At 35.1% G+C, this 72,089-nt stretch overlaps 3 protein-coding genes and 1 long non-coding RNA gene across 4 annotated transcripts; all 4 read left to right on the top strand.

Annotated features, from left to right (window-relative positions):
* Positions 1-19,583: 19,583 nt before the first annotated feature.
* LOC140892860 (secoisolariciresinol dehydrogenase-like) lies at positions 19,584-20,595 on the top strand (the record flags this gene model as incomplete). The annotated part of the gene is made up of 1 exon (XM_073301885.1): positions 19,584-20,595. A coding segment is annotated over one exon (783 nt), but the record flags the coding sequence as incomplete, so codon positions are not given.
* A 22,279-nt stretch (positions 20,596-42,874) lies between these two features.
* LOC140888138 (secoisolariciresinol dehydrogenase-like) lies at positions 42,875-43,877 on the top strand. The gene is made up of 2 exons (XM_073295824.1): positions 42,875-42,948; positions 43,082-43,877. Exons 1-2 carry the CDS (start codon positions 42,917-42,919, stop codon positions 43,875-43,877), a joined length of 828 nt encoding a protein of 275 aa, XP_073151925.1. The 5' UTR covers positions 42,875-42,916.
* Positions 43,878-47,750: 3,873 nt separating this feature from the next.
* Positions 47,751-48,901, top strand: LOC140892022 (secoisolariciresinol dehydrogenase-like). Its single transcript, XM_073300749.1, has 2 exons — positions 47,751-47,875; positions 47,960-48,901. The coding sequence occupies exons 1-2, from the start codon at positions 47,826-47,828 to the stop codon at positions 48,762-48,764; spliced, it is 855 nt and encodes a 284-aa protein (XP_073156850.1). The 5' UTR covers positions 47,751-47,825; the 3' UTR covers positions 48,765-48,901.
* Positions 48,902-61,306: 12,405 nt separating this feature from the next.
* On the top strand, positions 61,307-62,413 carry LOC140893173 (uncharacterized). Its single transcript, XR_012153051.1, has 3 exons — positions 61,307-61,638; positions 61,726-61,749; positions 62,018-62,413. It is a non-coding gene; the product is annotated as an uncharacterized lncRNA (long non-coding RNA).
* Positions 62,414-72,089: the final 9,676 nt, after the last annotated feature.

Here is a 72,089-nt window from a genome sequence, read left to right as displayed (position 1 = left end):
GATCCGGAGGCAGCAAGCTGAGCGTGAAAGACCAAAAATATGGTGGAGAAGAGGTCGCGAGAACGAAGAAATAAGAGAGTCGGTGGAATAAAAAGAGGTGCGGGAAAGAGGATTTGAGGCTGAATCCGATGTCGGCGCGGCGAAGGATGATGCACAATCTTGTTGCTACGAATCGAGAGAGCAGGAGCTTGATGCGGTAGATGGAGATTATTGTTTTTGAGAGGATGAACAAAATCACGAAATAGATGTAACCGAGAACAAATCCCAAGAATGTGGAGCAGATGAGAAATCTTAGAAGAAGCAAAGAATCGAAAGAGAAGAGCCAAAATGTCGTAGGAAGAAAGGGGAATAGGTTTGGGGTTTAATTAGGTTTAATTTAAAAGCGTTGTGTTAGTTGAAATTCACGCTCATACACAACCCTTCATAAAAAGCGTTGTCTTTGGGAAAAAAACGCTTAAAGACAACGCTTTTTCAAAAAAGCGTTGTCTTTTATAAAGAAAGAAAAAATTCGACAACGCTTTACATTAAAAGCGTTGTTGTTTTTTTTACAACGTTTTTATTAAAAAAACGTTGTTGTTTAAATGTTGTCTATTAGCTTATTTCTTGTAGTGTTTATATTTTTGTCACTTAATTATTAATACATCATTTTCTTAATTGATATATTATATATTTGTTTTCATCGAATTAATTGTGCAAGGATTTATTTCTTTTTTATTTTTATCAATTGGAATCATACAAATGTGAAATGATACAAATAACATCGATTGAATTCTTTTTTTTTAATTATTATTGTTATATTATATCATTAACTACATGTAATGATGTAAAAAAATGTGATTTTTTTTTAAAAAAAATATAATGATGAAATATGCATTATGCAATAATTGAAACGCAAATGAATTTTTTTTAGTTAAATTAAAATTAATAATTCTTAAAAATAATATATATTTGTTATATTTTCCCCATAAAAATGTGGATAAAAGGGAAAAATTCATAAGAGAAATGATTTTGTCAAAACATAATTCTTAAAAAATCTAAAAATAATGATTAAAAATGTACGTTTCATGATAAAAATATATTTTTCTATTAAAAATATTAAAAGATAATTTTATTTTATCTATTTTATCTATAAAATTAAATAGAAGAAAGAAATATTTCATAGGTGCCTTATTTTTTATATTCAATACAAGGAAATTTGATGAAAATTTGTGACAAAAATAAAGGGCTTTTTGGGGATTGTATTTGCTAAAAACATGAACTACTTGCACATCTAGGCCCGTGGATTCACAATTGCAAGAGGAGGGGTTTACATGCTCAAAAAAAGAAGAAGAAAGGGATTGAAATGCTTGAAATCGTTACACAAGGAGGTATTAGCTTATCAATAATTTCACAAGGGTATTTGATGCAATTTTCTCGATTTTGATGCACTGATTCTTGTGAACTACTGGTAGTAATATATATTCTGAAGACTCTGCTCTTTTTCTGTTCTTATTCCTCATTCTTTAGAAGATAAATATATAAGGGGCTGATATCAGTTAGCCACGAAAATCATTAATAAATCGGTGCATAAAGTGATTCCGTAATTCTGTTGAATATATATGTTTTCAGTTCTATATGAATATGTATAATTTCTGATAAAATGATTTAAAAGCTAGAATATTTTCTTTCATTTACTGAGTGACACTCATATTACTCACCCACTCAAAATCATCTCAGATAAAAACGAATAAGAGATTTAATAAGATGAACAAAACCAGTTATGGGGCTAGTGAAGAATGATCACGATTCTGATGTTTAGTTATGTTTATTTTAGTCGCTGTATTTAGACTCTGTAATTTTTGATTTGAACTGCAGAAGATTTCAATTACAGTTTAGGGAAAGACTTTGTAATTTAAGCTTATGAATGAAAAGACGGGTTATTCTTGAAATCTGCATTCCGAGGCTTCTTATTTAAGGTGAAAACATTAAATAACGTCGACATCAACTAAAACCAGTTTGGAGCATGACATATAATATGATATTGGAAAATAATTGTTCTTACACGTAAAATGCAAAGTGAATTCTTTTTAACTGATATTGCGCTTTGGATTAATAGATTTGAGATGATAGATGTCAAATTCCGTATCTTGCTTGGATCGAAAAAATTCAAGCGGAGTTCAAATGAACGCATATCACGTTGTGCAATTTTAATAGTAATTGTAGTAAATCGAATACACCCAACATAAGTTGTGTCATTTAAAATATACTTGTTAAATCCTTCCATTCAAATCAAATCCATAATCCAAAATTCGAACATTTGGTCGTTTTTATCTTCGCACCACATCAACAAGGTACAACCATCAGAAAAGAATATCAAATAAAAAATATTGGCTAAATATAGTGGCTTAGACGAAAAAAAAAAGTCAAATTTGTAAGGATAAATGGTTGTGAACAATATTAGCTAGATTCAAATGTTGACACTAGATGTTGACAACATTTGCAATAACATGCAGCGAAAATATTAAAAACGTGAATAAAATAAACAATAAATAAATAAACACACTTGAATAATTAAACACAAGTACAAAGTACTCGTGCACAGCGTAGCAAAAAGCTTCACTAGAAAAACAATAAGGGCATGATTGGTACGTTGGAAAGGAATAAAGCAGGAATGAAATCGATTTTGGAATGAAATGAGAATAAGTATTGAATGGTTGTTTTATTACATTCCAACTATTGTTACTATTAAAATGAAAAAGAAATGGAATGAAATAATTTATAATAAAAAATCATATTTTAACTACACATATCAAAATAAAAGTAATTCATAAAATTTTTATTATTAATAATATTGAAGTTGTAGCAATTATTATAAAATTATCATTATATAGTTTCAATAATTTAAAATTTTATTTTATAATAATAATAATTATTTTATTATAATAATAAGATACAATTATAATATTATTTTTTAATTTTTATAATTATAGATAAATAATATTAATTATTATTTTCAAAATAATATTAAATAATAATAAATTTTTGTAATAAATAAATAAAAATATCTTTTATAAATACTTTCATAAATAATAATAATAATAATAAATAAATCATAATACTAATAATTAATATTACAATAATATCATTATTAATATAATAATAACATAATTAATTTTATATATATAATAATATATTGTTATAATTATATAAGTAAATATTAATTAAATAATTTAAATATGGAAAAAATTACACATAAATATGAAAATGGGAGGTGGGAATGGTCATTCCATCCAAAAATGGATGGAATGGCTATTCCCATAATGGGAATGACCATTCCTATTCTCATGCCAAACCAAGCATGAATATAGGGAATGAGATGGGAATGCTCATTTCATTCCCACCTCATTCCCTTGTACTAATCATGCCCTAAAGTGTTTTACAAAAACCTAAGACTAGTGAATCATTGTCAAAATAATTTTCTCAAAGCATGTGAGAAAATAAATACTAAAGCAACTTCCTTAAACATCTACTCAAAGTAGAATTATGAAAATAAATAAGGAGTTGATTATTGACGCTTAAAGATGAGAGCAACACAAGCTTTCGATCCAATCTTCAAGTGTTCTTCGAACATTCAAGGCGATCAAGTAAACTAACACAAACAGCTATAGAGAAGAACTTCAGTATGTGTATTCAAGATCTCTCAATGCTCACACAGAAGTCTCTCTCAATAAAACACTCTCAAATTAGACGTGCGATCCTCTTCAAACCTTTTTTCACGTTCACGCCTTCACTTCTATTTAAGCTTTAGAGTCCTCATTGATGTTGTTTCCTTGTTTCAAATATTGAATCTACAAAGATAAGAAACAAATCATAGAGATATATTATGATAAGTGTATAATATCTCATATCAAATAATTAAGTAAATAAATCAATTGAGTACAAGATATTTCTTTATTTAAAATATCTCAATCAATTTAAAAACTTGAAGTCCAAGACAAAAGACTTAAAATAAATCTTTTTAAAATTTTAAAAAATTTAAGAAAATAAATATTCCGTTCAAAACTAAAAAAAAAATCATGTTACTGGATGAAAACAAAACTTCACCTCGAACAGTATTTTCATAATCGGATCGGTGATCGAGCCGATCTAAAACAAATCAACTTACCATCTTAAAATTACATTGTTTCCCCTTGATAATTACAAGAAACCTTTCCAGCTCATTTTTTAAAAATAATTATATTATAAAAAAGGTTGATCCCGAAGGGGACCCCATCTCACGTGAGTTAGAAGCTCATTGACTCATGCAGATGTTAAATCAAGGGATGTGCACGAGTGTCAGGAACCTGAGGGAGAAAGCAACATTGTCAATCCTCAGAGCATACCACCATAATATTTCAGTAATAAATATGCTCCACACGAGGATTGAACTCGCAACACTGGGTAATTTCTTCTCACGTCACCTCGGACAGTGTTTTCATAGCCGGACCGGTGATCGAACCGATCTACAAAAAAAACGATTCAACCCGTTGGACCGTTTTAACCAGACGGTCGAACCGAAAAACCGTTTATATAATATAATATAATAAATAATATATTTTGAATTTTAAAAACTAAAAAATATATATAAATAGACAAAAAATATATATATTTGTTATAGTTTGAAAGCTAAATAAATATGTAAATATATTGAAAATATCAATTATAGTTCTAAATTATGTAAATAAAGAATTATTTAATTTTATAAAAAACCAATAATTATTAAAATAATTTTTTAATGAAGTACAAATTCCAAAAAAATCATGTATGTATATAAAAAAATTTAAAATTTAAAATTTAAAAAATAAAAAATTTAAATTTTCAAAAATAATAAAAAAATTCGAAAAACCGGTTTTCTGGTTATTGACCGGTCCAACTGATTCTTGACCAGTTTTGACCAGTTCTGATCGGTTTGACCGATTTTTCAATTTTTGGTGAAGTTCCGGACCAGTCCGGCGACCGATTCCTGATCGAACCGATCGGTTCGGTCCGGTTCTGAAAACAGTAAACTCAGGCCTTATCAACTCGCATATGTCACTGTGGACTTAAAATAATTATATTACTATCAATCATGGCACATAGTATTTGAGATATATCAATAATGTTAAATCATAACAAATAATAAATGTCACAATCAAACAAATCATATAAAATTTGATCTTAACTATTATATTTTGGATAAAAAAATCGCATTTTCAAATAATATAAATAGATATTTAATCATAAAAAATAATTATGTAAGATATTAAAAAATTATAAATACTAGTTTTAAAATTTTAAAATCACATTATTTTAAAATATAAATATTTTTATGCCCATAATTCAAAAAAAAAATTAAAAAATTATTTTTTTCTTAAAATGGCAACCCGCTCCGTCCCGCCATGACCCGCGGCCCGTTTGGGTTGGTTTGTTTAGGCTCGCCTCCAAACGAACCAGTAAAACCCCAACCAAACCCGCCAATTTTTCATGGCGGGGCGAGCTGGCCTAACGGGTCCAACCCGTTTTGACGACTCTAGAGTCATTAGTCACAAAAAAAAAAAAAATAAATAAATAAATAAAAGAAAAATAACGAAAGGATTGGATAAGAATCCTTGTACCCGTGAGATTGCTCGGAAGACATAGCCGAAGTAGCCAAAGTTTTCCAGCTCATTTTCTGGCATGCGAATTAAATGTGTGCAATGCAAACCTCACTAAAAATATTTTTATCATACAAATTTCTGAGGAGATTTCGAGTTTCACGTGCTTTTCTTTTTTGGCCTCTTCACTATTCATCGACAATTTAATTAAGGATAATGATATGTACATAGAGTTTTACATAAAGGGTTATGCCCTATTAAATTAGGAAAGTATATCAAATTTTTTTTAAGATTTTTTTATTTTTAACCTACAATTGTTTGTCTTGTTCAAAAAAATTTTAACGAAAATATTTTTATTATTTATTTTATTATTTATTGTGCAATTTTATGAGTGTCAAAATTGAAACCGACCCGATTTGAACAGATAATTATCGGATTAAGATTGAGGTTTTGGGGTTCAGGTTAGACCGGAAATATTTTATTTTTTAAAATTTTTAACAAAATAATTAAATAGACATAATAATAATCAATATATTTTGATTTAAATACATAATAATAAAATCTTACTTATATAGTTCTATATAATTTAAATTTGAAAGTTCAAGTGTACAAAATTTAAAATATACTTATTACACAAAATAAAAATTATTTTTAAAAATCAATGTTTTACAAAATAATTATTACATATTGAAAATATATGATCCAAAATACAATAAAATTTTTTCCCCAAATATACAATATATAAAAATATAGTAAATATTTTTTAATTCTATAAATAAGTAGAAAAACTTTTTAAAAATTTCTCAAACCGAATCACAATAAATTGATGATGACCTACTCGAACTCAACTAACCTGATCAACCAAAACCTACATGATTTGATTTTTTATTTTTTTTAACAAAACAATTAATTATTACACATAATAATATTAAATATATTTTAATTTAAATATATAATAAAAAAATCTCTCTAATAACCTTATAAATTTCTGGCCTTATACTATAGACATGGCAACGAGTTCGGTTCTTCCTCGAATCGCAAGGAGGTAAACATGACGAGATTAAAAACATAAAAATACAAAAAAAATCTGCTACAATATTTCCCGGAGTGTGCATGACATTGTTTATTTATGAAGTTTTTTTCAAGAATTGACTTCTTTGTAATATCAACATATTACATTTTACACAGGCTAGAAGGAAAAGTGATATAGATTCAAATGTTGATACTAGATGTTGACAACATTTGACATAACATGCAGCGAAAATATTAAAAACGTGAATAAAATAAACAATAAATAAATAAACACACTTGAATAATTAAGCACAAGTACAAAGTACTCGTGCACAGCGTAGCAAAAAGCTTCACTAGAAAAACAATAAGGGCATGATTGGTACGTTGGAAAGGAATAAAGTAGGAATGAAATCGATTTTGGAATGAAATGAGATTAAGAATTGAATGGTTGTTTTATTACATTCCAACTATTGTTACTATTAAAATGAAAAAGGAATGGAATGAAATAATTTATAATAAAAAATCATATTTTAACTACACATATCAAAATAAAAGTAATTCATAAAATTTTTATTATTAATAATATTGAAGTTGTAGCAATTATTATAAAATTATCATTATATAGTTTCAATAATTTAAAATTTTATTTTATAATAATAATAATTATTTTATTATAATAATAAGATACAATTATAATATTATTTTTTAATTTTTATAATTATAGATAAATAATATTAATTATTATTTTCAAAATAATATTAAATAATAATAAATTTTTGTAATAAATAAATAAAAATATCTTTTATAAATACTTTCATAAATAATAATAATAATAATAATAAATAAATAAATCATAATACTAATAATTAATATTACAATAATATCATTATTAATATAATAATAACATAATTATTTATATATATATATAATAATATATTGTTATAATTATATAAGTAAATATTAATTAAATAATTTAAATATGGAAAAAATTACACATAAATATGAAAATGGGAGGTGGGAATGGTCATTCCATCCAAAAATGGATGGAATGGCTATTCCCATAATGGGAATGACCATTCCTATTCTCATGCCAAACCAAGCATGAATATAGGGAATGAGATGGGAATGCTCATTTCATTCCCACCTCATTCCCTTGTACTAATCATGCCCTAAAGTGTTTTACAAAACCCTAAGACTAGTGAATCATTGTCAAAATAATTTTCTCAAAACATGTGAGAAAATAAATACTAAAGCAACTTCCTTAAACATCTACTCAAAGTAGAATTATGAAAATAAATAAAGAGTTGATTATTGACGCTTAAAGATGAGAGCAACACAAGCTTTCGATCCAATCTTCAAGTGTTCTTCGAACATTCAAGGCGATCAAGTAAACTAACACAAACAACTATAGAGAAGAACTTCAGTATGTGTATTCAAGATCTCTCAATTCTCACACAGAAGTCTCTCTCAATAAAACACTCTCAAATTAGACATGCGATCCTCTTCAAACCTTTTTTCACGTTCATGCCTTCACTTCTATTTAAGCTTTAGAGTCCTCATTGATGTTGTTTCCTTGTTTCAAATATTGAATCTACAAAGATAAGAAACAAATCATAGAGATATATTATGATAAGTGTATAATATCTCATATCAAATAATTAAGTAAATAAATCAATTGAGTACAAGATATTTCTTTATTTAAAATATCTCAATCAATTTAAAAACTTGAAGTCCAAGACAAAAGACTTAAAATAAATCTTTTTAAAATTTTAAAAAAATTTAAGAAATTAAATATTCCGTTCAAAACTAAAAAAAAAATCATGTTACTGGATGAAAACAAAACTTCACCTCGAACAGTGTTTTCATAATCGGACCGGTGATCGAGCCGATCTAAAACAAATCAACTTACCATCTTAAAATTACATTGTTTCCCCTTGATAATTACAAGAAACCTTTCCAGCTCATTTTTTTAAAATAATTATATTATAAAAAAGGTTGATCCCGAAGGGAACCCCATCTCACGTGAGTTAGAAGCTCATTGACTCATGCAGATGTTAAATCAAGGGATGTCCAAGCTCTTCTCTAAACACGGCTAGAAGGAAAAGTGGCACTGATAACCGGCGGAGCGAGCGGCATCGGCGAATGCACGGCCAAGCTCTTCTCTAAACACGGCGCCAAAGTCATAGTCGCCGATGTCCAAGATGAGTTAGGCACCTCCGTCGTCAAATCCATAGATTCGACCTACTTCTATTGCGACGTCACCAACGAAGACCACCTCAGAACTGCCGTCACACCGCCATCTCAAACTACGGAAAGCTCGACATCATGTTCAACAGCGCTGGAGTTTGTGACCCTCTCAAGTCCCGAATCACCGACAACGAAAAAGCCTACTTCGAAGGTAGACTTTTTCCCTAGCTATCCAATGCACTTTCTGTTCTGTCGAAGTACCACCCCACAGGAATCTCGCACATAAATTTTCAAATCGCTGTAAAATCGTTCCCGAAGGTTGTAGCACATGGAATAAATATGTAGGCATAGAGCCAAGCACGTTTTTGATTAAAACCAATCTGCTACCAAAGGATAGATTATGTATTTCCCAACCTTGAAGTTTACGGCTAACACTGTGTTGAAGTATGCTTCTATCAGATTGAATAAAAATAGAAAAGATATCAGATCAAAGAGTACAGATCAGATGAATTCGGTGATCAGATGAGTTCATTAGGGGTGATCACGGTGCGGTTTTTCATAAGAAATTCAAACCGAATTGCCAATTGCGGTTCGGTTATATTTTATTTTTTTGTTGCGGTTTTATATGTAAAATCGTTTTTGCGGTTTTCGGCGGTTTTAAGCGGTTGCGGTCGGTTTGCGGTTTTTTTTTAATGATATAAAATGGAAAAAAAATAAAACTATTAAAATTATTAGAATAATGAATGAAAACTATAATAAACAAAATAAAACTAAATAAAATAACAATCAAGCGACAAAATAAAGTTAATCAATTATAATATGTTTAGACAAGGTTGAAGATTAATATTTGTATAGAAACTAGTAAATAGATTATAAAGAGAGAAAGAGGGGAAATTTTTTTCAAGAGTTGAGAGAAAAAAGAGTGGAGACGGCATATGATCGAATCTATTGTGTATAATGTATATACAATGTGCTATAAATATAACTCTAGCCAAATACCACTATATACGGCGGTACGGTGTGGGGCGGTTTAGACCAAAAATTATAACCGAACCATGGCGGCGGGGCGGTTTTCATTTTTTTAAAAAATCGCGGTTATTTCAAAAAATGAGATACAACGGTGCGGGGCGGTGCGGTGTGGTCGGTTCGGGCGATTTTTGAAAAAATGTGATCACCCCTAGAGTTCATGGTCAGATCGAATACTGGGATCAGATCGAAGTTGCTGGTCAGATGAGTCTTCGGATGAGTTCAGGCAGATCGATTGCTCGAGTACTGAGACTTGGTTAAAAGTTAGATGAATTGTCCGTAAAACCGGAAGCTTGGAGGCAAATCAATGTACTAGAGCAGATCAGACGAAAGTGAGATGATTTATGGTGTTGGACCATGTTGACTTTATAATTGGGCCGTAAGTTGTTGTTGACCTAAAGCCCAAAATAAAAGTCGGCATAATTCTCTATATAAGCAGATGAAGGCTGGCCGCAACGAACATAACAGAAAAAAAAATTCTTCAAACTCCATAAGATATTTGAGAGAGAAGAAAAGAGAGATTTCAGAGAAGAAAACTGGGGCGCAAATTGTGACAGGAAGAATTCAAGGCTTTAAAGCTTGAATTGAGTCTGTATCTAGCGTTAGAGTTTATCTTGGCTGTCTCTGTAATAAGCTCTGGTTATTGAGATTGGATTTGTTCTGTTGGTGATTAATAAAAGTTTTGTGTTCCTCTCCCATGGACGTAGGCAAATTCCTTGCCAAACCACGTAAATACTTGCGTCGTTTATTTGATTTCACATAAGTGTTGTGTTTGATCTGTGTGCGTTGGGTTTTATTTGTCTATGGGATTATTGTTCTTTTTTTTTTTAAAGGGGGTGGAAGGACTCGAACCCGATCCAATTCATGGGAAATACAAGGTGAAACCATTGGGGCAAGCCCCGGTTTCAAAAAAGATTTGGCCCCCAATAGTATTTATTGAGGACCATGTTCTTATATTTCATTATTTTTACTAAATATCCCAGATAGTTTATACTCATACCGGTAAGGAGTTAGATCTCATATAGTTTATATTCATGATGGTCCGGAGTCCCATTTATATTATTTATAAGGCTCGTGTTGGGCCGCGAGCACCTTCTTACTCCTGCCAAGTGTACCTGGTCGATTGGATGGGTTATGTAGGTGGGCCCCATAGCACGCCCTGGGACGAAGCTCGGAGTTTGGTCACTGTACCCGGATCTCCCCTCGGAGGTCATCCACGGGTTGGCCACGCAGAGACCGCCTACAGGGACCCACATCGATGCCACGTAGGAGTACACTGGTCAGTGTTAGAAAATTCGGAGTCAATTCGCATCCATGGGAATTGAACCCCTAACCTCCCCATTTTTCAATGGGTACTTAACCGTTGTGCCAAAGGCAACTTGGTTTGGGATTATTGTTCTTGTTACTGAGTTTGCGTGGTGAATTCTCGGAATATCAATTTCTTCTGGATTGATTCCTAACAAGTGGCGCCGTCTGTGGGAAATTAAGCAAAGATGGTGGGATCAATGAAGTTTGATATTGAGAAGTTTATTGGCAAGAACGATTTTTCACTTTGGAGAATTAAGATGCAGGCAATCCTGATACAACAAGGATTGGTGGAAGCTCTTAAGAAGAAGGAAGAGATATCTGATGAGATAAAAAACAAGGATGAATTACTCGAGAAAGCGCACAGTGCAATTATTCTCTGTCTAGGTGATAGACCTCTTCGAGAGGTGGCCAGAGAAGAATCTACAGCTGATGTGTGGCTTAAACTTGAGAATTTATATATGACGAAATACCTGGCTAACCGTCTGTACATGAAACATAGGTTGTATTCCTTTGTGATCAAGGATGATAAGAACCTTGAAGACCCGATCGAAGAATTCACCAAGATATTGGATGACTTGGAGAATATTGAAGTAAAGCTTGAAGATGAAAATCGGGCTTTGATACTTTTGAATGCACTTCCAAAAGCATATGAAAATTTCAGGGATGATTTGCTCAATGAAAAAGAACAGACGATAACTTTGAAAGAAGTTATGTCGGCTATTCAATCCAAGAAACTTCAAAGAAAGTCAAACACAAATACTGAATTACATGGAGAAGGTCTTACGGCGAGGGGCAGAACTGCAGAAGTGATAAGAGGACATCCAATGGGAAATACAGGCCAAAGTCCAGATTGAAGAGTCAAGGAATATACCAGAACATAAATTTGGGTAATATGAAGTGCTATGCATGTCAGAAGGTTGGACATATAAGAAGAGATTGTCCAGAAAAAAAAAAGGAAAGCAACAGAAAAAACCCAAGGAAGATGGTACTCTGGCCATAGCTTCAGATGGATATGACTCAGCAGAAGTATTAGTGGTTTTTAAAGGTGATCAAAACCACGAATGGATACTGGATTCAGGATGCTCCTTTCACATGTGTCCTATAAGATCTTGGTTTGAAAAGTTGGAGGAATCAAAACAGGGCATGGTATTGTTGGGGAATAATCAGTCATGCAGGATAAAGGGCACTGTAAACATCAGAATAAGGATGCATGATGGGATTGACAGAGTACTCACTAAGGTGAGGTATGTGCCCGAGTTGAAGAGAAACTTGATATCATTAGGAACACTTGATGCTCAGGGATATACATTCAAATCAGGAGCAGAAAGTATCTCAGTGTCAAAAGGATATCTGGTTGTTATGAAGGCTGTCAAAAGGAACCTCCTATATGTACTACAAGGTGAAACGATTATGTTGAATCCTGGATTTTGGTGATAACAAAACAATACATCGTTGTTTTAGAACGGCCGCCATTTACTTGTATACACAGTTAATTTACCGACGTCAAGACATCAGCTGGCCACGAAATATCAACTGGATTAAGCAGTATCAGCTGATCAAAGCATGTCAACCGTTACTTGTCAACCGAGCAAGACATATCTACCGGCTAAGATATCTACTGAACTTCGAAGGTGGTAAGCTACACTCTACATTCAGAAGTCACAGATTCTCAGTTCTCGGAAAGTTGACAAGACAACTTAAATGCAAAGGACGAAGCATTTAAGGAGCCGTCTGATAAAGTGAGAAAGACATAAATAGCATTTAATGTGAGTGACACATTGAATAGACAATTAAAGGCGCTTCCTGTATAAGATATTCAGAAGATATTATCACTACCTACTTATCATAGATTGACAACTGACATCATAGACGTTTTCCTACCGTTGACAGAAGAGAAAGACGTTGGAGAAAATTGATATAAGTATCATAGCCTCTCTACAAAGAAAAGAACGACGCTTACAAAGATTTTGCATACTTGAGCTCTTGAATCTACTTTGAATACTCGACCGCTCATTCAACCCTTAGCTAAAAAGCTTATCCGATCTACAAGAAGATCTTTTCAAGGGTTACTCAAATCCAAATGTTGTTTGAAGAACACTATCTGCTACAAGGATTTGAGAGTCTTAAGTCTTCAAGAGACTTAGACATTTATCATCACCAACTGAAGAAAAGTTTGATAAGAGCTTTAAATCTTATCACTGTGAATCTAAGAGTTCCATCTTGGGCATTGGATAAGTCCTAACATAGATCGGGTGTATTGCAAGACGTTGTAATAACCAAAGTCTTTTAGTGAATCCTTCCGATCCATTATTATTATCTAGCATATTTAGAGCTGTTTTCTCACTATCATAAGTAGCTCTTATATATCTAGCAAGCTAACAGAAAATCGGTTGAGTAAACTAACATTCACTCAATCACATTGCATTAGAATTAAAGATTATCATGAGTGTGTATTCACTCCCCCCCCCCCCCCCCCCTCTACACTCTACCGATCCCCAACAAGTGGTATCAAAGAGGATTTTTCTATTAGCTACTGATATTCATCATGACTTCTATAAATAAAATTCCTATGTTTTATAAAGAAGATTATGATGACTGAAAATCCGTACGCAGGCACAGCTTTCTGCTCGAGACGATGACATGTGATACGTTATCACTGACGGACCCATGAAGATTCTCAAAGTCAACACTGTTGTAGCCATAACAGGATTTGAACCACAGATGGTTGAGAAACCCAGAGCAGAATGGAGTAATGAGGACAAAAAGAAAGTAAATCTCGATAACGTGGCTAAAGATATACTGTACAAAACGCTGGACAAAAACATGTTTAACAAGATCAAGATGTGCTCAACCGCCAAAGAAATTTGAGAGAAACTCACTCAACTGTGCGAAGGGGATGATCAAACTAAAGAAAACAAACTCACTGTAGTCATTCAAATGTTTGACAACGCCAAGATGAAACCAGGAGAAACTATGACTGAGTTTGATGAAAGATTTAGCAATATTATTTGTGAATTGATTGCTCTCGGAAAAATATACAATAACCGTGAAATTGCTTTGAAGGTTATGCGAGCACTACCTAGAGAATGGGATGTCAAGACCATAGCCATGAGAGAATCAAAGGATCTAAACAAACTAGAGCTTCATGATTTATTTGCAGATCTTAAAGCGTAGGAGTTTGAACTCGGAATCAGAATAGAGGAAGAACCATCAGCCTCAAATCCCACCAAGGCATTAACGTCAACCATCTCACCTCAACCGACCGAGGAAGCATCAGCAAAGAAGACAGCTGAGCAGATGAGTGGCGAAGCAATGTATCTTTTTATCAAAAGGTTTGGAAAATTTATGCGTAATAATTAAACAAAGTTTAAACCTTATTATAAACAAGACCATACAGAGGATGGTCCTGCGTGTTTTAACTGTGGCAAGAAAGGCCAATTCATTGCAGATTGCACTAAGCCTAAGAACGAATAAAGAAAGAAGCATTATGAGAAAAATAAAGGCAAGGAAGGAAGAAGAACATTTAAAAAAAAAAGGAACAAAAGGTGCTGGTTGCAGATGAAGGAAAAAGCAAATGGGCAGAAACAAAATCCGACTAATCCGATACAGATAACTCATCAATAGAAAGTGAGGGAGAGCAAGTTCAGTGCCTTATGGCTAACTCTTAACATGAAGAAGACGACACTGAGTGCTATTGAATTAAGAATTTTAACTTTATCATGAATATTATCGAACACCTCCACATTCCACAATTTAAGATGCGCCTATAATCTCTTCAACATTACTCCAAACTTGAATAAACCATTAGCACTACATGGATTATTCTAGTTCAACCAGACAGCCATCAAAAAATAAAATATCAAATAAAAAGGTAAACTGCAATTTTGGTCCTATATGTTTGTCACTTTGCGATTTCGGTCTTCTATGTATTCATATTTCAGTTTTAGTCCTGTATGTTCTGATTTTTGGCAATTTTAGTTTTTTTTTTCGAAAATGTTTACGTGGCACCATACACGTCAGTTCCACATCAGCGCCACATCGAAAAAGTGACTAAAATTGCCAAAAAAAAAAAACAAAGATAGCGAACTAAAACTGAAATCTAAAAATATAGAGGACCGAAATCGCAAAATGACAAACATGCAGGACGAAAAAAATAGTTTTTTCAATAAAAAATATTGGGTAAATTTAGTGGTTTTAGACGAAAAAAATAGTTAAACTAAAAAAAATCATGTTACTGGATGAAAACAAAACTTCGACAAATTTTAAAAATAAAATCTAAAACAAATCAACTTACCATTTTAAAATTACAATTTTTCCCCTTGATTACAAGAAACCATTCCAGCTCATTGTTTAAAATAATTATATTACAATCAATCATGGCACATAGTCTTTTTTTTAATTTTTTTTTTTTTTTTTAGAAAAAGGCTTCTAATAGATACTAAGGGCTTGATTTGTACGTTGAAAAGGAATAAGATAAGAATGAAATAAACTTTGGAATGTAATGATACGGGAAATGGAATGGTTGTTAGATTCCATTCCAACGATTGATACATTTTAAAATGATAAATGAATGGAATGAAATTATTTTTAATAAAAAAATTATATTTTAACTACATGTATCAAAATAATAGTTATTCATACATTATTTATTATTATTATTATTATTGATGATGATGAATAAAGTTTAACTAATTTAAATTTTTATAATAATAATAATAATAAATTATTATTATTTTATTATAATAAGACAATTATAATATTATTTTTTAATTTTATAATAAATAAAGAATATTATTTATTTTTTAAAAATAATATTAAGTAATAATATTATTTTTATAATAAATAAATAATATTTTTTATTAATACTTTTATAAAAAAAATAATAATAAATAAACCATGATAACAATAAGATTAATATTAAAAAAATTATTATTATTAATATAATAACATTATTTATATATATATATATATATTAGAATAATATTATAAGTTAATTAATAGTTTAAATAATCTAAATATGGAAATGATTTGCAACAAACATGGAAATGGGAGGTGGGAATGACCATTCCATCAAAAAATAGATGGAATGGTTATTCATATGTTCATGAGAATAGTCATTTCAATGGGAATGCTCATTCCCATTCCGTAGGCCCCTAACCTACTCCCGTCCCGAAAAAAATCGGAAAACTTTTTTTTTCTCCATATCCCGTACCCGAAACATTTCGGGATCCCGAACATTCGGGATCCCGTCGGGTAGGGAGAGAAAATCCCGAATTATAAAAAAATGTGATTTTTTTATTAAATATACTATTTAGAAACTTATATTTATAAATAAAAATAAATATTTAATTTAAAACATATAATATTAAAATATTTTGGATAATGTTTCAAGGTTTTGTTAAGAGAAAAAATGTATCGGATAATTATTAATAAAATGTTCGGATACAATTACTAAATAAATTTTGTTAAATATATTGTCAAATTAATCTCTTGAGTCTTGTTCTACATATTTGTTCTAATTAGATAATTATAAATATGAATTAATTAAATTATTAATTTATTTTAAAAAAATACACAAAAATAAAATGTCATTTCGTGATTTTACAATTTTATCGTTCCAACAATAAAAATTATGCAAATTAAGTCCACAATTAAGTGTTATATGAGTTGAAACCTAATAATATTTAGCTTATTATATTAATAATGTTATTAATAAAATATATTATTATATTATTTCGGAACGAGTAGAGAATCCCGTCGGGATAAGGTTTTATTCCCGATCACTCTCCCGATATTAATCAGGATGGAAAAAATCCCGAAAGTTCGGGTCGGAAAAATTTCGGGTTATAATTTTTTCGGGACATGAATGGGATGAGATTCGGGAAGGATTGGGATTTCGAAAATTTTTGTCATCCCTAAGTTTAGGGAATGAGATGGGAATGCTCTTTTCATTCCCACCTCATTCCTTCATACCAAACATGCCCTAAGGGCATGATTGGTGGGAGGGAATAAGATAGGAATGGAATGAACATTCTCATCTCATTCCTTACAATCATGCTTGGTCTGGTTTTGGAATGAGAATGTTCATTCCCATTGGAATGATTCCTAGGGGTGAAAACGAATCGAATCGAGCCGAATAATGGTAAAATTTTAAGGCTCGAATTCGGCTCGATAAGAGTATATTCGAGTTCGAGCTCGATTCGAAGCTCGATAATTTCAAATATTTTGGCTCGAGCTCGGCTCTAAATATTCGAACCTATTCGTGAACTATTGCTCGGATATTATGGTTCGAAAAGTTCGAAATATTTGAAAAGGTTCGAAATGTGTGTATATATATATATATATTAATTATATTATATTAATTAAATATTAAGGCTCGAGAACTATTCACGAACTATCGAACAAGATAATTTTGGCTCGATTTCGGCTCGAAAAAAGTTCGAGCATGTTCGAATTCGGCTCGAGTTCGATAAGTTCGAATACGAATCAAATATTTATCGAGCGGGCTCGTAAAACTCACGAACCGGCTCGGATCGTTTGCACCCCTAGTCATTCCATCCATTTTGGATTGGAATGGTCATTCCCACTCCTATTTTTTTCCATTTATAAACTATTTTCCTTAATTAACTTAATAAAATACCTAAAATAATGATCATAAAAATAAAATGTTATCAAATTAGGACACTATCATTTATAAATATAAAATTATGACAATTGAATGATGATGAAAATATTAATAACTAAATAAATAAAATTAACAATATCACGTATATTATAAAAATGTATAATATAATAAATTAATTTTTAAATAATTACTATAATAATATTTATTAAAAGACACTTATTTTAATAAATAAATACTAATAATAATAATTACTAAATTAAGATTAATATTTATATTAGTTTTAATATAAAGATAATTTTATAATGATTAATAGACTATTAATAGTTATAATTTTTTATTGTTTTTAAATAATTATTATAATAAATATTTTTTAAATCTATAATAAATATTTTGAGTAACTACTATTTTGAATTTTAGTGAAAAATGACTTGATAATTGAAAATAATTCTATTTCATTCCTGTTTTATTTTTTCGGTACCAATCGTTTGAATGGAATAAATTTATCATGTCATTTTTGTTCTTATTTCATTTCAAAGTTGATTTCATTCTAATTCTATTTCATTCAAGCATACTAATCATGCCCTACGTGCTTGAGATTTACAACATCAGCAAGCCAAGAATGGCGTACAACAATTAAGATGGCTAAGAGTCATTAGTGAAAAAGAAAAAAAAAAAAAAAATTGGATAAGAACCCGTGAGATTGCTCGGAAGACAGAGACAAAGTAGCAAAAGTTTTCGATCCAGCTCATTTTCTGGCATGTGAATTATATGTGTGCAATGCAAACCTCACTAAAAATGTTTTTTATATATATCATACTAAATTATTAGGAGTTTCACTTGATTTTCTCTTCTTGCCTCTTCACTATTCATCGACAATTTAATTAATTTAAGCCTTGACAATACAGGAATGGGCCGACAATTTTATCAATCATCGTACAGAGTCATTAGTTACAAAATGACTCCAAAAGATAAGATAAGAATCTTCTTGTTTCAGTCAAATATGATTTAATGTGAGCATTATTTTTAGTTTATTTAGAATATTTACGTAGGCATTTTTTATTAAAATTTTTAACAATTGTGTTATTTAGTATTAGTTGTATGTACATATAAAATTAGAAATATCTGTAACAAAACTTTGAAACATTATCCGAAATATTTTAATATTATATGTTTTAAGTTGAATATTTATTTTTATTTATAAATATAAGTTTCTAAATAGTATATTTAATAAAATTATCACATTTTTTTTTATTTTTTGAACGAAATCTTGAACTTAAAAAAAAAATCGGGATTTTCTCTCCCTACCCGACGGGATCCCGAACATTCGGGATCCCGAATAGTCGAGTCTCGAAATATTTGGGGTACGGGATCGGGAGAAAAAAAAAAGACAAATTAATGTACCAAAACCAAAAAATAGACAAATTAATTGATCCAAAAAAGCATTTTTCGAGTATAAATTTATCCGAGGAGGAGGATGGTAAATCTTTAATTTTTGTTTTTCCATATTTTTTGTTAGCTACAGGAGAGTTGAAACCATTTAGCTATATATATCGTAGACATCTCAATATACATATGTCATTAATTAGTTTTACGTAATTTCTTGGACTACCTATAATCTTATAAATTTCTGGCCTTCTTATACTACAGACATGGCAACGAGTTCGGTTCTTCCTCGAATCGCAAGGAGGTAAACATGGCTAGATTAAAAAAAATAAACATAAAAAAAATTGGTGCAATATTTCCCGGAGTGTGACATTGTTTATTTATGAATTAGTTTCTTTCAAGAATTGACTTCTTTGTAATTAATATATCACATGCATATTATATAAATTTTACACAGGCTAGAAGGAAAAGTGGCACTGATAACCGGCGGAGCGAGCGGCATCGGCGAATGCACGGCCAAGCTCTTCTCCAAACACGGCGCCAAAGTCATAGTCGCGGATGTCCAAGATGAGTTAGGCACCTCGGTGGCCAAATCCATTGATTCGAAATACGTCCATTGCAACGTCACCAACGAAGAACACCTTAGGACCGCCGTCGACACCGCCATCTCAAACTACGGAAAGCTCGACATCATGTTCAACAGCGCCGGAGTTTGCGACCCGCTCAAGTCCCGAATCACCGACAACGAAAAAGCCGACTTCGAACGCGTCGTGAGCATCAACATCACAGGTGTTTTCCTGAGCATGAAGCACGCGGCTCGAGTCATGGTCCCCGTACGGCGTGGCAGCATCATCTCCATGTCGAGCGCGAGCTCGGGGATCGGAGGGGTCGTCTCACATGCGTACTCAAGCTCGAAGCATGCGGTGGTGGGGCTTACGAAGAACATGGCGGTGGAAATGGGGAAGTATGGGATAAGGGTGAACTGTTTGTCACCTTACGTGATGGCGACGCCTCTCACGAAGAAGGCTTTTACGATGGAGGAGGAAGAATTGGAGCGAGCTCTGGTGGAGGCGGCGAATCTCAAAGGGACGGTGCTAAGGGTGGATGATGTTGCGGATGGGGCGCTGTTTCTTGCCAGTGATGAGTCCAAATATGTGAGTGGTCATAATTTGTTCATGGATGGGGGTGTGACCATTACTAATTCAGCCATTCAGATACTCAAAGGTGTTGATTAATTGATTATATGCCAAAATATTTTAAGAAGAATTGGGGTTTAATTTGGTGATCATGCAAAATATATATATTTATCAATAAAACATATTTGCATTATAATCTAATGCATGTGTGTTAATTACGTTTGTGTTTGTGTGTACGTGTGGAACTATGAAGGGATATGTACTTTTTTTTTTTTTTTTTTGAAAGGAAAGGGGATATGTACTTCAGTACTTGTAAAGTTCATTTATATTGTAACATCTATTATATATCACGACGATGTTTTGATATCGGCCATGTATTTGTGTCCATGTCAGCAGTACACTTGTCAACTCTTATATATAAGGACGATGAATTTCAAATTCATCGCATATGAATTTATGTAATTTGAAGAATATATATGGTGGATAAGGAAAACATCAATAATTAGTGTCATTTGAAATCCATTCTCACATCAATTTTTTTCGTCAAAAGTTCAATCAATTTTAAATTATAATCAAATATATGTGGAAATATTTTTATTTTTATTTTTATTTTTATTTTTGCAAGAATTTAATGAATACTTTTTTTAAGGTAATTTTATGAATACTTATTTGTACGTATTATTATTATTTTAAAAAAACTATTCAATATACATTTATGATTCAATCAAATATTTCTTAATTTTACTCTATATATAAATATCAATTTTTATATTTGTATTTATTTAGATATCAATTTACCGGGTCTGTCTATGCTGCCCTTAGGGTTGGCTACCCCAAGGGCAGATCAATGGCTCAGATTGATCTGCAGATCAAATCAATTTATCTGCATATCATTTGGAACCGTTGATTCTGGTGCCCATTTGCTAGCATAAAATTTTCCCAATTTACCATAGAGTTAGAAATTATTATGTAGTGAAAAAAAGGTAAAGTTATATCTTTGATTGAAAACACACATAAATATATACATTGGACAAACATAATAAAAATAAAGGAAACTTATTTTTTAGGTCCATTAACTTATCTATTTTTAAGGCAATTAATCTATTTTTTTCGTTTTAAACAATTAACTTTTCATTAAAGTTTGATTTTGATACACTAGTTTTTAATGTTTGGTTATTTTTGGTCAAATAAATAAATTAATTTCATGTTAGTCGATGCACATGAGCCGCTACGTCACCAGCAGGATGCTACCCTGCGGGTAGTGTTGAATCCGATATTTTGGTGATAACAAACAACAACTCATTGTATAGGAATGTGCTGCCAACCATTGTATTTCAGGAATCTACTACAACTTCTACCGGAAGCTTGTCAACCGCCTTTGCCCTCGACCGGCTGAAGTCACAAGCCTATCGACTGGCTATCAAAACCAGCAGAGGATAAATCTATCTACCGGAAGCTTGTCAACCGCCTTTATCTCTCGACCGATTGAAGTCACAAGCTTATCGACTGGTTATTCAAACCAGCAGAGGACAAATATCTCTACCGGTAGAATGCCAACTGCCTATCTAGATATCTCGAGACAAGTACCTGTGACAAGATGTTCTTTGCAGGATCCTTTATTAAAAGCAGAACCGGCGTTTCAGAAGATTTGTTGACTCCTGCAAATCAAGACAACAGGTTGTACCAAAATGGCAAAAACACAGAATGACTGCAGATAAAGCATTCGACCGTTTATTCCAGTTTTGGACCCTGGAAGTTGTCTGCAGTGTACGATCCTCATGCAGAATCATCAATGCATTTATGAGCATTAAATGTGCATTCAATGCAGCATCAGAACGTTCAAAATAAAGACGTTGATGATTGACCTATATAAAGGGAAGATTGCTCAAAAAGAGAGATACAACGTGAACAACAACAAGTGATACGAGACAACGAAGAGAGACAAGCAACTCAGAAAAATTTCAATCACTTGAATAATATCAGAAGTCCTCATCTGATATACTTGAGCACACTTACAAGATCATTCATCTGCTGCTCAAATAAACCCTCGCCTACAGTTCACATATCTGATCGTCAAGGATCATCCTAGGGTTTTCAAGCCTCTCGACCGCTCTGCAGTCTGAGAAGCTCAACTCAACTATACTCAGTGTTGAAGAGACTTGAAGCTGCTCTGAAAGCTTCCACCAGTCTGATAAGAACTGAGAATCTTATCTGTGTAAATCTAGGAGTTTCGGATTAGGCATTGGATAAGTCCTAAGTCTGAAGTGGGTGTATTACAAGACGTTGTAATAACCAAAGTCTTCTAGTGAATTCCTTCCTAAGTGGAAGAAGGGGAGACGTAGAAGGATTAAGCCTTCGAACTTCCATAAAATCGTGCTTTAGCATTTACTGCCATTTATCTTACATCCTGCTCATACACTGCATTATAAACTTTGCATCACTAAAACCTCTGAACTATTTCCGCACTATTTAAGTTGTTCAAAACGTTTTAGAAGTTGAGAAAACTGATTAAGTGAACTAAACCTCACTTGATCATTTTAAAGAAGAAGAAGAAAAGTTTCAGAGTGTATTCACCCCCCCTCTACCCTCTGAACCGATCCCAACAAGTGGTATCAGAGCGGGTTCCTTTCTCAACTGCTGATCTGAAGTTTTCAAATCATGACTTCTTTCAACAGAATTCCTATGTTTTCTAAAGAAGAGTATGATGATTGGAAAATTCGCATGCAGGCACATCTTGCAGCACAGGATGATGACATGCTATATGTCATAACAGACGGTCCTATCAAAATTATGAAGGTCAACCCAGCTCTAGCCGATGGTGCAGGACAAATGATTGAGAAACCAAGAGCTGAGTGGACCACTGAGGACAAAAAGAAGGCCAATCTTGACAATGTGGCCCGGGACATCCTATACAAAACACTGGACAAGAATATGTTCAGCAAAATCAAGTCATGTTCCACAGCAAAGGAGATTTGGGAGAAGCTCACTCAGCTGTGTGAAGGGAATGACCAGACAAAGGAAAACAAGCTCACTCTGGCCATTCAAAAATATGACAACGCCAAAATGAAGCCAGGGGAAACCATGGCTGAATTTGATGAACGGTTCAGTAGTATCATCTGTGATCTTATTGCTTTAGGTAAAACTTATACTAACCGTGAAATTGCTGTGAAGGTTATGAGAGCTCTGCCCAAAGAATGGGAGATCAAGACAGTGGCCATGAGAGAGTCAAAAGACTTGAGCAAGGTTGAACTGCATGATCTCTTTGCAGATCTCAAAGCCTATGAGTTCGAGCTCAACATGAGAACAGAAGATGAACCATCTACTTCTCAACCAACCAAGGCCTTAACCTCAACCGTGATATGTCCACCGGTCGAGGTAGCTCCAAAGAGATCAGCTGAGCAAATCAGCAATGAAGCCATGACACTCTTTGTCAAGAAATTTGGTAAATTTATGCGTAAAAACAATTCTAAATTTAAAAATTATCATAAATCGGACCATACAAACGATGGTCCTACTTGTTTTAACTGTGGAAAGCCAGGCCACTTCATTGCAGACTGCACCAAGCCTAAGAACAATGATCAGAAGCAATTCTCCGAAAGAAGAAGGGGTAAGGAGGATAAAAGGACGTTTAGAAAAGGAAGAGACCAAAGGGTTCTAGTAGCAGACGAAAGCAAAAGCAAGTGGGCTGAGTCTGACTCTGACAACTCCAATACCGGAAGCTCTTCAGATGACAGCGATGATGAAAAAGTGGAATGCCTTATGGCCGACATCGAAGAAGAAGCTGAGGAGGTATTTGACTTTGGCTCACCTGAATTTACTCACAGTGATTTAGTTACTGCTTTACACGAAATGGCTAATGAATACAAAGCATTATCCAAGGAGTTCGAGGAAGTAAAGGCAGAAAGAGCTGACCTAAAAGATAAGTCAAGCAAATCAAGCTGCATGCAGCAAAAAGAGCTTGATGGTCTTAAGGTCAAGCTAAGTCTGCTGGCTACTGAGAACGACACCTTGAAAAGAGTATTCCAAGCTACCTTGATTGAGAATAAAAAACTACTTGAAACCATTAAGGCTTGGAATAAATCTTCGGTAACCATTGACAAGATTCAAGAAATCCAAAGACCGGTACATGATAAAACCGGTCTAGGGTTTGGAACAAATGAACAGTCTATGGAATCCTGTATTCAGTCAAGCCTGGACAAAGGCAATCTTAACAAAATAAGATTTGTCAGGTCCAGCACGATATATGAACACGATAAGTGCAGCTTTGACAAAAATCAGAAAGTATCGAACGAACGAAGCTCTAAGCATAGAGGGCTGGGATATGTGGATCCCCAGACCTCTAATCAAAGAGGAACTTGGATCAAACCAAAACCTAATGAAAGAAGAAAGGGAAACCAATCTAATTTCAAAAGGCCATGGAATGAGTCTAACTACTCTAAGAAAAGATGGTCAAAGGAGAAGCCTTACCAGTACTTTAATTGCAGGCCAGTTCAAAAGAGGTACAGGCTAACTGATGAAAATAAAAAAGGCAAGCAGCACACAGCAACCTCACAAGCACACACATTTACTGCCTATCGACCGCACAGATTTCTGGACACACACACGGGCAAACCTGTAAGGGTGTTCCAGGTGTGGGTCCCGAAAGGGCTAATCCGACCTGGACCCTACTAGATATGGGTACCAAAAGTTCTTCACTCTTTGCAGGTACTAAAAGTCCAAACGGGCGAGAAAACCACTTCTATCAAGGACACTACCTGGTATTTAGATAGCGGTTGCTCACGACACATGACAGGGAATCCAGAACTTCTAACAGAAGTGGTGTTGTGCAAAGGACCAAAGATCAGCTTTGGAGACAACTCCAAAGGTAAAACCGTGGGTAAGGGTAAGATCATCCATGGTAACATCATTATTAAAGATGTGTTACTTGTTGACAAACTATGCTATAATTTGATAAGTATTAGTCAACTATGTGACAATGATCATTCGGTCGAGTTTCACAAACACACTTGCCTCATAAAAAATGACAAAGGTGAGACTCTTATGACCGGTGTACGAGACCTAAACACCTACAAGGTAAACTGGTCTTGCTCACATAGTTCTTCACCTACTTGTCTTACTGCTCATCATGATAAACATTGGTTGTGGCATAAGCGGTTAAATCATCTAAATTTTAAGTCCATTTTTAACTTGAGGAAGCATGATTTGGTTTCTGGTCTGCCCGAAGGAGATTTTATAAAAGACAAAGTTTGTCCTGCTTGTCAACTAGGAAAGCAGGTGAGAGCAACTTTTAAAAATAAAGGGTGTATGTCTTCTTCCAAATGTTTAGACTTACTTCACATGGACCTATTTGGTCCTATACCAGTAAGAAGCATAGGGGGAATGAGATATGCTCTTGTTGTTATAGATGACTTTTCTCGATTTACTTGGGTCATCTTTCTCTCTTCAAAAGATCAAACTGCACCTCACCTGATTAAGCTTTTTAAACGCTTGCAAAATGAACAATCTACTGTGATAGATAGAATCAGGAGTGATAGAGGGACTGAATTTTTAAACACCACTCTTATGACTTATCTAGATGATCAGGGAATCAAGCATGAGTTGTCAGCTGCTAGATCCCCACAGAAAAATGGGGTGGCTGAAAGAAGGAACCGTACTTTAAAAGAAGCAGCCAGAACTATGATTGCTGATTCAAATGTTTCTCAAAGACTTTGGGCAGAAGCAGTTAACACAGCTTGCTATACTCAAAACAGATCTATGATTAATAAACGATTTAACAAAACTCCATATGAGATCTGGAATGACACAAAACCTGATATTTCTTATTTCAAAATTTTTGGGTGCAAATGCTTTATCCACAACAATGGCAAAAACCATTTGACAGCCTTCGATGCCAAAGCAGACGAAGGAACTTTTATTGGTTACTCAGCCGTTAGCAGAGCTTATCGAGTGTTCAATCAAAGATCACTAACGGTCGAGGAAACCATTCATGTTGTTTTTGATGAATCTACTCTATGTACAGAACAAACTCAAGGGAGCATAAATGATCTGAGTCACAGACTGGAAAACACAAATCTACAGGAAGAGAGTGACAGTGATCTATATCCTCCAAAGAAGGATGATCCAGTTCCCTCTACCGGGTGTGATCAAACAAGGCCAGAAGTGGATCCACCGGTTGATAACAATCCTCCAGCCAATGATGATCCAGTAAACGAGGACGTTCATCAACCAATTGATGACAACCCTTTAGGGAATTATTTTAGGTGGAACAAAGATCATCCACCTGGGTTGGTCATAGGTGACCCTTCTGCTCCTCGAAAAACGCGTGGTCAAATGATTAATGAATTCTTGCATGCCGCTTTCATATCTCAGGTAGAACCCAAGAAAATAGATGAAGCTCTATCAGATGCCAGCTGGATTGAAGCTATGCAAGAAGAGTTGAATCAATTCACCCGCAACAATGTTTGGCATCTAGTTCCTCGACCGAAAAATCAAAATGTGATTGGAACTAGATGGGTGTTTCGTAACAAGCTCGATGAACATGGCACTGTTGTGCGTAACAAAGCTCGACTTGTTGCTCAAGGATTCAGACAAGAAGAAGGCATAGACTTTGAGGAATCTTTCGCGCCAGTTGCAAGACTAGAAGCAATCCGCATCTTTCTTGCACATGCAGCCTTCAAGAATTTTAAAGTTTATCAAATGGATGTGAAGTCTGCATTCCTCAATGGTCTACTTCAAGAAGAGGTGTACGTTGAACAACCACCAGGTTTTGTCAATCCTACTCATCCTCAATATATCTATAAACTTGACAAAGCTCTCTATGGATTAAAACAAGCACCGCGTGCTTGGTATGACACTTTGCTAAAATTTTTACTGGAACATGATTTCCAAATTGGAACGGTCGATAAGACCCTGTTTAAATTTGTAAAAGGTGATCATGTGTTACTAGTACAAATTTATGTTGATGACATTATATTTGGGTCAACTAACCCCAAGTTGTGCTCAAAGTTCTCTAAACTGATGAAGGAGAAGTTTGAAATGAGCATGATGGGCGAGCTAAACTTCTTTCTTGGACTTCAAGTAAAGCAACTTGAAACTGGAATATTCATCAATCAGTCCAAGTATGCCAAGGAATTGGTAAAGAAGTTTGGAATGGAACAATGCTCAACTGTATCTACCCCCATGAGTACATCAATTAAGCTTGATAAAGATGAAGAGGGAATTCCGGTCGAGGTAACCATGTATCGAGGCCTTATTGGTTCACTGCTCTATTTGACTGCCAGTCGACCGGATATCATGTATTCAGTTTGTTTATGTGCTAGATTTCAAGCCGCACCTAAGCAATCTCATTTCATTGCTACCAAACGAATACTTAAATATATTAAAGGAACTACTAATGTGGGTCTTTGGTATCCCAAAGATTCAAATCTTAATCTTATTGGCTATTCAGATGCAGATTATGCAGGTTGTAGAATTGATCGCAAAAGTACAAGTGGCACATGTCAATTCCTTGGAGATAGACTAATTTCGTGGTCAAGTAAGAAGCAGACATCAATTGCTACCTCGACCGCCGAAGCAGAATACCTTGCTGCTGGCAGCTGTTGTGCTCAAATACTCTGGATTCAACAGCAGCTTAATGATTATGGGATTCGGTCGAGTGAAGCTCCAATCTACTGTGACAATACAAGTGCCATAGCCATCACTCACAATCCAGTGATGCACTCTCGGACAAAGCACATTGATGTCAGGCATCACTTTATCCGAGATCATGTCTTAAAGAAGGAAATCAGGCTGGAATACATCTCTACCGATCAGCAAGCAGCAGACATATTCACCAAGCCTCTACCGGACGCTAAGTTTTCATATTTTCGAAATATTCTTGGCTTAGTAGATTTAAGTTAGTATGCATGTGTTTAGGGGGAATGATTGTCAATATGACATTAATAGATTAGCTGTTACGATTGCCATAAATATTGGCATATCATCCGCCTTTAACTTGTCTCTGACAGGCTTCGTACTAGCAGCTTGGTGCTTTGAACCAAATGACATTAATTGAGGCGCCGTGATTATGCACTTCAAAACTTTTTGAATTTCAAAAATACTTTTCATGACGTCACCCTATGGCCCATAGGTTCCTATATATACCTCTTTACACTCGTATATCAATCTTTCACCTTTGCTAAAAGCTTTCATATTGTATTAAACGGTCCATCAAATTACTCTCAAGCTCTTGCTTACTCTTTGCTCGAGTTCTTATCTACAGATATCATGTCGATCCAGAAGACTTGCCTTGCCATCAACTTTGATTCCGTTGTTAAGGCAAACAACGCAGGAATAACTGAGGTCTTCACCATGCTTGAAGCCTCTGGACTAAAGAAATTTCTGGAATGCAGCGCCATCTGCGATTTGCCTATTTTGAAGGAGTTCTTCGCAACCGCTCAAATCGAGCATGGGACTATCAAATGCTTGATTAAGACAGAGGCCTACTCCTTCAATCAGAAGTTCTTCGCCAGCACATTTGATCTGCCCTCCAGGGGTTTGACAAAATGCACGGATCTTCCAGATGGTAACTGCTCTTATTGGTTGAAGGAGTTCTCAACTACTGATGCTCCGATCAAACTGCCGGCCCAGAAGACATCTCTCAAAGCTCCATTCAGACTACTGACTAATATCGTGGCCAAGAATCTTCTGGCCAAGGCTGGATCTTACGACAAGGTGACGCTGGAGAAATTTCAATACATGGCTTGTATTGCCTCCAAGATCAACATAAACTGGTCAGACATTCTGTTCAATATTCTATGTGAAATGATCAGGGGCAAAGGGCAATCCGAGGGATTTGCTTTGCAAATCTGCCACATCTTGGGCGTCCTTGGAGTGGACTTTTCCAAGACTGAGCCTCTGCATCCCACCAAATGGCTCAACAAGTCTACGATTCTCAAATTCCTGAACAAGAAAGAGACTGCGGTCGACACCTTGCCCTCAACCGCAAAGGTTATTGCTATCCCTCAACCACTTTCAACGGTTTCGGTCGTGGCCAAACCAGTCCATACCAAAAAGTCTGCCAAGCGTCAACTGATCATCGAATCTGACTCTGAAGATGAATCACGTTAGAATGTTCCACTGATTCAAGCCTTCAGCAAGTCATCTCCTTCGGTCTCCAAAGCAGCTGTGTCATCCACGCCTGCAGGCGAGAAGAAGAGGCAGCACAAGAAGCTAAAGTCTCTTTCTGGACTTGCTCCTACCCTGCCAACGGTCGAGACTACCACCGTTGTTGCTTCTACTGCTCCTCGTCCTACAAAAGGTGTGATAATCCGGGAAGGTGCCTCATCAGCTCCTGAGGTCACTCTAGCTGATCCCAAAGACAAAGGGAAAGGTGTGATGATATACACACCCAAGGCTCAACCAGCAGCTACGATAGAACTCAATATGATCATCTCTCACGTGCTCCGTACTGTCAAGCGTCATCTACAACGTTTTGACAGATGGCATCACTCCCGCACTCACTTGACACTCGCTCAAATATTTCCTAAATGGAAATCTCTAAACGTCATTGAGCAGAAGATGCTTCTATTTGCTGATACTGAAGACATCGTGGAGGCTCTGGGAAGAAGACATCTCATAGACTTGAAGCTTCGAGGAAGCCTGCTATCACTGCTAATTAATGAGCGTGTCAAGAATTTCAAATCCAAGAGTCCTACCGCCGCCGATGACTTTGTGATTTTGACTGGACTACAGGATAGTCTACGTCAAATCACTCAACTACTTCAGCACTTCCAAGCTCTCAACAATGTCAAAACACCAGCTTCAGCAGCCTGTTTACAAGCTTATGTGCTGGAAGCACAAGTGATGATGAAAACCTTTCTCACTCAAGATCAGGGTGAAGAAGACGTCTATGCTCTCCCTTCTTCAGATGGGATTTTGACCGATCTCATCACTGCTGACCTCTTTCAATCATATGCTCTAAGATCGAATGTGGCAGCATCTTCATCGGTCGACCCCTCCTCAACCGCAGTCCAAGCAGTTACTCAACCGGAAGCAGTTGTGATTGCTCACTCCTCTCCCGTGACGACCGCTCACACTTCTCCCGGTCATTCACAAGATGTTTTAGAAGTGGTTGCACAAGAGATACCTGTCACCTCTGTGACAGAGGCTCCTTGCAGTAGTGAAGCAACAGTGCCCCCAACGGAGATATCAAGCACTATTGTATCACCTGCATCTCCAGAACAGCAAGTGACTGATGCTGATCCAGCACTTCAACCGTCTCCATCTACTGAAAAGTTTATGGAAGATCTCATTATGGATGAACCAAGTGCTGATCCTGGTACTCCACCAACCATATTGGCTGCAGTCGAAACTATTACATCTCCAACTGTACCATTATTGGAAGGTCCATCGGGCAGCTCTCCAGCAAATTCACCCGCACCACATCATCGTGAGTCTAGCCCGGTTTCACCAAGAAATGACCCAGAAGGGCAAATGCTTCAGACTGATGATTCTTTAATTGAAGCCATGGCCGCAGCTCTAGATCATACCTTGATAAATCGGCTTCATGAGCTCATGCAAACGGTTAGGTCCTTCTCTCAAGACATAACAAACTCATCCTTATCGGTCGATAATTCACGCCAGACGATGATTCGGCATTTCGAGACCGTGTCTCGAGACCTTGCTCGTCTGTCCACAGAGATCACTAATCATCATCGCACTCAAATCAACACGCTCTCTACCGTCTCCGAACAAGTTATCCGATCCAAAAATCGCCTTCACAAGCAGTTGAATGATCGGATGGACACTATGCAAGCCACTCTACTTGCTCAAATCGATGCAAAAATAGACACTATGCAAGCCTGCATTGGCACTCAACTCACTGAGGTCATCCTTCGGCTCAACCAAGGTGATGCCAAAAAGGGGGAAGAAGAGCAACGTAGAGCAGCAGAGGCAAGAAGACGTGAAGAAGAGTCCAGAAGAAAAGAAGAAGCCGACAGAAGAAGAAGAGAAGGCGATAGGTCAGGAGGAGCCAGTTGGTTCAAAAGATGAACAACTTATCTCTTCTTTACTTATCGCAGCCGCATCTTATTTTTTTTTCTGTAGGTGTAATAAAAATGCTTATTGTACTTAATGAAATTCATTCTCTCAATGAAGTTCATTTTAATGCTTTCATATTGTTCTTGGAGCACTTAAGTTTTGTCATCACCAAAAAGGGGGAAATTGTTGAATCCGATATTTTGGTGATAACAAACAACAACTCATTGTATAGGAATGTGCTGCCAACCATTGTATTTCAGGAATCTACTACAACTTCTACCGGAAGCTTGTCAACCGCCTTTGCCCTCGACCGGCTGAAGTCACAAGCCTATCGACTGGCTATCAAAACCAGCAGAGGATAAATCTATCTACCGGAAGCTTGTCAACCGCCTTTATCTCTCGACCGATTGAAGTCACAAGCTTATCGACTGGTTATTCAAACCAGCAGAGGACAAATATCTCTACCGGTAGAATGCCAACTGCCTATCTAGATATCTCGAGACAAGTACCTGTGACAAGATGTTCTTTGCAGGATCCTTTATTAAAAGCAGAACCGGCGTTTCAGAAGATTTGTTGACTCCTGCAAATCAAGACAACAGGTTGTACCAAAATGGCAAAAACACAGAATGACTGCAGATAAAGCATTCGACCGTTTATTCCAGTTTTGGACCCTGGAAGTTGTCTGCAGTGTACGATCCTCATGCAGAATCATCAATGCATTTATGAGCATTAAATGTGCATTCAATGCAGCATCAGAACGTTCAAAATAAAGACGTTGATGATTGACCTATATAAAGGGAAGATTGCTCAAAAAGAGAGATACAACGTGAACAACAACAAGTGATACGAGACAACGAAGAGAGACAAGCAACTCAGAAAAATTTCAATCACTTGAATAATATCAGAAGTCCTCATCTGATATACTTGAGCACACTTACAAGATCATTCATCTGCTGCTCAAATAAACCCTCGCCTACAGTTCACATATCTGATCGTCAAGGATCATCCTAGGGTTTTCAAGCCTCTCGACCGCTCTGCAGTCTGAGAAGCTCAACTCAACTATACTCAGTGTTGAAGAGACTTGAAGCTGCTCTGAAAGCTTCCACCAGTCTGATAAGAACTGAGAATCTTATCTGTGTAAATCTAGGAGTTTCGGATTAGGCATTGGATAAGTCCTAAGTCTGAAGTGGGTGTATTACAAGACGTTGTAATAACCAAAGTCTTCTAGTGAATTCCTTCCTAAGTGGAAGAAGGGGAGACGTAGAAGGATTAAGCCTTCGAACTTCCATAAAATCGTGCTTTAGCATTTACTGCCATTTATCTTACATCCTGCTCATACACTGCATTATAAACTTTGCATCACTAAAACCTCTGAACTATTTCCGCACTATTTAAGTTGTTCAAAACGTTTTAGAAGTTGAGAAAACTGATTAAGTGAACTAAACCTCACTTGATCATTTTAAAGAAGAAGAAGAAAAGTTTCAGAGTGTATTCACCCCCCCTCTACCCTCTGAACCGATCCCAACAGGTAGCATCTACTCAACCAGAACGGTTTAGTACATGCCGCCCGTAGGGTAGTGCCCTGCGGGCGATATGTACTAAACTGTTCTCCTGATGCCTGAACCTAGGGTGTAGGGGAATTTGGGACGAGTCAGTTTTTCATTTTATTTTTTTTATTTTTTTTAAAATAAAAATTGGACCCCTTCTACATTTTTTTTTCTCAAATCTTCTCGTTTCCAGCTCATTTTTTTTAAAAAAAAATTATATTAATCACTATCAATCATGACATGGAGTCAGTAGTTACAAATAGGGATGACAACGAGGCGGGTTTAAGACAAACCCGAGATCCGCACCGCCAACCTGTGGACCCGTCCCGTCCCGTCCCGACCCGTGGACCCTTCGGGTCCAATTCTGGTTAGATCCGTTGGACCTGCCAAAATAAATATAATTTAAATTTTATTAAATAAAAAATTAAATAAGTTAAAAAATTAACAAATCATCATTAAATTTATATTAATAATATTTAGGACAAAAAAATATTCCTACAATTTAAAATATATTATTTTTTATTTAATTAATAATTAATAACAAAAAAATCATAATAATATATTTTCATATTAAAAATATCATAATATATTAAAATTATTTAAATCCAAAAATATTGTAAACTCAAATTAGGGATAAAATATTGATTATGTAATATAAATAATATAATTATATATTATTAATATATATACATGTATATTTTATATTTATATTAAAGTATATTTAATATATATATTTTTGGCGGCCGGGGCCTGCCCCGAACCCGTATGTGGACCCGTTTGTCCGTGTCTAAACCCATCATGCCGATTCGGGTTCAATGCGGAGGGGTTTAGACTCGACTCATTGTCATCCCTAGTTACAAAACGACTCCAAAAGTTAAGATAAGAATCCTTGTACCCGTGAGATTGCTCGGAAGACGGAACCAAAGTAGCTAGCAAAAATTTTCTAGCTCATTTTTTAGCATGTGAATTATATTTATGCAATGCAAACCTCACTAAAAATTTTTTTATCATACAAAATTATGGGGAGTACGAGTTTCACTTGCTTTTCTCTTCTTTCCGTGCCCGCAGGAAAGGGGAACTGTAATCAATAATCATAGCATAAACTTTTATAGAATTTTAGGACATAATATATATGCCAAAAATTCGAATATGCACATATATACATATAATTTATATTTAATAATAATATAGTATTAGGGGTACTGTCACCAAGATTTCAACTAAGCTCTAGCTCGGTAGGAAATTAGGCAAAGCTAGATATTAATTATAAAATTTTAATTGGACAAAAATCATTCTTAAAAATTTTATGTATCAAGATAAATGATAAAACCAAGAAATCATTATGTATACTATTATTAATCAAGTGCATAGAATAATAAGTCGAAGTATAATATTTTCTCTAAGTGCGCCAAAAATAAGAAACATTACACAATAAATTCTACAGTCAAATTATTTTAGGTATACCAAATTTTTCTCGAAAATCTTCTTGTTTAAAAGTCATATATCATTTAATATGTGCATTATTTTTAGTTTATGTAGGATATTTACGTACATAAACAATTTCTTTAAATTTTTAACAATTATTTTAATGAGTATTGCATGTACATATAAAATTAGAAATATCTGGAACACTAATATAATAACTATTCCGAATCAGAAATAAAAATTTTCATTCGAAACACATAATAGATTTCTTAATTAACGAGAATTATTATATATATGGTGAAAAAATTATGATAGTCAAAACATCAACAAAGATCTAAATGGGAAAATAATTTTGTTTGTCCATTAATTTTTTCGTCTTTTGATTTTATTTCATTAATTTTTCAAAGTTTGAATTTGATACGCTAACTTTTAGTTTTTGGATATATTTTGGTCTATTGATGATCTGACATCGAAAAATGCTGACGTAACACATGAAAATGATAACGTAGAACAAAAAATACTGACATGTCAAGATGTCACGTCATCAGCGCGCAATTGAACCAAAATAACCGAAAACTAAAACTTAGAGCGCTAAAACCAAAGTTTGAAAATTTAATGAACCAAAACAAAAAAAATGCACAAGTTAATAAACAAACAAACAAACAAACAAAAAAATCATTTTTCGAATATAAATTTATAAGAGGAGGAAGATGGTAAATCTTTTTTTTTTTCCATATTTTTGGTTTTGATTTCGTAAATACTGAAAAAATAGCTACAAGAGAGTTGAAAATGATAGATTTAAGGGTTAATTGGCAATCACTCCCTAAACCACTTTATAACTTATTTATAAATCCCTTCATAAATAAAACTTACTTTCAACTCCCTAGAGAGAGAAATTTTTGTTTCTAAATACCAATTTTACCCTTATCTCTTAAAATAAAAAAATGAGAGAATGAATAATAAAAACAAAACTAATCCAAATAGTATATATATAAAAATTCAAATTAAAATCAAAGAACATAAACTATATCATATACATGCTTATGTTGATACAGGAGCAAGTATGTGTTTAGGAAACAAGCATAAACTTCCAAATCATTATTGGAAGAAATATGATAAAGGATTAAAAGTTTTAATAGGAGATGAATCAATAATCATGCTTAATACAGTAGCAGAAAAATTAAAAATAGAAATAGAAGAAACAAAATTTGTAATACCCATTATATATCAAATAGAATCAGGAATGAACATTATAATAGGAAATAACTTTTTAAGAGAATATCTTCCCTTTACACAATTTGAAGATCACATAACTTTAAACAAAGGATCATCAATGATTTACATTTCCAAAATACGAACAGCATTTCGCGTAGGAAATGAAGGATTTACAAAGAATTTTCATAAACGAAATACAAATCCAATAGAACTAAAAATAGAAAATATTTTAACGATTAATCCTGAAAAAGAAATCATGAGAAAATTTCATGATATATGTTCTGAAAATCCTCAGGACAAAATTAAGAAAAGAAAACAATTCATTGCTTCAATAAAACTTAAAGACCCTAATATCACAATCCGTGAAGCACCAAAAAGATGTAACATGGATGATGTAAAAATATTTGAAAAAAAAGTTCAAGAATTATTAAAACTTAAGATAATCATCCCTAGTAAAAGTCCACACTCTTCACCAGCCTTTTATGCCAGTAAGAAAGATACTGATAAGAAAAGAATGGTAATTGATTATCGAAAGATGAATAAAGCAACAATTATGGATGGATATTATATCCCAAATAAAAATGATTTACTATCTTATATAGGAGAAATGAAATATTTTTCCAGTTTAGATTGTAAATCAGGATTCTGGAAAATTCAACTAGAACCACAAACACAATTACTTACAATATTCAGTTGTCCAAAAGGACAGTATCAATGGATTGTATTACCTTTCGGACTTAAACAAGCACCAGGTATCTTTCAAAGATATATGGATGAATCTTTTAAATCATATATAGATTTTTGTTGTGTTTATATAGATGACATATTAATTTATTCAAAAACACCAGATCAACATTATAAAGATCTCATGACAGTTTTAGATATTTGTCATAAAGATGGAATTATACTTTCTGAAAAGAAAGCACAATTATTCAAAACAAAAATAAATTATTTAGGATTACAAATAGAAGATGAAAAACATTGTTTACAACCGCATATACTTAAGAAAATTCATGATTTTCTTAGTGAAATCAAGGATAAAGATCAATTAAAAAGATTTTTAGGATTATTAACTTATTCTGGAAATTACATTAAAAAACTTGCAGAAATCAGAAAACCTCTTCAGGTAAAACTTAAACAGGACTATAAGTGGAAATGGTCGAAAGAAGATACTAATTACATAGACACTATTAAAAAGAAAATAATTAGTAATCTTCCTGAATTATATTTTTCTTCAAATAAAGATATAATAATAATTGAAACAGACGCTTCAGATGAATACTGGGGAGCATGTTTAAAAGCTTATACTAGAGAAAGAAATTTAGAAGAACTTACTAAAACAGCTACTAGAAATAATGAAGAATTATGCAACTATACATCAGAAACTTTTCAAGGTGCACAATTAAATTATCATTCGAATGAAAAAGAATTATTAGCTTTAATATTCACAATTAGAACTTATGAAATTTATCTTATTTCTAAACCGTTTTTAGTAAGAACAGATAATATGAATTTAACATATTTCAAAACAAGGAAAATATCAAGAAATGCAGGGAGAAATGCAGCAAGACTAATTAGATGGCAATTAGAATTGAACCATTATCAGTTCGAGATCCAACATGTCAAAGGAACGGATAATTCATTACCCGACGCATTAACCAGAGAACTTCATCCAAACTATACTATCCGTAGTAACGGAATAACAAAGGAGTTCCTAAGTGATCCAAAAAATGACTGTGAGTCATCCGAACATGTCTCAGAAAGCATGGGAAATATAAATTGATGAAATGAGATTTATATTCAGAAACATGAATTATTTTATGACTTTCAGTCATCCGAACATGCCTCATAAAGCATGAGGAATATAAATTAATGAAATGAGATTTATAATATTCAGAAACATAAATTACTCTTTGAGTAAAAAAAAAAATCAATTTAAGATTGATTCAATTCTTGCAAAAGAATTTTTAAATGCAATGATACGCATAATAAAACTATCCGAATTACTCACGAAAAGAGTTATTTTACTAATCATTATATATATAAATATGTTTTCTTGTGCAGAGTATAATCAAGATGGAGCAACTAAGTCAATTAAAGGAACAATTGATTGAATTGCAGGAAGAAATTCAAATTCTTCAACTAAAAGAAAGGAATTTGAGTAGAAAAATTCAAAGAACAGAAGAAAAGATGATAACTTCATCATCATCATCCTCACCAAGAACACCAATCAAAATGGCAACTCCATTTGACAAAATAATGGAGATAAAATAGAAACAGTCAGTGGTCACAGCCAACACTGACAAAGAAAAAGAAAAGAAAAAAGAACCGATGGACACAGCCAGCACCGAGAAAAATAAAAAAGAAGAAAGGACGTTTAAAAGTGCCCTTGAAAAGAAAGAAAGAAAGATGGTCAATCTGCGACCACAAAAACCAATTTTTGAAAAAACAAATTTTTCAGAAAAACTCAAGACTGAATTCTTTGAAACACTAAACTATTTGAGAATAGCCAAACCATCTGCAGAATCTTGGCTACAAACTTGTGACACACAGAGCATATCAAGAGCAAGAACACTGCAAGGTGCTCCAGCGCATTAAGTCGCAAGATTCTTTTCAAATGGATTATTAAGTGGATTAGAAGTCAGTCCCAACAATCAAGAAATAGAACTATTTCCATATCAGTTGAGAAATAGTATCATCCAGTTCAAGAAAGCAGTCTTTAAGGACGATCCAATATTAACATTGAGTATTCACTCAACCCTTTCAGATTGGGATGATAACAAATTCTATCAACCAATGATATATATTCAATGTCGAAAACAAAAAGACAAGTTCTTATTCGAAGGATCAAATGAAGAGAAACCAGTAATGGATATCTCAACACTTCCTGAGATAAGAATAAAGACATTGATTGATATGATCTCAAAGACAGGAAAGATTGATGGAAACTCAAAGGTTAAAATAAATTTTGCAACCAGTAAAATTTTATTAACCACTGGACACAAGAAGACAATCCAAAAGAAAGAACAAGCCATGTTAGCTCAATTCGAAACTCCAATCTAAGAAGCAAGAGTTGACATGACCCGAGAAACCCAAAAAATGTTATGTCAAAGACTAAGAACAATGATTTCCACTCACAAATGTGGACATTGTCAACCCATTCAGACAGAAGAAGCAGATGTCAAAGAGGACAAACCAGCTGTCAAAGAAGACAAACCAATAAAAAAATGGTCCGAATGCACCAGTGATTCAGAGAGTGACACAATGTAAAAACAAATGAAATCGTGGACCACACCACATGTTAAAGGCATCCACTCAGATGTAAAATGAGCTGTTTCCATTATGTAGTGTCGGGTGGTCCCTTTTTATTTTATTTTATTTTTAATTATGTATGCGTTTCTCCATGCCTATAAAAGGAGATGTTTTGTGCTATAAAAGAGGAAGTGAAGTTTGAGTATCTCTCTCTTCTTAAAGTTTATTACAATTTGGTTCATACAAGACGTATGAAAACTATCAGAAACTAAGAAACATAAAATCAGAAACAAAATAAGCCTTATGGCTAATAACTAAATAAGCAGGGCGTAAGGAGGACAAGGTTGGAAACCAATCATTGAATATTCATGGTTAAGAGTAAACCTGGAGATTCATAGAGCAAGTATCAGTTGATCAAGTGATCGTTAAGGAAAAGCAAGGATTTGGCCTCTGCTCAAAACCAAGATTCATTCAAACAAGGTAACCTTCCTAAACCTCCTGCAGCCCTTAATTCAAAGAAAAAGTCAAAATACATTAATCATGTCATCATCCTTTATAAGAAATGGAAGATTAATAATAAAAAACTGGTTCGAAATAGAAGATGATCATGAATATGATACATTTCGTGAATATCGTTTAAATACTTCTGATTTAACCATATTTGAATCAATTTATCAACTAAAATTTGTATTAATAATCCATGAATGGAACCAAACTAATATGAAAATATTTATCTGTTATAAATTAATCAGATTTGTAAATCCATGAATCAGATCTGTAAATCCATGAATAAGAAAATTCATACGAATTTGAAGAATTCCGCAACCTGGTATCAGAGCTTAAATTAAGCAGATTATTAATGCCTGAATTAACTTTAGATATTGAGATTAAAAATTTATTTGATAAAATAATCTTACTAAAAGATTTACGTCAAATAGATCAATTATGGAATAAAATAAAAGATCTCCAAACCTTTTATTTCAAAAATCATAAAAAAGAGCATTTTTCAAGCAACTGGAAAATGATAATTCAAATTTCTGAAAACGATGAAATTGAAGACATAACAATATGTTATGAATAAGAACAAACTTTGTTATCGAAATCCGATCAACAAAAACAAAATAATAAAAGTAACAATTTTTACTAAATGGAAAATGTATGAAAATACAAAAATGAATATCTTTAATTTATATTCTCAAAATATAAATTTTGATATAGAAAATTGTGAAAACAATTTGAAACATCTTAAAAATTGTCAATCTTCAATTGATAGTTTCGAAGATTTTTAGAATTTATTAGAACAGATAGATTCAACAAAAAGGCTTTTAATAGCCTTAAGAAAATTAAGAAGTTCTATCATCTGTTAAAATGACAGAAGTAACAATTCCAAATCAAAACAACCTGGTAGATGAATCTGAAGAATCTGAAGAAAACCAAGAGTATAATTTGAATATTATATTCAATCAAAGTAAGTTTGCTGAAATACAGAAAACATGGTTTTCTAATTCAAAAAAAAATCTAATAGACCAACCAGGAATACTAAGTAAGATTTTAAATTTTATTAATCCCAGAAAAAATTTAATTTATTATTCGATTCGTACAAAAGAACGATCTTGTAAAATAAATAACGAATCAAGGTCTAATACTCTGAAGTTATTAACAACTCAAGATATTAATACCATCATGGCAAAAGCCAGTGAAAAAGAACGATCTGAACTGAAATATGTTCATATCGGAGGAATTGAAATAATAATATCAGCTCACTACCGAGAAGGAATAGATACACCAATTGAAATAACAGTTCGTGACAAAAGAATACGTAATTTCGAGGATTCTATCCTTGGAAAAATTGAAGGAAATTTATGTTACAAAAAGATGAAATTTTGTATTTATCCACAATACAATATATCTCTTTTTGATAAAAACATAAATGACGTTTTAACATTAGATTATTAATTTTATAGAAATAATATTATGTTAACAGAAAACCATCCGATCAATATAAACTATGTTGTCGGTTTAGCAATAAGTAATAATTCTCAAACATGAATAATTTCAACAAAACCAACTATTTCTGTTGAAAAAATGTTTGAAAATATTACAAGAATTGAACACCCTCGAAAAGCATTTATTGAAGAAATAAATCCCTATAAAAGATGGAGTTCAGATGACCTCCAAATCACAAAACAGTCTGTACCAAGAAGATCATTATCATTTGCTAGAAATGATGAAGATATTCTTGATAAGATTGGAACCATGAATCAAAATATTCTTAAAATTAAACAAGCTATTGTTAATGAGTCAACCTCATCACAATGACTTCCTTAATAAAATTAGAAAAAGATCTAGGAGATTTAGAAAATAATATTAATAAGATCAATCTATCAATACAAGAATTAGAGAAGAATTTCAAAGAATATATTGATTTAGCAACGACTAGATTAATAATTGAACAAGAAAGACATAGTAATGAAATATTAAACTATCTTAATGAAGTTCTTCCAATAGATAAAGGAAAAAGAAAAATGGAGGAAGAACCACCATTCAAAATTGAATCATGGTATAGAAATTCCCTTAGTTATGGCAAACATAAGTATGGAGATATTTAGTGAAATCGACTCATCTGATTTTGAACAAATAGGAGTAAATACAAAAGAATTATATCATTCACATCAGGACTCAAAACAATACAGAGATATGGATATTTCAGAATCAGAATCCGAAGATGATTCTAGACCACGATTAAATCTACGAACGAATGTAGAAGGTAGTGGTGGAAGAGATGATGAAGAATTTAAATATAACAGAGACCAATACTCTGGATCTTATAAAGATGTTAGAGATATTCTTAGAGAATCAAAAACATCAGGATTTGTGAAACAGAATATCTTAGATTTAGGTTGTTCAACAGCCAAAGAAAGAAAATCAAAGATAGATCATTGGGCAAATGAACTATCAGTACAAATTCAATTAACACCATTATTAGACAAAAATGAAAATATTCAAGTTTTAACTTATGGGATGATAAAAATGACACTGGTAGGAGCAGTAAGAACTTGAGCTGAAAACCTAGTAATTACTAATCTACCACAAGGAATGACAAGACATCGATATTTCGAACTATTTGTTGATGCCTTGTACCAAGAATTTTTAGGAGTTTCTAATAATGATGCTAATTTGGTAGCTAAGAATATAGAACAAAATAGAGCAATCTTTATATTAGATAATATTAAATTATGCAATTTATGTTACTTAGAAGAATTTATTTGTGATTATGAAACAAACTATTATCAATTAATAGATGCTGATAAAAAGAAACATTATAAACTAAGTATCTTTAATAAGATACCTAATATACCTATACACAGTAAAAATGAATTCTTAACTAGTCCTTATGCTAAAACTTTAGGAGGAGCTATTAAATTCATCAAAGACATAATAACAAAGAAATGTTATGAAGTAACACTAAATAAAAGAATCTCTAAATCCTACAAACAAAACAATAAACTTTGTTGTGACAAAATGGAATTCACAGTAAAAGAATACGGTTGCAAAACAAACATGTCACACAAATATTTAAAACGACAGAAACAGAATAAATTTAATAAACCTTATAAATCTTTTAATAAGAAATTTATTCCCTATAAGAAAAAGAAATTTAAAAAGAATTTCTTCAGAAAACCTTATAAAAGAAAATTTTATAAAAAGTTTGATAACAAAAAACCACCTTGCCCAAAGGGTAAAGGAAAGAATTGCACATGTTGGTTGTGCAACGAAGAAGGACATTATGCGAATGAATGTCCAAAACGAAACGAAAAGAAAAATAAAATTAAACTTCTTGAAGAAATATATACTATTGGATTCTATCCCGTAGAAACAATTGAATTTTCATCCGACGATGAAAATATTTATTATCTTGATGAATCAAGTGAATCAGATTTTGAATCTGATTCCACATGTAATAATTCAAGAAATAATAATGATTAAAATAACGACAAGGGCATTTTCGGAAAGACAAATATAGGGAGTAAATTGAAAGTTATGTTTGATTTAGGAAGTTATCTACAAGTTGCCCTAGATTTAATTAGCAATATATATATTAGACATCTCAATATACATGTCATAATTAGTTTTGCGTAATTTCTTGGACTACCGTTCAATTTCTCCACTCTCTTTTCCGATCCCACAGACATGGCAACGGTTCTTCCTGGAATCGCAAGGAGGTAAACATAGTTAGATTATTTATTGTATGTGTCCCTTACGTTTTTCCTAGTTGATGCACGAAGTTTCTTAAGTCAATCCATGCATGCAATATATATATATATAATTCATCTGTTGCCATGTGATTTGACATAGGCTGGAAGGAAAAGTAGCCTTGATAACCGGCGGAGCGAGCGGCATCGGCGAATGCACGGCCAAGCTCTTCTCCAAACACGGTGCAAAAGTCATCGTGGCCGATATCCAAGACGAACTAGGCCAGTCTGTCGTCAAATCCATAGATCTTTCGAACTCAACCTACATCCACTGCGACGTAACCAACGAAGACCACCTTAGAACTGCCGTCGACACCGCCATCTCAAACTACGGAAAGCTCGACATTATGTTCAACAGCGCTGGAGTTTGCGACCCACCCAAGTCCCGAATCACCGACAACGAGAAAGCCGAGTTCGAACGCATCCTGAGCATCAACACCACAGGTGTTTTCCTCAGCATGAAGCACGCGGCTCGCGTCATGGTCCCAGCACGGCGTGGCAGCATCATCTCCATGTCGAGCGTGTGCGCGGGGATTGGAGGCATCGCCTCGCACGCGTACACAAGCTCAAAACATGCAGTGGTGGGGCTCACCAAGAACTTGGCAGTGGAGTTGGGGGCGTTTGGGATTAGGGTGAATTGTATGTCACCTTACGGGCTGGCTACGCCTTTGTCGAACAAAGTTTTGAACTTGGACGATGAAGGGGTGGAGCGGGTTATGGTTGCGGCGGCGAATCTTAAAGGATGTGTGCTTAAGGTGGATGATATTGCGAATGGGGCGCTGTTTCTTGCAAGTGATGAGTCCAAATATGTGAGTGGCCATAATTTGTTTATAGATGGGGGAATTGTGGTTACTAATTCAGCCCTTCATATCCTCAAAGGTGTTGATGGAAAGATTTAATTCAGATGCTAAATTTTGATTTTTTACTACTGAAAATTCTAAATTGACATCGTAAATTGCTGAATTTTCGAAAGTCATACAAGCTTTGAAAAATTAAAATTTAGTGTATCAAAATCAAACTTATCGACACCCAAAATTAGACAAGTTAATTGACGAAAAAATCATTTTTTTTTATAAAAAAAAGGTAGTTATAACATCACTTTATTTGAAAATACTAAAATAAAATGCGAGTGAAAATAAAATAAAATTGACAATATTTCTTGTTTCTTTCCTGGTAGCTTTTCTATATTCATGGATCCATGAATTGAAGTACAACTATTTTTAGTTTTAAAATTCTAAATTAATTACTAATATTATAAAAATTTAGCAATTGATAATAATTTACTGAAAAAATCGACAATATCTAATGAAAATCAACAAAAAAAACTAGTTACACCTTCTAACTACATTCATCCCATCTATGCATATTTATTTCTTCAATCAAAAACAGATTAAAACATTAAAATTATAAGTCAATGGACCTCAAAGACAATTAATACACCTTATCTTGATGATTGAATTAATATATATATATATATATATATATAATATGTAATTGGAAATATTACATAGCACTAGTGGTGCACTCTGTTTTGATTTAATTGAGTGCAGATGCAAGCTGTGTGCGTCCATGCAAAAAACACATGGGGGGCTAATGCTACTTGCCTACTTAAATTAAATGTGGTGTTGAGATATGAATCTGCCACCCGATTGGGTAGTTGAATTGGAGCGTTTTATTAAATGCCAGGTTTTAATTCTTTTGACTTTAAAAACTTCATGAATTCTTGAAAAAAATTTAAAAAATATATATATGTCTAGCTAGATTTTTATTTCTTAATGCAAAATATTAGCCCAATGTAAAAAGGGTGAACGAGCTAAGTTGAGCGCAAGTTCCAAAATCTTCGATTTTATATATATACAATTTTGCTATTCTGCCCACTCACCGTGCCCACCTAATGTGCCCGGCCACCATGAGGTGTCACTCAACTATTGGATGTGATTAATTGTGCGTCCAATAGTTGAGTGTCACCTCATGATGGGCACATTATGTGGACATGATGGGTGGGCAGAATAGCAAAACTCTATATATATATATATTTTTTTTTTTCTTGTTTTTTTTATCGAAGTTGTAAGCTAGCTCGAACTAAGTCGATATATCTTATGACTTCTTGTATATCATTTGATCCGAAATTTATTATAAATAAGGATACCATGTATTATATTATGTTATGATAAAAAAAAAATATTGGATCACGTTGTTTTAGAAATATGTTGGATCAGTTTCTATGAGGATGGAGATAAATGCCTGAAAATTAGTTTCTCAATGCTTTTTGATGAAGGCAAAATGCTTAATGTGGAAGAAAGGGGTCAAATGTGAAATAATGTTTTTGATCGTGATTAAGTTCGAGTTAGAGATTGAATTTAATAAAACACAAAAAAAATCCAGTGAGTTGGTATCACGAGCCAGTTTCGTGAAACTGATATCTTATTTAGATTATCTATAAAAAAAATATTAATTTTTGTTATAATTATAAAAATGAACAAATTAATGAATCGTTGTCATCAATTAATTAATAAAATAGTTTTCTAATTTTTCAACGCTTTATTTAAGTCCCTACTGTCATATTTGCTAAATAAATTGTGGAAAACATGAAAGTCGTATTTTTTAAAAATAGAAAGTAAAATGTAGCTAGAAGGCGGGCTAGACTCAACTAGCTTAAAGAATAAATTCCCGAATAAAATAGAATAATTCACTAACCGGACTTGAATTTAATTTGATTATCCTAATAGTTTTCTTGTTAGACAGTCTCACATTTTTATATTCGAATGGACTCAATCTATATTAATTTGTAGTGGAAAATAATATTTTCAACATGAAAAATAATATTTTTTCATAATTCAAATATTAATCTCAGAAATTGACTCATGATCAAACGATTTCATATCAGTTTTTTATGTGATAAATATTATCGGAATAGGTTTAATCCATACACAAATATTATTTAGTGATCATTGAAGTAAGATGCAACGCGATAAATTATTGACATAATGTTTTCCATGGTAGTGAAAGAAAAAGTAACATGGATTCTTGTCATTAAAGGTCAGCCGATTTTTGTATTTTTATTTTACTAAAAATGTTTAAAATTTATAAAACCAAGTCTGGAATTACAGCTTCATAAATCAAAGTAGGAGAAGGAGACACTCCTCCCACTAGACCAGTCATAATAACAGCCTTCCTAATTAAAGTATGAGTAGTCTGATTCACTTATCGTTTTGCAACAAAATACTAAAGTATATCTGAAGCAAAGATATTTCAATCTTAAACAATAAGACCCAAAATTGATGCGTACAATGTTGGTTTTAAAATTGTATTAACATACACATAATTATATATCTAGGAAATATTTTTTCTTCCAATCAGCAAATTATTTACTTCATCTTAAAATATATAACTAAAGCAAAATTTGTGAAAGAAAAGCTTAAAAATGATTCCTAGAGGTATTCCAAAACAATACCCAAGTGAATTCAAATTAAAACTGACGGCTCGACCCCGTGTTCCGATGTTTGTATCAAAAAGACTTTATAAATCAATCAATATATATTGATCGCACTTTAAGAATAAATCGATCTAACTCATCAAGAAATTGTATATAGGTGTGGCATATGGTGTAGTCGCGGACTCGCGGAGGCTATAAAAGATACTCTAAAATTTTATTGTTTATATCACTTCAACATATGCCACGGTCGACGAATGGAGTAACTTATCTTTTGACCCGTAAATAAAGTTGTCATACGGGTCAACTTATTGCAAGGCGGGCCGCCCACCAAAAATCCACCGTTTGACGGGCCGACCCACTATCCCGACGGGCTGGAATTATTCAACCACACCCAATCCAAGGTGGGTTGCGGGTTAGGCGGTTGGCTAACTACAAATCAAAATAAATAAAAATCATTAAATATTAATAGAAACATATTAATAAAATGTTTAATTATTGATTTTATATGTGTAAATTTTATATAAAATAATTAATACAAAAAAAATTCACAACTTTCATTAAAAAAATATATATCACAATAAAAGTAAAAAAAAAAATAATAATTCTATAAGCTCGCGGGCTAACCCTCGCGGGTCATGGGCCTTAGCGGGTCAGCCCACATAGGCCAATCTTTAGTTGGATTGAAAATTTTTTAACCCAATCCACTTAAATTGTGTGGCGGGGGCGACCCGGTTGGCCTAACCCGGCTCTATTTGTAAAGCTATGTTATCTCATTCAAACCTACAATGGATTAATATAGATATTTCTTATTCATTTCAAAACAGTGTAGCTAAGGATATTGTACTTTAATATAATGGAAGGTTTTATTATTTATTTATTTTTATTTTTATTTTTTAAAAAAAAGAGAAATTGTATAGAGGTGTGATTTTAAAACAACAAGACTAAAAATCGATATATAACACAACATAATTTTCTAAAATGGACAATCAAACTTCAAACTTATGGAGAAATAAAAATTAATTACCTATGTAAGGTAGTGTTTGCAACCTCTAAAAATAAGTTATTATGGAGATTCTTTTCACAAATTAATGAAAAAAATCTTTATATTCATTTATTTTTAGAGGTGGCAAACACTACTAAATAAGATATGAAGCACATAATTGTATAAGAGAGTCGTAAATCATTATATTGTCCATAGACTTCATACATATAGATTTATCATTTATCTACTGTACTGTCATTTTTTATCATCTCGTCGTTCCAAGTTCCAACCTAACCGTATCTAATATATTAATTTTATTTTTTTTAAAAAAATAATAATAATAATCATATGACTTGGTCTGATTAGTGATTACTCTATAAATTCTACTACACAACTTCACCAAATGATATCCAAAAACATAAAAGAAAAATGAATGGTTTCATCAAAGCTGAAGGCAAATATCTCATGTCAAGATCAAGGTAAAACTATTCAATCCTCCATTGATCAAATCCTCAAATGCAATGTTTGTCCTAAGATCTCTTTAACTATTTCCACGCGTGCAGATTAGAAGGCAAAGTCGCCATTATCACCGGCGGCGCAAGCGGCTTCGGCGAGGCCACGGCCAGGCTTTTCGCCGTCCACGGTGCCAAAGTCATCATCGCCGACGTGCAAGACGACAGGGGACGGTCCATTTGCGAAGAAGTCAATCTCCCGGAACAAATCTCGTACGTCCATTGCGACGTAACCAGCGACGAAGACGTGAGGAACGCCGTCGATCTCGCCGTCTCCAAGCACGGCCAGCTCGACATCATGTTCAACAACGCCGGGATCCCCGGGGACCTGGATTTCGCCATCGCCGACGCGGGAAACGATAACTTCAAGAGGGTTTTCGAGGTGAACGTGTACGGGGCGTTCTTGGGATCCAAACACGCCGCCAGGGTGATGATCCCGGCGAGGAAGGGGGTGATACTGTTCACGGCGAGCCTTGCTTCGGTGGTCTCCGGCGAGTCGCCGCACTCTTACACGATGTCGAAGCATGCGGTGGTGGGGATGATGAAGAACCTCTGCGTGGAGCTGGGGAAGCACGGGATCAGAGTGAACAGCATATCGCCTTGCGCGGTGGCGACGCCGCTGCTGACGAGGAAAATGGGGGTGGACAGGGAGGTGGTGGAGAGTATTATCTGCGCCTCCGCCAACTTGAAAGGGGCGGTGCCGACGGAGCAGGACGTGGCGGAGGCGGCGCTGTACCTGAGCAGCGACGAGTCTAAGTTTGTGAGCGGGGTGAATCTTGTGGTGGACGGTGGTTACCACACCACTAACCAGAGTTACAGCAGGGAGATTCAAAACGTTTTGTTCCCAAAGTCGTGATTTCTACACTTAATATTATTATTTTGAGCTTTTTTTCACCATATTAACCCAAAAAATAAAAATAAAAAAACTAGATATATGTTCTGTTTTTCCAACGGATTTTTTTATTAATCTAAGTGGAAAAAAAATATTAGATGTTTGCTAAAAATATTGTTCTTCATTCAGCATATAGATCATTAATTGGCCCGTCCCATAGTACTAGGGTGCAATCAAGTCGAGTCGAGTATCATACTACTCGAGCTCGACTTGTATTTATCTATTCGAGCTCGATCGAGTAACTAATTTCATACTCGAACTCGACTCGTGCATATTTCGAGTTACTCGAGCTCGAGCTCGAAAAATAAATAAATATATATATAATAAATAAATAAATTGAAAAAAAATTATATATTATGTATTATCGACTAGCTTGAGCTACTTGAACACACATATTTAATACTTGAACTCGAGCTCGATTTATGTTCGAGCTACTCGAACTCGAGTCGAGTTTTGACCGAGCTGTTCACGACTTGCTCATGAGTAGCTTGACTCGTTTTTACCCCTACATAGCACATTTGCCTCTAAAATTTTATATAATGTTAGTTTGGATCTATTGGCAAAATTAATCAAAAAGATTTTTCTGGATGTATATTATAATTATCACCGTTATAGGTGTTAGTGTTTTAGTTTCTGTCCCACATCGGTTGACTAAATAACCTGGGAACCCTTTATATAAACAAGCAAATCTCCCCTCTTGAGCTAGCTTTTGAGGTGAGTTAGATCTAAGTCAATTTCTAACATGATATCAGAGTCCGGGTTCTACCGTTATGTGTTGGACGACCCATAGTTGGCATCACCCGTCTCATAGTTGGCCACCCGTTAATATCTCCACGCTCCATCCTGGGCGTGAGAGGGGTATGTTGGTGTCTTAGTTTGTGTCCCATTTCGGTTGACTAAATAACCCGAGAGCCCTTTATATAAATAATGACAATCCTCACCTCTTGAACTACTTTTGAGGTGAGTTAGGTCAAATCATTTCTTAACAATAGGTCAGATATTTCAATGTAACGTCATTGGCGATTAAGAATTTGCAGGGACTATACAAACTAGGAAACGTGACTTTATTTTAAAATTATTTAGGATTTAGACGGACACTTCTATTTCACAATTGTCTTCATCTTCTTCTTCAATGACTAGTGTTCCTGCCAACAGTTAATAATTTATAACGAAAAAAATTAACTTTTTAATTTATTAAAATAAATTGTTACAAAACTCTCGTGATATGGTATCACGAATCAATTTTGTGAGACGAGTTCTAACGAATATAAATTTGTAAGTCTATCTTACATTTGACTTACTCATATCATCATGAATTATAAATATACGGATCAAGATATAGTATTATATGAAAATAAATAAATACTGTAAACTGTTAAGTAATACATTGTGATTCATTTGTCCATGTGCAGAACATTTATAAATACTGTTATGCGGTACTGATGGAAGATTCAACATTAAAGAGTGGTCCATTTTCAGGACTAAATATTATAGTGCATCCCTATTAAAAAAAAATAATAATAAATATAAAAGAAAATTAACTCAAGATTTTACAGAATACTCATATTTTGGTGCACGAGTTGTGTACTTATACAATATGCTTTCTAACGAAAACGGAAAAGAAATAAATGGTAAATTTAAAAGAGCAAATTGGTGATAAATCTTCAAACCCAAACTTGATTTTGTCCTATCTTCCTACCCATAAGATTCTTTGCAATAACTTCCTAGGACCCCAAAACTTGAATATTTAATTGTTTAATTCTTGTACTGGATTTATGTTTTTTTATGCTAAAAATCTAAAGACTTTATGTTAAAATCTGAAGATTTTGTGCTTATTCATGGTACAAAGAATTATCCGTAAAAATGATATCAGAGCCTTAGGTTAATTATTCAGACATAATATTATTCGTTAATTCATGCTTTTCTTTGTTGAGGAGAAGATTTTTTTTTAAGATGACTTCAAACGAAGGTTTGAATCAAGAGGATTTTATTCATATGAAATCCTATAAACAAGTTAATCTATTCACAATAGATTACTTACAACATGTTGTGATTAATGCTTTTAATTTTGAAGAGATAAAGAAAAAATGATTTCTAACTCTTAATTTTTAGAGATTACCCCAGATTTCTCTAAACTCTCCGGAGATCTTAGAGAAATTCAAAAGACGGTACAATATTACAGCAATCAGCTGTATGAAATACCTCGAAAAATTGAAGAAATCCTTAAGAAACAAGAAGAAATTCTTGAAAACCTAAAGGATCTTCAAAATAAAATCATAAATCTAGAACACACTTCGGGTTCTAGAAAAGGAAATACAGGAGGAAGGTTACCACTCTCATTTGGTACCGAACCTTTGTTACATCATAAAGGTAAAACCAAAATGGTCCAAAAACCGTTAACCAATGATGAAATGATGATTAATCTTATAAAAACAGTATCAGAGAAAACACTATCTGATGACTACTTTAGAAAGATTAAATCTCGAGAATCTACAAGATCTTGCGGATTTTTTTGCGAATCTCAAAGTAGTAGATCTAAAAATGAATTTCCCTGAGGGTGAACAACCCATAGGAAATCACCCAAGATATGTGGTTAAAACAGAAGAACCACATAGTGAGTTCCAGGTTGGAGAAAATTCACATCCAGCAGGAACCAGATCAAGAAGGAGTAAAATCCCTCTCCATCAAACTCCTTACGGAAAAACTGTTTTAGATCCAATACATCCTTATGGGGTTATGTTAAACCTTGATGTTTTGGACTTCAAAAACAGAGAAGATCTTATAGATGATTAAACGTCAGCTATGATGTGAGACCTCGATTCTAAACATCTAATCTCGAGATAAACAATAATAAAGCATACAAGATCCAAGATTAGAAGCAATTTTTTTTTTTTAAAAGGATGCTCGCTCGATCGGTAGAACTTTACCGATCGAGCGGGCCATAAATAATCCAGTCTCTGCCGAGACTTACAAAAGCTCGCCGCTCGATCGGTCAAAACTTACCGATCGAGCGGCACAAAAACTTTAAACTTTCTGCCTCAGCTCAGGAGGTACTCGCTCGATCGGTAAGATTCAACCGATCGAGCGGCACAATTCTGCAGAAAAGAAAACAAAGTTTTCTCAACTCTAATCAATTCTAAAACTTCCAAAACTAAATCCATTCTACATTCATAATCAATACAAGGTAGTTATAGAGTCATACAAACTCAAACTATTAGAACATGCATCAATCTTAGTTCCATAACTGATACAAAACGAGTTCGAATAAAATCTATGTTCGATTACATATTCGACTTCTAAAACAACAAGGCCTCACTCTATCAACTCATCCACCTAGCCATGCGATCTCTGACTCGGTCCTGCCACACCTGTTGCCAAGTACACATACAAACAAAGACAATAGCCGGATAATCCGGTGAGAATTGATATTCCCAGTAAAAGAGACTATCATGCATATCAATCAAACATATCAATCATGATACACAACAAATCCATCTTATATATCAACTTCAGATATAAATCACGTCAAGACATGTATGAACTTCCAATTATCTATCACATCAAGATCAATTCAAGTAATTCATTCAAGTACTGAATTAAAATGATATGCATGTCTTTAAAACTTCTGGATTATCAGACTAAGATAATCAAATGGAATTCTTCTTTCTTTCTTTCTTCGATTTGGGATCCCGAGGTTAAAATATCCAACAATCACATCGAACTTCCCTCTTGAGGTGGACGAGGCATATTTTAATCCTCTAGACTCCAGAGCATTATAGAGAGTTTATTTGACAAGGTATAAAATCTCCAACCAAGTCACTCAACTACAATCTCTAGATCGTCTAATCAAATTGAAATGAATCAAGGCTCAATATGAATGCATATGTCATCTCATGCATTCTAATATCATTTCAATCATCAGTTCATATAAGCATTCCATCATGCTTTCATTCATCAATTCAAATAATCATTCAAACATGATTTCGTCAATATAAATGCATATATAATCTCATGCATTCAAATAAACATTCAATCAAGCAAGTATGTGATTTTTTCGGAACACTCGAATCAAATCGGATTCGAGTTAATCGTTCCATTCAAGTCTAAGTCGTCTTTTACCTTATTCTCTTCGAAGGTACTGAAATCTGAAAATCAATAATAAGGATAATAATCAATATCCAAACAAATTCATTTGAAACTCAATCAACTTCTTCAATCGATAAATAAGAAAAACGATACTATACCGACTTCAATCTTCCAACTGACCAAAGCTGCTACCTCGCAACTCTGCTGACTTCAATTCAATCTATCATAAGAAGTCAATAGGATCAATATCGACATCCAAAAGCTCAATCAAACTCGATACGATCAAAATATTGAACGATGACCAAAACTCAAACTGACGGCATAACGGCTAAAAACTGATCAAACCGGAAATGCAGACAGCAATATATCAATTCAATAAACTCATAATCATCTCAATATCATCAAAACAATTCAAATCCTTCAAATCTAAAATCTCCATTTTTGAAATAATCTTCCAAAAATCAAAACAATTCTGAACGACGCTCTATTTCAAAACCGACAGAGAATAAACGATCAGAACTCTGCCAAGATCAACATACTCCAAAATCAATCGATTCTAACAACATCCGAAAATAGAAGTCTAGCTGATCGAAGAAAAACTTACTATAGAATGAAGCTCTCGCAGACGTGATCGCTAATCTGCCTTCAGAAATAAATTCCAACGGACGGATCGACAAAAACGGAGAATTCCAAAGCTTGAAACTCACTTTCCTCTCAACAATGGAGGAAAAAGGCGAGATGGGGGAGGAGAGAATGGAGGAGACCAAGTCAAATCCCTTATAAATATCTAACAAAACCCATTTTTGCATTTTAGTCCTTAAAAATTCCAAAAATTGCATTCTAGTCCCTGATCAAAATCGAATCGGCCCTCGACTTCTAAAATCTCTGATTATCTCAAATAAATTCCATTAAGATAATTTTGGGGCGTTACAATTCTCCCCCTCTAAGAATCGATTTCGTCCTCGAAATCAAACATGATTCTATCACAAGGTCGAGGCATGAATCAAAGGACTGCAATAAGAATTTACATCTCGGAACTAAGTCCAGAATCTGCCTTCAATCTAACTCTGAATCGTTCGTCTCAAACAGTTCGACATCTCAATCAATCAGAGAATGTCAGAAACTCTAGTTGATTATTTCATCAACACTCCGTCCATCTACCAAAAGTCAACTCATCGTCGTCAGAAAATTCTTCTAAACTCAGACACAATTCGAATCATCTTTCATTCTAACTCAAGAGACACAGAAAGTTCATCTCAAAAGGAAGGAGATCTTCATTTCTCCTCATACAACTTCTATAATGTGTCTCCAATAACTCGTCAAACTTTGTCGTTGCACGAAATTTCCACAAACAACAAGAATTCTGTCAACTAGTGCTAAGTCGAGCACTACTACTCAATGCAATTCTTCTAAAGTTCGACTCATCTGATCTGGCTGTACGTCGTTCTGAGGGTATTGAATCGAAAATAGATGAAATCAACAACAAAATTCTCTTCGAATTCTATGCCGAAAGAACAATTACCTCAAGAATCTCTGTCTAGACTGACAGACTTCGGCAATTCATGACATCTGACAACCTTTGACAAGATATCAATTCTCTCCTCTTCATCATAATCATTCTGTACATATAACTGTAACGGATCCTATCTATCGGTCAATCAAAATCAGACAGTAGATAAAATAAGAACAAATTCTTCGGTTCTAAACATCAGTTGCTGCATTCACCCTTCAGTTAAAAAGATTCAAATTGGAATTCTCAATAAGAAGAAAACCAAGTACTGCAAGATCATCAGTACTAAAACTCAGAATACAGAAGAACGGATAATCAGAAATTTCATCAACAGATAATAAGATCAAAGAAATTCATTCGGTTCAATCAGAATTTCGAACATCGAGATTAGTCTACAACTGATCGGCATACAATTTTGAAAAGATTGTAGAAGGCTCTGAACGATCAGTTCAATTCTCATATCCAGAAAGCAAGAAATTCATCAATAAGAATTCCTAATTTCAACTAATACTTCTGAGAGATTCGGTCAACAGAAAATTCTTCAACAATACAGGAGTATTCATCAAAACAAACGGCCTGTCAAAAGTTCAAAACGGGCGTACCTCAATTCGGAAATGATTCTGAGAAAAATTCTCTTCACGAACTTCCTGAAGATAAAATTCGGATCTCCATTCAGTGTCGAACTCGTTCTGACAATCGGGACCAAACTAGAAGTTCATTCTGAACAACTTCAGTCGTTCAATAACCACTGGCACATCAACCAGTTCAGGTTACAATTCAAAACATCAACTGTAAAGCTTCGAGAGTTCGTTCATACTATTCTGTAACATCAGTCAATCTACATAATAATCAAGAATTCTTAGAATCGAGAATTCTTAACGGAGTATTCCATCACTCGCTCAACGATACTCAGATAACATCTCAATACATCTATCCGGTGTCCAACAACCTCAGCTCGACATACTCATTCGATCTCTAGAGTATTCAATGCAACCAGTAACTCGAAACAGTTCGTATCTCAATTAATTCATGATTTAAAATTTAAATCACATATCCAAGTAATTCAAATAATTCTCAATCATAAAGCATGCTCGCATTGAATTTAATAAATCAATTAAATAACTCAAACACATGCGAGAAGCCAATTCAAGCGGACTCGATCTACCCGCTCACTCTAGTTCAGTCCAAGAATCTTATCTCTCTGATACCACTTAATGTGAGACCTCGATTCTAAACATCTAATCTCGGGATAAACAATAATAAAGCATACAAGATCCAAGATTAGAAGCAATTTTTTTTAAAGGATGCTCGCTCGATCGGTAGAACTTTACCGATCGAGCGGGCCATAAATAATCCAGTCTTTGCCGAGACTTACAAAAGCTCGCCGCTCGATCGGTCAAAACTTACCGATCGAGCGGCACAAAAACTTTAAACTTTCTGCCTCAGCTCAGGAGGTGCTCGCTCGATCGGTAAGATTCAACCGATCGAGAGGCACAATTCTGCAGAAAAGAAAACAAAGTTTTCTCAACTCTAATCAATTTTAAAACTTCCAAAACTAAATCCATTCTACATTCATAATCAATACAAGGTAGTTATAGAGTCATACAAACTCAAACTATTGGAACATGCATCAATCTTAGTTCCATAACTGATACAAAACGAGTTCGAATAAAATCTACGTTCGATTACATATTCGACTTTTAAAACCACAAGACCTCACTCTATCAACTCGTCCACCTAGCCATGCGATCTCTGACTCGGTCCTGCCCCACCTGTTGCCAAGTACACATACAAACAAAGACAACAGCCGGATAATCCGGTGAGAATTGATATTCCCAGTAAAAGAGATTATCATGCATATCAATCAAACATATCAATCATGATACACAACAAATCCATCTTATATATCAACTTCAGATATAAATCACGTCAAGACATGTATGAACGCCCAATTATCTATCACATCAAGATCAATTCAAGTAATTCATTCAAGTACTGAATTAAAATGATATGCATGTCTTTAAAACTTCTGGATTATCAGACTCAGATAATCAAATGAAATTCTTCTTTCTTTCTTTCTTCGGTTTGGGATCCCGAGATTAAAATATCCAACAATCACACCGAACTCCCCTCTCGAGGTGGACGAGGCATATTTTAATCCTCTAGACTCCAGAGCATTATAGAGAGTTTATTTGAAAAGGGATAAAATCTCCAACCAAGTCACTCAACTACAATCTCTAGATCATCTAATCAAATTGAAATGAATCAAGGCTCAATATGAATGCATATGTCATCTCATGCATTCTAATATCATTTCAATCATCAGTTCATATAAGTATTCCATCATGCTTTCATTCATCAATTCAAATAATCATTCAAACATGATTTTGTCAATATAAATGCATATATAATCTCATGCATTCAAATAAACATTCAATCAAGCAAGTATGTGATTTCTTCGGAACACTCGAATCAAGTCGGATTCGAGTTAATCGTTCCATTCAAGTCTAAGTCGTCTTTTACCTTATTCTCTTCGAAGGTACTGAAATCTAAAAATTAATAATAAGGATAATAATCAATATCCAAATAAATTCATTCGAAACTCAATCAACTTCTTCAATCGATAAATAAGAAAAACGATACTATACCGACTTCAATCTTCCAACTAACCAAAGCTTCTACCTCGCAACTCTGCTGACTTCAATTCAATCTATCATAAGAAGTCAATAGGATCAATATCGACATCCAAAAGCTCAATAAAACTCGATACGATCAAAATATTGAACGATGACCAAAACTCAAACTGACGGCATAACGGCTAAAAACTGATCAAACCGGAAACGCAGACAGCAAGATATCAATTCAATAAACTCATAATCATCTCAATATCATCAAAACAATTCAAATCCTTCAAATCTAAATCTCCATTTTCGAAATAATCTTCCAAAAATCAAAACAATTCCGAACGACGCTCTATTTCAAAACCGACAGAGAAATGAATCAAGGCTCAATATGAATGCATATGTCATCTCATGCATTCTAATATCATTTCAATCATCAGTTCATATAAGTATTCCATCATGCTTTCATTCATCAATTCAAATAATCATTCAAACATGATTTCGTCAATATAAATGCATATATAATCTCATGCATTCAAATAAACATTCAATCAAGCAAGTATGTGATTTCTTCGGAACACTCGAATCAAGTCGGATTCGAGTTAATCGTTCCATTCAAGTCTAAGTCGTCTTTTACCTTATTCTCTTCGAAGGTACTGAAATCTAAAAATTAATAATAAGGATAATAATCAATATCCAAATAAATTCATTCGAAACTCAATCAACTTCTTCAATCGATAAATAAGAAAAACGATACTATACCGACTTCAATCTTCCAACTGACCAAAGCTGCTACCTCGCAACTCTGCTGACTTCAATTCAATCTATCATAAGAAGTCAATAGGATCAATATCGACATCCAAAAGCTCAATAAAACTCGATACGATCAAAATATTGAACGATGACCAAAACTCAAACTGACGGCATAACGGCTAAAAACTGATCAAACCGGAAACGCAGACAGCAAGATATCAATTCAATAAACTCATAATCATCTCAATATCATCAAAACAATTCAAATCCTTCAAATCTAAATCTCCATTTTCGAAATAATCTTCCAAAAATCAAAACAATTCCGAACGACGCTCTATTTCAAAACCGACAGAGAATAAACGATCAGAACTCTACCAAGATCAACATACTCCAAAATCAATCGATTGTAACAACATCCGAAAATAGAAGTCTAGCTGATCGAAGAAAAACTTACTATAGAACGAAGCTCTCGCAGACGTGATCGCTAATCTGCCTTCAGAAATAAATTCCAACGAACGGATCGACAAAAACGGAGAATTCCAAAGCTTGAAACTCACTTTCCTCTCAACAATGGAGGAAGAAGGCGAGATGGGGGAGGAGAGAATGGAGGAGACCAAGTCAAATCCATTATAAATATCTAACAAAACCCATTTTTGCATTTTATTCCCTGAAAATTCCAAAAATTGCATTCTAGTCCCTGATCAAAATCGAATCGGCCCTCTACTTCTAAAATCTTTGATTATCTCAAATAAAGTCCATTAAGATAATTTTGGGGCGTAACATATAAGAATAGCAGCAAGGACATTAGATCTCAATAAAAAAGGATTAATTAAACTTCTAGAAATGAGTTTAATGGGATCTGTTAAGATCGCATGGGAGATGACTATGCCAGAAACTAAGGAATCAATCTTAGCAGGAGAATCCCTCAGCGAGATTGGAGAAAGAATGGCCACCCTATTTAAAGCACAATTCATAGGGGTGAACTATTTCAATAATCAAGATACAAAGAAAAAGAGAAGATATACTCAAGATCTTTATAGCCTCGAGTTACATGATATCTGCTTAGTTGATGAATACATTATGTTATTCACTAAATACAGATGGAATTCGGGAGTCGAGGAAAATATAGCTATTCAGCTATTTTTTGCAAAAATGCCAAGTCCCTGGAGAGAAATGCTGATTAAAGAATATGTTCCAGGCAATCTTGATACATTGGCAAGACGTGCCTCTTTTTTGAAAGGAAAATTAGCAGAATGGTGTCATATGGCAGCATTACAGAAGAACTATAAGAAAATAAGGGGTATAGATAAGCGTACACCTTTGTCTTGTAGAGAAAATGATCTTCCAATGATCATTGGAAACAGATCACAGAGATTTAAAAGGAAGAAATTCAGAAATAATCTCTATAATAAAGAATGAAAAGTTCTTGAAAACCAAGAACATTTTGGTCCAAAAAAAAGGCCAGATCCTATAGATCAGGTAGAAGAAGTGGACCTACAAGAACATCCCCAGCAATAGGCTCATCACAAAGCAGGGGAAGAACACCATCAAGAAGAACTTTCAGAAGAACTCATACAAGAGCAAGTGAAAGTTTCAAGGATTGCAACTGCTGGACATGTGGAGCAAGAGGACATATATCTACAAATTGTCCAGAAAACGAGAAAAAAGGAGTTAAACTCTTTGAAGCAACACCAGATATGGATGATGCGGTCTTCTTTCAAGATCTAGTCCAAGTATATCAATTTGAGAATATCCCCTCAGATGAAAGCATATACGAAGAAGAGATATTGTTTAGTCGAAAAGTTTCTGAGAATGAATCAGAATCAGAGTAAAGAGGAAGTATTTCGCCATGAAACACATGAAAGTTTGGCTGGGTTCTTTAGCCAAACCACGATATCTCATAATATGGTCCAAAGGATTATGAGAGAAAATCCAACATTACAGAAGTACCAAGGATTTTCGGCAGGACAAGTTGAAAGAGTCTTAGGAAACCTAGGGCTAAGACAAAAAAGACATAATTTGATTTATAAGGTATCTAGAAGGGAAATGACGATCCCTATGGAATTAACCAGTAATCAAATTGAAATGAAGTTAATTCCCTTTGAAGAAATTCGAGAAGAATTACAGAAATTAAAAGCAGAAGTAGCAAAGACAATGTCTTGGATTCATATTGGAGCAATCCAGATTATGATCAAGACTACTTTTAAAGAGGGAATAGATTCACCCATAGATATCGTAGTATGCGATAAAAGAATGGAAAATATACAAGATGCGATTCTAGGAACTATCTCGGGAAATTTATGTGCAGAAAAATTGTGGGAGTTATTTATCCAAGAATAGCCTACAATTTAGCTGATAGAGATTTTAGTCGAGCCTTGACTTTGCATCAAAACTTCAAGGAAAAAAGACTAATGAAGGAAGGTAATAGACCATATTCTATTACGTATCAAATTTCTTATGTTCTTTCTAATACTCACCATTCTGAATTATTTATTAGAAATGGGTTCATTGAAATTCCAGAGATCTTTGGGAAAGTTTCTCAAACAATATACCCGGAAAGAATCGAGTTTTCTTTAATTCAGGAAACAGACATTCAATTCAAGACAGACCGGTTCTATACAGAGACCTTAAAATAGAACCCCGAAGGTTATCTTTCCAAGGAGACAGCATGACAAGCAGGAGATGGGACAAATCTCCTATTCAAGAAATTCCACCAAAATAAAAAGAGTTTTCTATAATAGGAAAACTTAGAACTCCAGAAGGATGGAAAGAAGTAAAAATAGTATTCGAAATTACAAGTCATCGGAACTTGTTCCCTTGTAACTCGATTTACTATTTGGAACAACATGAAAAAGAAACTTACCAAGGAGTGATAAATATTGGAGAATTGGAAGTTCAAATCTGGGGAATTCCAGGAAAAGAAATGGATCAACTCATTCTTGGTCTATAATTTCTGGAGGACCAAAAACTATGAAAATGCCTTGAAAAAGGAATAGAGTTCATGGCAAAAGAAAAGACTTGGAGGATTCAATAAGAATTCTACTAAATGGAAAACCAAGAGAATTGGATAAGGAACAATCCCTTAATCAGATTCGAAAACTCTGTTCACAGACAGAGGAAGAAGCAACAGTTGAAATTAGTAAGTCATGAACATGATTTACTAGAACGCATTGAAGAAGTAGAAAGGAGTAACCATACTCTACCTTCTGAGGCCTTAGGGAAACTAAATGTAAATAGTCTTAATCGGATTACTGAGTTACAATACAGTCTGTTAAAAATGGCGGGGCCATTTTGTAAGGACCCGATACTAATTACCTTATTATTTGGCTAAATTTGATAATAATTATTTTAAAGTGGTGAATTAAAATAATTAAGCCAGATAATTAAATTGTGTGTTAAAAATATGTATTAAAAAATACCGGTGTATAGACTGTATTAAAATACATATTTAAATTTTTATGGCACACAAGAGTTGGAATTAATTTAACCGGGTCAAGTTTTAGACTCAATTAAAGAAATACACACATGGATATACATACACGCATAAAATCATTTCTCTCTCCTCACAATCCTCTCTCTCGGCCGTGCACTCTGTTCTCCTCTTCCTTCTTCTTTTCTTTTCATTTTCGTTGCCTTTGACCGGCGATATCTCCTCCGTCGTTGCTCCAAAAATTATTCCGAGTGTAGTTCCGGAATCATCGCGACGAGAGCTTTCTTTTGATACCAATTTTGTAAGCTTTTCTTACACTTTTTGAAAACCCAATTTCCGATCGACTCCGCCGTTCGCCGCCCCTGCTGCCGTCGATCGCCGCCGTGGTTAGGAGGAGTATTATTCCAGTCGTTTAGACCTTTAATTCGAAGTCTTGAGGTATATTTCGAGTTAGGGTTTGAATTGGGGAATTTTTGTTTGAATTCAAATCCAAATAATTGATATATGATTATTTGTTGGTTGTAGGTGCTATATTTGATCCGATTTGAGGTATAGATCGAATTTCCTATTTTTCTGGAATTTATTTCGAAAATTCAGTATGTGTATATTAGGGATTTTCGAATTATTGTGTTGAATTATTGAATGTTTGGGTCTTGGAATACCTTAGAATTAATATATAATAATTCTGGAATTTTTGGAAATTTATCGGAATTTTTCAGAATATTAATTTGGATATTTTTGACCCTAGGATTGAATATTTAAATTGTTTGGAAGTTGAAATATATGTTAGAATTGATGGAAATGATAATTGCCTCAGGTTTGAAGTAATTAGGATTGCACCAAGTTTGTAAAAATTACTTTGGTAATTATTTGGCAATTAAAGTACGGATTGATCGCTATCTTACAGCCTTTATGAGGATATGTAAAATGTCTAATTGCTATTTGAGGTATTGGCTTGTTTATATGTTTTATATGATGATTGTGATGAATGATGCATTGCATTCATATTGAGCCATTATTCTCTTATTCCTGAGATTGTTATCCACTCTTTAATGAGTTGTCTAGAAATCTGATGCTAGCGTAAGGGCCGCGCAGTTCTGCAGACTGTCCCCTTTGACGCGTACTGATGCAGGGCCGTGCAGTGTTTGAACTGTCCCCTAGCACAGGTGGCCACATATTAGCTATTGTTCTTTGGATCCAGATTTTGATATCCGATGTTCCTTGGTACCATTCACTTGCATTGCATTAGTTGTTTTACATATAATTTATTTTGCTGTAATTTATTTGATCTTCGTACTGGAGTTTGACCCCTGTCCCTCGGGACTGCTGTGGTTTTGTTGTTATTGCCATGGCAGGTAATACAGGTGGTTCTGTTGCCTCTGGTGGTACATCTGCCAGTGGAGCCAAGGGAGGGTATTGAGTCGTTGTGAGTTCCCAGTTATTATATATTATTATTGGAGTCTTTTATTTGCCGGGGAGATGCCCCGTGTATCTGTATTGATATTTTTGCGACGTTGGAATTTGCTTGTTGATGTGTTTAGCCTTGCCGGCTTGCATATGTTTTGTAGTAACCCAGAAACCATTTTAAGATAATAATATGTTAAACATGATTAAGGGTTGGTATTTAACCAATTTCGGAGTGTTATTGGACTTCAGAAGTAAAATTTGGGCTTTTTCATTTTGGGCCGGATAGTAAGTTCCGATCCCAGATAGTAAGCTCCGATCCTGGATAGTAAGCTCCGATCCTGGATAGTAAGCTCCGATCGGAACGGAAGCTCCGATCCTGGAACGGAAGTTCCTATCCCCAGCTGCCAGAAATGATCGATGACTCAGTCGCGAGTTTTGACAAGTGTCGATCATAGAGCAGATCGGAAGCTCCGATTGTAGATCGGAAGTTCCGTTCCTGGCGTGGCAGACATGCATGCAATGAGCTGGATCGGAAGCTCCGATCCCAAAATCGGAAGTTTCGATCCTGTCCGAGAAATTTGCCTATAAATAGGGCTTCTCAGATTCATTTCTGAATTACGAATTCCCGAGTTTCCTTCTTCAGTTATATAGTGTGAGTTATACACTTGAGGACCCTATCGGTTATAATAGAGGTTCTGGAATAACCAAGGTGTGGTTATAGTCATCCGGGACTAGCGACTTCAAAGGGCTATCGACGGACGAAGGTATGGTCCGGAAATCTATTTAAGTTTTGGGAGTACTTATTAGCTTAGTTAAGGCTTATAAAACTTGTGTAGTGATACGGTGAACTTTTGAATATAGGCTTGGAACCTAGGATCCTATTATACTTGAACTAGCCTAGAGGTACGTACACATTGACTGAGATTGCCAGCGAGTATACATGTTTATATGTTGCATTTATTTGGCATTATTATATGGCATGATGTATGTTTTACCGTTTTCTATACTCATATGTCATGTGCATATACACGTTGAGCCTATTCCTTGTTATACCTGATTATAGAGCCGCTCAACTCTATACTCGATAGTCTGTCACTGAGGGTACCGCGACGGCGGGGGCATTTATGTCTGTCTACTCTGGTGTACTAGACGAGTGTGGTTGCACCCAGAGGTTGATCCGTGCGGTGGCAGCACTCATATGGCGCCGGTTCTGAGCATGATTTTTCAGATGATCTTTTATCAGTCATCATGTAGCATGCATTATATACATATGTTTACTCATGTCTATGTACTGGGCGTAGCGCTCACGTCCTAGTTGTTATCTTGGACACCCTATTCCATGGGACAGGTCGCAGGATGGACGGAGCTGGTAGTTCAAGGCAGGACTAGGGAGCAGGAGCTTTGAAAGTTTTTATACAGCACGATTTATTAGCTGTATAATGTTTACTTTTAAGAATTTCGATATGGTTGTATCACTACAGATTTAAGCCTGGATTATATTACTAAGCTGATATGTAAATTATGGATTATGTTTCCGCACGTTTTTACTCTGTTAAGTATTTTGTTGTATTAAGTTTAATGCATGCTATTAGTTGCCAGTTAGTAGGTGATTCCATGCAGGGTCACTACATTTTTGGTATCAGAGCATGCATAGATTTTGGGATTAGTACTTGGGATTTAGAATTAGTTAGAGTAATTCTTGCGCATTTGGGGTTTTAATGTGAAATTCTTTTCAGGATATGGCTGACAAGAGTCACGGTAGTGTTGGCCAGGGAGGTGGTCATCATCATCATCGCCATCATCATCAGGATGATCAACATCGTCCTCATGAGGGTCGACGTCGCTATACTATTAATAAGTTCATGCAGGTAGGACCGAAACTGTAGTGACCCTGCATGAAATCACCTACTAACTGGCAACTAATAGCATGCATTAAACTTAATACAGCGATATACTTAACAGAGTAAAAACGTGCGGAAACTTAACCATAAATTACATATCATCTTAGTAATAAAATCCAGGCTTAAATCTGTAGTGATACAACCATATCAAAATTCTTAAAAGTAAACATTATACAGCTAATAAATCGTGCTGTATAAAAACTTTCAAAGCTCCTGCTCCCTAGTCCTGCCTTGAACTACCAGCTCCGTCCATCCTGCGACCTGCCCCATGGAATAGGGTGTCCAAGATAACAACTAGGACGTGAGCGCTACACCCAGTACATAGACATGAGTAAACATATGTATATAATGCATGCAACATGATGACTGGTACAGGGTCATCTGAAAAATCATGCTCAGAACCGGCGCCATATGAGTGCTGCCACCGCACGGATCAACCTCTGGGTGCAACCACACTCGTCTAGTACACCAGAGTAGACAGACATAAATGCCCCCGCCGTCGCGGTACCCTCAGTGACAGACTATCGAGTATAGAGCTGAGCGGCTCTATAATCAGGTATAACAAGGAATAGGCTCAACGTGTATATGCACATGACATATGAGTATAGAAAACGGTAAATCATACATCATGCCATATAATAATGCCAAATAAATGCAACATATAAATATGTATACTCGCTGGCAATCTCAGTCAATGTGTACGTACCTCTAGACTAGTTCAAGTATAATAGGATCCTAGGTTCCAAGCCTATATTCAAAAGTTCACCGTATCACTACACAAGTTCTATAAGCCTTAACTAAGCTAACAAGTACTCCCAAAACTTAAATAGATTCCCGGACCATACCTTCGTCCGTCGATAGCCCTTTGAAGTCGCTAGTCCCGGATGACTATAACCTCACCTTGGTTATTCCAGAACCTCTATTATAACCGATAGGGCCCTCAAGTGTATATCTCACACTATATAACTGAAGAAGGAAACTCGGGAATTCGTAATTGAAAATGAACTCTGAACGGCCCTATTTATAGCCAAATTTCTCGGCCAGGATCGGAACTTCCGATTTCAGGATCGGAGCTTCCGATCCAGCTCATTGCGTGCATGTCTGCCACGCCAGGATCGGAACTTCCGATCTACGATCGGAGCTTCCGATCTGCTCTATGACCGACACTTGTCAAAACTCGCGACTGAGTCATCGATCATTTTTGACAGCTGGGGATCGGAACTTCCGTTCCAGGATCGGAGCTTCCGTTCCGATCGGAGCTTACTATCCAGGATCGGAGCTTACTATCTGGGATCGGAGCTTACTATCCGGCCCAAAATTAAAAAGCCCAAATTTTACTTCTGAAGTCCAATAACACTCCGAAATTGGTTAAATACCAACCCTTAATCATGTTTAACATATTATTATCTTAAAATGGTATCTGGGTTACTACAGAAACCCTTAGTGGGAGGCGAGAATCCTGAACAAGCTAGAAGCTGGATGTCTAAACTTGAGAGCACGTTCCGAGCTTTCGAGTGTACTGAGGAGCAGAAACTGGAAGTTCTAGAATTCATTCTAGAGGATAGAGCACGTTTTTGGTGGGATGCCAAGGTTGATCAGGCACGTACTGAGAGAGGACAGGTGGCTTGGGGGGATTTCTGTCGGGAGTTTCAGAAATTATATTTTCCTCCGGCTGTTCGCCAAGCACGATCGATGGAGTTGCTTACTTTGAGGCAAGGATCAATGACTATTGATCAATATCAACAACGATTTCTTGATCTGCTACCTTTCAGTCCTCATATTAATGAGAGTGATGCATCTAAGTATGATATCTTTTTACAAGGTTTGAACCAAGATATCTACTCTCAGGTTGTCGTCTGTGATGACCCGGTATCTTTTGAGACTTTGGTGAACCGTTGCCGTCTTGTGGAGACTAGCAACAGGCGTGCACAGTTGATGATGCCAGCACAGCCTAGTGGATATTTTGAGCCTCGAGCTCAATCTGTTGTGCAATCTGGACCTACGTCTTCTTCTATTCCTACTACTTTATTTGGATCTCGTGGTTCACGAGGTATGTTCCGTTTTGGGAAGAAGAAGAAGAAGAAGGAGGAGTTTTGTAGCCATTGTGGAGGGAAGCATCCTGCAGCTTCATGTCGGAGAGCTACTGGTGCTTGTTATATTTGCGGTCAGCAGGGACATCTGCGGAGAAATTGTCCTCAGCGCATGGGTTCTGCTAGTGGATCGGGATCACAAGTTGGATCTCAGGCTTCTATTGTTCCACGTCAGCAGCCAGCACCACAGAGTTCTTCTGGTTATCATCCCCAGACTCAAGGGCAGGTGTTTGCTCTGTCTCAGGAGCAGGATACTGAGGGAAGCGATCGCATGTTGGCAGGTAACTTCTTGTTATGTGGTATTCCTGCACTTGTATTAATTGATACTGGAGCATCACATTCCTTTATTTCTAGTCGCTTCGTTAAGAGACATATATTACCTTATGTATCATTAGATATGGATTTAGTTGTATCTACTCCGTTGGAGCAAGAGATAGTAACTAAGCGTCTAGTGATGGGTTGCCTTCTGGAGTTTGAGGGTAATGTGTTAATAGCTAATTTGATGATATTAGCGATGACAGATTTTGATTGTATTTTGGGAATAGATATGCTGACTTTGTATCACGCTACTGTGGATTGTTATCAGCGTCTGGTACAGTTTCATCTCGTTGAGGGTAATAGCTGGTACTTTTATGGTGAGGGTGCGCGATCTCCGATGCCACTTGTTTCGGCTCTGAAGGCATGTCATGTCTTGGAGTCAGGTGGGGAGGGCTACCTCATCTATGCGGTTGATATGTCTGCGAGTAGTCCGGGTATTGATCAGCTACCGATTGTCAGCGAGTTTCCTGATGTATTCCCTGATGAGATTCCTGGTTTTCCTCCGGTTCGAGAGGTTGAATTTGGTATTGATCTAGTACCAGGAACTACGCCTATATCCCGAGCACCTTATCGTCTGGCACCATCAGAGATGAGGGAATTGAAACAGCAGTTGCAAGATCTGCTTGATAAGGGATATATTCATCCGAGTGTTTCTCCGTGGGGAGCACCTGTTTTGTTTGTTAAGAAAAAGGATGGATCGATGCGATTATGTATTGATTACAGGCAGTTGAATCGTGTCACCATCAAGAATAAGTATCCTTTGCCGCGGATTGATGATCTGTTCGATCAACTACAGGGTACTTCTGTTTATTCGAAGATAGATATGAGATCGGGATACCATCAGATGCGGGTACGAGACTCAGATATATCTACGACTGCTTTCAGGACCAGATACGGACATTATGAGTTTCTGGTGATGCCATTAGGTTTGACGAATGCACCGGCAGTCTTTATGAATCTGATGAATCAGGTATTTCGAGATTATCTGGATAGATTTGTCATCGTCTTCATAGATGATATTCTTGTCTATTCTCATGACAAGGATGAGCATGCACAACATTTGAGGATTGTTCTACAGACGTTACGAGATAAGCAGCTATATGCGAAATTGAGCAAGTGTGAATTCTGGCTTGATCGGGTAGTATTTCTCGGTCATGTGATTTCGAGTGAAGGGATATCTGTTGATCCTAGTAAGATAGAGGCAGTGCTGAACTGGTCTCGTCCGACAACGGTTGCTGAGATTCGTAGTTTCTTGGGTCTAGCGGGATATTACCGTCGGTTCATCGAGAATTTTTCACAGTTGGCCAGGCCTTTGACTCAGCTTACTCGGAAAGATGTTATCTTCATTTGGTCCTCGGATTGTAAGGAGTCGTTTCACGAGCTGCGTAGACGTCTTACTACTGCACCTGTGTTAGCTCTACCTTCTGGATCAGGAGGTTATGTTGTCTATACTGATGCCTCTGGTCAGGGGTTAGGATGTGTTTTGACACACCATGGACATGTTATTGCCTATGCTTCTCGACAGTTGAAGTCACATGAGAGTAATTATCCAGTGCATGATCTCGAGTTGGCCGCCATTGTATTTGCGCTCAAGATTTGGAGACATTATCTTTATGGCGAGAAATTTGAGATATTTACGGATCACAAGAGTTTGAAGTATTTATTCACTCAGGCAGAGTTGAATATGCGACAGAGACGCTGGATGGATCTCCTGAAGGATTATGATTGTGAAATCAAATATCATCCAGGTTCTGCTAATCTTACTGCTGATGCCTTGAGTCGGCAGGTGAGACTGTCTGCACTTCTGACTAATGAAATATCTCATATGATTCAAGAGTGCTGTTCATTGAGTTTTACGCTCAAGCACAAGAAAGGGAGGAATGGGATTCATTTGTATACTATTCTATCTGAGCCAGCATTGTATTCTCGGATCAGAAATGCTCAGATATCTGATGTTAAAACTCAGCGATTGACACGTCTAGCCAATAGAGTTAATACATCCGGATTCCATTTTCAGGCAGATGGTTTATTGTGCCTATCCAATAGAGTGGTTGTACCTAATGTTGCGGAGCTCAGGAATGATATTCTATCTCAAGCTCACAGGAGTCGATTATCAGTTCATCCTGGAAGTATGAAAATGTATAAGGAATTGCGAACTAGATTCTGGTGGAAGGGGATGAAGCGAAGTGTGTATCAATTTGTTTCGAGATGTTTGGTTTGTCAACAGGTCAAGGCTGAACATCGACGACCAGGTGGATTACTGCAGAATCTTGAGATTCCCGAATGGAAGTGGGAGCACGTGACTATGGATTTTGTTACCCACTTTCCTATGACTTCACGTCAGTGTGATGCTATCTGGGTTGTCGTTGACCGTTTGACAAAATCAGCACATTTCATTCCTTATAACCGGGAGTATTCTTATGATCGCATGGCACGCTTATATATCCAGGAGATTGTGCGATTACATGGGATTCCAGTGAGTATTGTCAGTGATAGAGATCCGCGATTTACTTCACGTTTTTGGGGTAGTTTTCAGCAAGCGTTGGGTACCACTCTGAGTTTGAGTACTGCGTATCATCCGGAGACTGACGGGCAGTCAGAGCGCACTATTCGTACGCTGGAGGATATGCTACGTTCTTCTGTCATGGACTTTGGTTTATCTTGGCAGGATCAGTTACCTTTGATTGAATTTGCCTACAATAATAGTTATCATCGTAGTATTGATATGGCACCTTTCGAGGCATTGTATGGTCGACGGTGTCGTACTCCGTTATTCTGGGATGAAGTCGGGGAACGGCAAGTCGAGGGTCCTGAATTGGTGCAGCAGATTGTAGACAAGGTAGATTTGATCAAGCATAGGATCAAAGTTGCTCAAGATAGACAAGCCAGTTATGCGAATATTCGCCGCAGGCCACTTCAGTTTGAGCCTGGTGAATATGTTTTTCTGCGAGTATCACCTTTCAGGAAGGTGATGAGATTCAGTGTGAAAGGCAAGTTGTCTCCTCGTTACATTGGGCCTTTCCAGATACTGGATAAGATCGGAGATGTTGCTTATCGTTTGGCTTTACCGCCATCTCTTTCCAGTATACACAATGTTTTTCATGTGTCTTTGCTTCGACAGTACATAGCTGATGAATCTCATGTGATTCAGTCTACTGATATTCAGCTAGAGCCAGATCTGTCTTTTGTTGAACGACCAATCTGTATCCTAGACAGGAAGGAGAAAGTTCTTCGGAACAAGAGTATACCACTTGTGATGGTACAGTGGCAGCACCGAGGCGTTGAAGAAGCAACTTGGGAAACTGAGAGTCGTATGCGAGCAGAATATCCTGAGTTGTTTGCTTTGTATTTTTTATTACCATGTAAGATGTAATTACCGTTGTTGTAATAAGACATGGTTTGATGTTTCATATTGTTATCTTGATTTGTCTTTAGATGTTATTTCGCGGACAAAATATCAAAAGGTGGGGAGAATGTAGTGTTGGAAAACTGGCGAGTTCCCAGACCAATTACGATTGATACCCGGTGCAGCGGAAGTTTAAAAATTTTTCATGGAACGTTTCCATGGTATGGGTATCAACCGTTCATCGATTGAATTACGTGTGTGTAAAATTTAAATAACAATTAAATAAATTTTACCTCAAATCTCGCAACGAGATTAATGGACACCAACAGAACAATTCTGCTCTTGTTGTCTCTCCCTGGAACCGATGAACGCCTTCAATCAGGTCCACGAACAGAGGTTTAATCCCTCTGATAGATTGCACTAGAAAATCTATCAGAAGTTTTCTGCGAAGAGATTACACGAATCTGATTCGTTATTCCTGACCGCGATTCAAAATCACAGACCGGAATTTTCTCGGGCAGAGCAAAGGGAGGGGACGGCCGATCGGTTTTGAGAGGGTCTAGGGTTTTCGAAATTTGCTCTCAAAATTTATGACCTGTTGTGTGTAATTTCTGTACTGAAATAACTTATTTATAATGCAGGCCACTAACACCTTAGGGCCCATTAGTCATAAGCTGGGGCCCGACAAGCAAAGCCCGCTCGTTCAGAAATTAATATAAAATTCATCGTGACTCCGATTGATGAAACGATTTCACCAATGTGCACAGAAACCATTTCTGCACGTTTTAAAGTCAAAATAAATTTTCCTGAATCCGAATTCAGTGGTTTCCAAAAATGTCCATCCCTATGTCATTTTAGGAAACCCTACTCCCTTACTCTTAATTAAGAAGTCCAACTCCTTAGTTCATTAAATTTAACTCTTTAAATTTAACTATCTCAACGGGGATTAAAACTCCATTACACTGTGTGACCCTCAATGGTTCAGGGATACAGCTAGCCGTGGGCTCACAACTCCTTGTGACTCGGAACAACACTTTCCGACTTGCCCAACGAATCATGGTAAAGCGCCTAGCAACATCGCCCCATGATTCCCTAGGTATCACTGATAGTGCCTACAAGAACCAGTAGATTTTGGTTAGCGTACAGTACGGTCCCTTCATCCATATATCCCGATCGAATCAACAACCATTGGTATATCGAGAGTCGCTCAAGATTCGATAACTATGCAATACATCTTGAAGATCAAATTAGTGACATCGCATGTGCTACTAAGAAACCATTTCTTAAATCACATCAAGTACTCTGGCCAGAGATTTGTCACACTAATATCTCCTCAGATCGCATAGGATATCCACACTCGCAAGTATGTGGTGAATCCTTGACAACAATGCATTGACTCCTATATGTGTCGTAACTGTACCCAATCTCGACACCTGATGACCCCCTCAGAGTCGGTAAACGAGTCAAAGCACAGTACTAGCATATAGAGTCTCCATGATGTTTCAAGTCGTAAGGACTAATGGTGTACAACCAAAACCGCGGACTTTATCCACTCGATAAGTGATAACCACTTGGAAAGTCCGGATAGGGTAGTTCGACTATTCATCCTATGAATATCCATTTGCATGCTTCGAACATCTCCATGTTCCCTACCAATGAAACGTGGTACTCCGCATCGCAAATGCTAGTCTCAAACTCGAGCGATCCTTATCCTTATTATCGGACGGCTCAATCGACTAGGAACGGTTTTAGAATATACAGTGACTATAAGATGTATTTCATGATAGACATCTCCATGTTCTACCACATCTTACATACACTATAGTA

The sequence above is a fragment of the Henckelia pumila genome, chromosome 3, assembly GCF_033568475.1.
Source record: "Henckelia pumila isolate YLH828 chromosome 3, ASM3356847v2, whole genome shotgun sequence".
Taxonomy (NCBI): Eukaryota; Viridiplantae; Streptophyta; class Magnoliopsida; order Lamiales; family Gesneriaceae; genus Henckelia; species Henckelia pumila.
The sequence above is the reverse complement of the archived record's forward strand: the minus strand, read 5'-3'. Positions and strand labels throughout refer to the sequence as shown.

Bases quoted from the DNA above. Each gene is read 5' to 3' on its own strand.
- LOC140892022 (XM_073300749.1), top strand. From the start codon at position 47,826: ATGAATGGTTTCATCAAAGCTGAAGGCAAATATCTCATGTCAAGATCA. The intron at 47,876-47,959 runs GTAAAACTATTC...CCACGCGTGCAG, and splicing joins TATCTCATGTCAAGATCAAG to ATTAGAAGGCAAAGTCGCCA.
- LOC140888138 (XM_073295824.1), top strand. From the start codon at position 42,917: ATGGCAACGGTTCTTCCTGGAATCGCAAGGAG. The intron at 42,949-43,081 runs GTAAACATAGTT...GATTTGACATAG, and splicing joins CTTCCTGGAATCGCAAGGAG to GCTGGAAGGAAAAGTAGCCT.